The sequence below is a fragment of the Mytilus galloprovincialis genome, chromosome 1 (assembly GCF_965363235.1).
Source record: "Mytilus galloprovincialis chromosome 1, xbMytGall1.hap1.1, whole genome shotgun sequence".
In the NCBI taxonomy this organism is placed as follows: Eukaryota; Metazoa; Mollusca; class Bivalvia; order Mytilida; family Mytilidae; genus Mytilus; species Mytilus galloprovincialis.
In genome coordinates this window covers 38,377,474-38,449,562 of record NC_134838.1, presented here as the reverse complement: position 1 = coordinate 38,449,562, position 72,089 = coordinate 38,377,474, and the positions used below count along the sequence as shown (strand labels likewise).

The window sequence follows — 72,089 nt, the reverse complement described above, 5'->3', positions numbered from 1 at the left end:
TCATATCTTAATCACAATTAGGCAAACATTTTGCTTCTTTTATATATATATATATCGTTTTCTATTCTTTGGAACAATGACCAAAAATCAACAGACACTAGGTCTTTATCACTTATTGATTACCAGTTACAGATGCATATCACTTTTTTTTAAATGCATTGGGGGAAATAGCTGTAATATGGAGTCTTCGCATCGCTTCCGTCAAAATTGAAAAAAAATATGCTGAGGATATAGCGAGCAATTTGGTAAAATAAATTTGAAGCTTTCTTTTACGGTTACCGAGGAGATCTCACTACAAAGAAATGAGTGTTTGGGGGAAATAACTCTTTAAAAAAAAGTCTTCTACTAAACAGGGTCAGTCTCAAAAGCGCAATAACTGTTCATTATCGATATCATATGCAACAAATCTAAGCGACATCTTGCGAAACCACAAAACAGGACACGTAACAAATTTTTCGGAAGAAGAAAAGAAATAATCAGAACAAATACAATAGGTCTTTCCACAGAACTAGTCTGTTAGGAATAGTATAAACATTGTGTGTCATATTGACAAAAACAGTCTCAGACTGATATGTGAGAGCTCGGGGTTTTTTTATGCCCCACCTACGATAGTAGAGGGGCATTATGTTTTCTGGTCTGTGCGTCCGTTCGTCCGTCCGTCCGTCTGTTCATCCGTCTGTCCCGCTTCAGGTTAAAGTTTTTGGTCAAGGTAGTTTTTGATGAAGTTGAAGTCCAATCGACTTCAAACTTTGTACATATGTTCCCTATGATATGATCTTTTAAATTTTAATGCCAAATTAGAGTTTTTACCCCAATTTCACGGTCCATTGAACATAGAAAATGATAGTGCGAGTGGGGCATTCGTGTACTGGGGACACATTCTTGTTTTTATATGTTTTAAGAACTGAGACTTTCCATTGTTTGTTTATAATAGTAAGCAGTTCCAGGAAGTATTTTGTTTATATCATATTTTCTCTTTCTGCATTTAATATCTTCATACGTATTTGTGCTCATATCATATTTTCTTTATAATGTATTTATAAATCTTGTCTTCTTATTCAAATTCTACTTACCTTTTCTTGTATGTATGAACGAGAACAAAATGAAGGTATAACTAAACAAAAAATATGCTATCTGTGCTTTTTTGTACTATATCTGATGTCTGTCATGAATGTCATATTGTTTTCCATATATATTGAAAAATATGAATTAAATTAAAAAAACATGTTTTATATATGTACAGTATAATTGACAGATTATTTTGATTTGATGTGGAAATATCAATTGTCCTCTTGTTACAGTTTAATAATAAACTCATTTCGTTGGGTTATTTTTTGTTATGATTCGGGGTTGTTATCGTATTGCATTGGTATTAAAATATGTTTCAGTAAATATGCAAAATATAATGCCTGAAATAATCAGTGATTTTGTTAACTGTTTGAATTTGTTAGGGATCTTATAAAATCACTGATTACAGTAATAGTGATTTTTGAAAACCAAACTTCAAACTATACAGTGTATTCAAACCATTAAAAATTAAAAATTACAGTAATAGTGATTTTTTCCCAGGGTACAGGGCTCAGTAAATGGTATAGGAATACAACATAACATCCAACGTCTACTTCTTCTTTTAACACTGTTTAAGACCGACTTCGAATACGATTGGATATTTGGTAGCAAGGCGATAATTTTTTTCTGGCATTCGATGGACAATTGTCATTATATGTCCTGGATCACCCTTCCCAGGGTACAGGGCTCAGTAAATATCATTTTCTATGTTCAATGAACCGTATACAGTGGATCAGTGGGTGCAAGTTGGTTTCTAGTATAAAACCCTCAGACAATGCCATATTTGGTAATACTTATAATAGTAGTGGAGAGTTTGTAAAATTCCTGATTACAAGTTACACTTATCATTGATGGCCCTTTGAGAGCTGACTTTGCGGTATGGGTTTTACTTAATTTTTGTCAGGCATACGCATGTTGTTTAATCTATTCTTTTCACAACATTTACATTAAAACATTGTCCATCACGAATAGAAGACGGCCAAATGCTTTTCGACAATATCTGAAATTATCAATAGAGAGACGACTGACGGAAAATATACAGTGGATCAGTGGGTGCAAGTTGGTTTCTAGTATAAAACCCTCAGACAATGCCATATTTGGTAGCAAGGCGATAATCTTTTTCTGACATTCGATGGACAATTGTCATTATATGTCCTGGATCACCCTTCCCAGGGTACAGGGCTCAGTAAATGGTATAGGAATACAACATAACATCCAACGTCTACTTCTTCTTTTAACACTGTTTAAGACCGACTTCGAATACGATTGGATTGTTTTATCATCCATTGAGACGACTTTGTACGTTCAGGTCAATGTATTGAAAAAAAGCAAATTTTTTATGACGGAGGAATTATAAATGAAAAAGCCCCACAAAAGATTAATCTTTTTGAATTTAAAAAAACGAAAAAAATTATATATTTATCAAAAGACGTCCGACTATCTCACAGTACCTATAAGTACTCATAAAATGGAAATTTGATCATTTTGTCTAACTGTTTTTTGTTCGTATCATATATATTTATCCATGCCTTTCCAACTAATTTCTACTGTTTTGTAAATTGTGGTTAAACTTATGACCAGAGTTTGGGAAGGACAGGTCTTAAAACATACTTATCTACGTGATTTTTTTAATAGAATGGAGATAGGAATCGGTAAATGTGTCAAAGAGACAACGACCCTACAAATAAGTGGAAATAAGCCCAAGCTGCCTGTCCAACGTTAGAATTCTTTGTTCGTGAATATGTGGTTGGTGGTTAATGTCTGTAATATCTATGTTAATGTGTTGTTTTGGCATAAATCATGCCAGTTATTTTCTCGTTAAATTTGTTTAAAAATACAAATGTATAGCCATAACGGTACTTTTATAGCTTACTTTACGTTAAAATCCTTGTCAAAGGCCAAAACGGTGACCAACAAGTTTTAAATGAAACTTATTAACAATTTCAAAACAACCCTTAATTGAACTATCTGTGTATACAAGTGTCTGAGAGTTGTATTATTAAAAACATAGTGTTCTAGTGACGTAATACGATATATATTGGGTCAGTAAATTCAATTCCATGTGGAATTTACTGACTCTATATATATCGTATTAGGTCATTAGCACACCGTGTAACTAATTTATCTACTAGTGGCCAAAATTATTAAGTCTTTCATACTTGGTATTAAGAACCTACTTCCGTTCGTCTATATAAAAACAAATGCCAACAATAACAACTTGTTAGCTTTAAATGTGTTTATGAATTTATTCAAACAGTTCATCATCAATTTCTAATTCAGTTGAAAACTTTCAGATTTCCCTCATCACCGTGCAGTTTTTATAAAAGGACGTTACATCACTACTAATTATAACTGTGTATTGAAATAAGCACCGCCTGCTAACCTAATATGAAATATGCACGGTCTCAACGCGAATCCTTTTGATCAATTATATTCCTAGAAATGTATAGTAGGTAATATTAGAAGGTATATGTAGTTTCATTACATGGCGAATATCAATAATTGTTTGATATATGTTTCAGTAATGAAGGGGACTTGAACAACAATGTTTGTTCACAAGTATGTCTAAATGATGCTTACAATCTTCATTTTGTAAAGATCACACTATGATCATCAGTCAAACAATGTAAGGTTTTGCTAAAACACTCGTCATAGATACAAGGATTGCAATTGTGAACGCCAGACGAAAATTTTATTTACAAAAGACTCATAAATGACACTCGAAAGAAAAACTACTTTAATGCTAAATTCTATAAGTCATCATTGGTGTTTTTTCAAATATTTTGCATCAATTTCCTACAAATACATATGACATTTATGGTGCAAGGACCGAGCTTTTGTGAATTACTTTCATTAGCAACGGACAATTGAAAACAATAAAAAACCAAAGATATTTAATTATCAATTTAGATTCTATGATAATTTATCTAACCCTTTTTAGTACGGACTATCAAATTTATCTATTTGTTTTTAGATATTACTTGCACGATACTTTATATTGATCGGTGGTGCTTACTAGCTTTAGTGTGCAAAAAACGCATTATGATTTTCAAGCAAATAATGCATGATTTTGCTAATAAGCGTATTATAAATACCGGTATCAGGATGAAAAGTGGGTACGCACAGGCCAGTTTCCTTTACAAAAAAAATACGACTTACAACCTAGCCGGAACAGTTAAAATTGGATAAACTTAGGAAGATGTTTAGTTAAATGATATAAGATAGCATTGCTTTCTTCTAAAATATACCACATCAACTGTAGAGATTATTTTTGAGAAGTGGTGCTATCAAATTAAAGCGTTTTCATGAATGACAGTCGTCAACAACGGCCAAATATAAACAAGAGAAAACCACATTAATTTAGTATAAATAATAGAGCAATAATCATTAACCTAAGCCAAAACGGTAATTGTCATGTCACAAAATGTTTCAAAATGAGCTAAAATACATCGCTGATGTATTGCTGTCTTGGAAAACAATAATTCAACTCATTTGAATCCGTATTTCTGCATCCTTGAAATTTAACTTTTGTGCAAAATTGTTGTACATGTGGTCAACATGTTCGTTTAGTATAAACAAAATGTTAACATTGAGCAGAAAATAAGGAAAACACAAGCACGATCCGACTCAAACAATATTTTTATACATGTAATACGATGGTGTAAACAAATGTTTCACATTTATCATGAAATTAAACAGAAAACAAAAGTTGTCATCAAACAATAGCACGTGCTAAAAAGTCCAGTTATTATTACATTCATGTTTGAATCGGGTAAAATTACCATTAGCACTCTTTGAACATTACGTCGATGGATAATTAAATGGCGTCTGGTTTTAATTATAAAATTTGATATGTCATAAGGAGTCAATGTATTCCTGTTTGTTTTTATTTCCTTTTTGAAATTTGGATGTATATTTTTGTTTGTTATAAATCATATTTTTAAATGTGAATATTGTTTACTATCAATGACCATGCATTTGACAGATAATGCCCGTGTAAAGAACTATCAACCTCATTCTGTTTGGTTTGTTTTTATTTGGCATTTGTTTATACTTTCCTTAATGTATATGAGGATGTTTCTTTGGTAACTAATTCTGTTTGGAAAGTAGCTGTGTACTTGCAAATATTGGCAAAGCATTATCAAACATAAAACACACCATAAACTCATATACCCGTACATTTACCGATGTTAAGAATTGTACATGTTGTATGTCTGTAAATAGAGGTCGGTCATTTAAAAACGTATCAACCGTATCGTATGCGGTGACGTATGATACGGTGCTTTTTGTCCGCAATTTGCTTTTTGTCCGCTTTTGCTTTTTGTCCGATAATTTTGCTTTTTGTCCTTCACTTTTGCTTTTTGTCCGTTGCTTTTTGTCCGTTTCGCTTTTTGTCCGATAATTTTGCTTTTTGTCCGACACTTTTGCTTTTTGTCCGTTGCTTTTTGTCCGATAATTTTGCTTTTTGTCCGACAATTTTGCTTTTTGTCCGACACTTTTGCTCTTTGTCCGTTTTGCCTTTTTAGCTCACCTGGATCAGAGGGCTAAGTGAGCTTTTCTCATGACTTGGCATCCGTCGTCGTCGTTAATTTTTAGAAAATCTGAAACAAATGGCAAATTTAAAGCAAGTACGACAAAAATCATCCTTAGGGTATCGAGTTTCAAAAAATTATACGATGACCCGCCCAATTATCAAGATGACCGCCATGTCTAAAAAAAGAGCATTGTGGTAATTTTTGGCTTATATCTCTGAAACTAACGCATTTAGAGCCTGGGATAAAAAATGTTCCTCATGACTGTCAAGATTTATCTTCCCGAAATTTTTCGGGAAATTTATCGAAATCTCTACAGCACATGGTACATGTAGTGACAACACTAGATGTTTAAATGGATCCCGCGAACAGTCTGACTTTGGTCCACTAAGGTAGCAAATTGTCTGTGTGACCATCGCTGACGGCTTTTGGTACACATAAGACATTTAGTTGGTTAACAGATACGCCGGACAGACATTAAAGCATTACCAAGGAAATATTGCCATGCTCTTTATTAATTTCCATGAAATTGATATAGCCCCAAAGGTTTTACCATGAACATCATTGGATACTCGTGTCAATTTGAAAGCCACGCGGAATCAATATCAGAAATGTTTAAGACAAATGCATCTACTGGACGTTTGTTGCTTTGTATCTCCCTTGACAAGGCCTATCAATAAAATATCCCTTTTGAGCAATTTGTGGATTATGTGATCTGCTGTAGAGGGTAAATATACAGTCTACAAGCAATGGCATGCTTGGAAAAGCCTCCTTAAATTACCCTCTAAATAGTCTGTCACCTGTTGTCAGAAAGACCAGTCTGCTGTGTATTGGAGTTTCTTAATAATAAGGGCGTGACAATCATGACATAAGCTAAACTTTACCTGTCGAAAGTAAAAGCAAGAAAAAAGTCATACTTGAGTTAGATCACGTTCGAACTCGAATTACGTCCGTTCAAACAACCCTGAACTTCACATCTGTTCCAAAAATCTATCAAGCGAAAACTATGACAGTAGTCTTAACAGTAATTTTTAATCAACGATGCATAGTTCTAATAATAATAGATTAAAGGCTCTAAATAGCCTTTGGGATCGCCTTGTTCTATGTGCATATTCCACAAAGGACACTCTCCAACATTGTACACAAGAATATAATTTATGACAACATCTGTTTTGTTGATCTTGTATTGCTGATCATGTGCTGTTTAACTTCCTTCTATCTTCTTTTGTTTTGCTCAAAACACAAAAGAGGATGAAAAAAAAATCCTCATTTAAGGGCAATTACTTCTATAAAGAGTCACAGTCTACTTAACTTTGTTGGCAATATTTGACCTGTTAGTAGATCTTGACTTGCTAACGATCTTTGTGATTTAAAGTGTACATGTATCTTAATCTATTATAAATTTCTATATAATAGATAACAAAACTAAACAAAATAGGTGAAAATCTTCTTTAAGGTGGTATAGGAGTATAGATTAAAAATTCGTAAGGGTTCCGCGGAACCCAGTTTCTCGCCTACTTCTGCAGTTAATCGCAGGTTCAACAAAAATGAGAAAAAAATCAATAAAAATATACCTTTTGATACTATCTTTTAATTGTAAGAAGCTGCTGGCCAAGTTTGGTAAAAATAGAGGATAGTTTATGACTGTAATTTATAAATGTTTTAAAAGCTTTAACTGCAATGTTAACTGGTAGAAAAACTAAGTCCATTTATTAGTAAAATACAGATACACAGGTACAACATGTTAACAAAATTTCCTTCTAGACACTAGCTTTTGGTCATAAACAAGCTTCTGTCCAAGTTTGATACAAACTAAAAATAGTATAAGAAAAGAGGAAATCCTGGATAATCATAGATCTGTGCTATGGTCCTTTGGAATTCAACCAAAGATGAAGAGGTAACACTATTGGATACCTAAATTACATAAGTGTCCTTACAAACAACGGTATATTGCTGGGTCTTCCAAGTGTTCAACGAAACCTCTTTCAAATTATTAGCATCTATTTTATCAGCAATCAAACCCAGGCCCCAAAGTTATTGTGAAACTGCCTATTCTAGAGGTGGCGCGAGTTCAATGCGGATATTAAAAAATTCCAAATATCTTTAAGAGTACATACAATCTAAGACTCTATCTTCTTGCAATAGTATTAAACAAATTGACTTTTCTACACTTTACACAAGTATTCCCCATTCCAACCTAAAAGACAAATTGAAAAAAGTTGGTATTACTTTGTCATTAAAAAAATATGGCGAACGTAGATACAAGTATCTTGTCTTGCGGAGAGATAAATAAAATAGAGAAAGGAAGAGGGGAATGGGTCAAAGCGACAACAACACAAAGCCGAAGGCCACTAATCGGTCTTCAATGTAGCGAGAAACTGCCACACCCGTAGGCGTCCTTCAGCTGACCCTTAAACAATGTATACTGGTACAGTGATAATGGACATCATACTAAACTCTGATTTATACGCAAGAAACTTAAATTAAAAATCATACAAGACTAACAAAGGCCAGAGGTAGGCTGACTTGGGACAGGCGCAAAATTGCGGCGGGGTTTAACATGTTTATGAGATCTCAACCCTCCCCCTATACCTCTAGCCAATGTAGAAAAGTAAACGCATAACAATACGCACATTTAAATTCAGTTCAAGAGAAGTCCGAGTCCGATGTCAGAAGATGTAACAAAAGAAAATAAATAAAATGACAATAATACATAAATAACAACAGACTACTAGCAGTTAACTGACATGCCAGCTCCAGACCTCAATTGAACTGATTGAAAGATTATGTCTTCATCATATGAATATATAACTTTACGATTCGCTATATACATTAAATGATGTTCTTTCACTAACTACGTACTGTACTATTATTTGTCTGTTTGTCTCTTTATTTTTAGCCATGGCGTTGTCACTTTATTTTCAATCTATGAGTTTGACTGTCCCTCGGGTATCTTTCGTTCCTCTTTTAAAGGGCAATAACTCCAATTAGTAGTCGCCTTCATATTGTCTTTATTGCAGATTTCAGATATAAGGCAAAAAAACGCAAATAAATATTAAAAATGGTCAAGATCATCATCATTGGACATTAATTGTAATAAGGAGTCGATTAACGATTTTGATCATCTTGTCTCATTTATACTGATTTCTCAAATGATATCGGATATGTACAGTGGAGATCAGTTCTAACCTCTCATAAATTCTGTCAGAATCTGTCTGGAGAACTGTTCTAGAACAGTATGTAGAACTGTCAGCCTGACACCTTTTAGTCAGTCCTAGGTTAGAACTGTTCTAGCTAGAACTGATTTGGTCAGTTCTACCTAGAACTGATTTGGACAGTTCTAGCTAGAACTGATCCTGACCGTTCTACCCTAGAACAGTTTTAGACAGTTCTACGGTTAGAATTGATTTCAAATTCTACGGCTAGAATTGATTTATAAATTCTACAGCCAGAATTAATTTATAAATTCTACGGCTAAAATTGATTTATAAATTCTACGGCTAGAATTGATTTATAAGTTTTAAGAAATATTTGTCTTAATATAAAGGCTTCGGCAAAATAGCGATTAATATTGTATAGAGTTTTGCTATTTTGCCGGTTTTATTTCAGATTTATAATCGGCAAGAGAAAATGTTTAACCCCGCCATATTCTGCATGTATGTCAGTGCCTGTTCCAAGTCAGGAGCCCGTAATTCATGCAGTGATTTTCTTTTGTTGATGTGTAGTATAAAATATTTGTTTTTCTTTCATTTTTTGTACACAAATTAGGCCGTTAATTAGTATTATGGGGGGGGGGGGAGGGTTATTATTTGAATTGTTTTACATTTTTTATTCTGGGAGTCAGGATGGCTCGTTATCACATAACAAAATTATCCTCATTAACCAAATGTAATATCTGTTTACGAGTAGTTTTCATACCTCGGACGGACCTGTTTAACAAAAATCTTTTGACCACATTAATCTAAACTGACTTTATTTGCTCTTCAGTCTTTCTGCAAATCTATATAGCTGCACAGTACTTAAGTTTTAATTTTAGGTCAAGAGGGACTGTACTATACAAGTTACAGCAATATTGGAAAACAATTTTGTTCGCATCAATTTATAGTGCCAGCATGCAGGGGAAGATCCAGCCATTTAAAAAAGGGAGGTTCCAACCATATGTTGAAATTCAAAAGCATTGATCGTCAAAAAAAAGGGGGTTCCAACTCCTGAACCCCCCCCCCCCCCCTTTGATCAGCCAATGAGCATGTCCTTTTTTTATTCAAAATAATGAATCATAAACAAATATCAGTAGTTTTCATACTTCAGACTGAGTCGTATAATAAAATCTTTTGACCGCATCAACCGAATCTTACCATATTTGCTTTTTTTATGTAAATCTAAATAGCTGCACAGTAATTCAGTTATAATTTTAGGTCAAGAGGGACTGTAGTATATAAATAACTACAATATTGGAATTGAGAGTGCCAGCATTTCCTATTTTTATTCAAAATATTGCATCAGAAACAAATATCAGTCATGTCAGTAGTTTTCATACCTCAGACTGACAGTTACATGTAATCATGCGATAAAATTATTTGTCTGCATCAATTAAAACTGACCATATTTGACCGCATCAACCAAAACTGACCATATTTGCTCTTTTTTATGTAACTCTTATAGTCGCATAGTAAATCTGTAATATTTTTATGTAAGGATGGATTGTAAAATCATGAAAATACAAATGATAGAAATATGGGAACACAATGCTACCTAATTTCATTTTTATCAATTTAGAATGCCAGAATGTCCTCTTTTTATTCAAAATATTGCATCCTAAACAAATATCAGTAGTTTTCATACCTCAGACTGACTGGTATAACAAAATAATTTGTCCGCATCAACCAAAACTGACCATATTTGCACTTTATTATGAACATGATGTGAATCTTAATAGCCGCAAAGTAAATCATGTATATTTTTATATCAGAATGGATTGTTTAATAAAAATGAAAGCAATATTGGAAAATAAAATTATGCTCACATCAGTTTATAGTGCCAGCATGTCCTCTTTTTCATCAAAATTTTGAATCGTAAACTAATTTCAGTAGTTTTAATATCTCAGACTGACTCATGAATATAACAAAATTATTTGTCGCATCAACCAAAACTGACCATATTTGACAGCATCAACCAAAACTGACCATATTTGACCGCATCAACCAAAACTGACCATATTTGCTCTTTTTTATGTAACTCTTATAGTCGCATAGTAAATCTGTAATATTTTTATGTAAGGATGGATTGTAAAATCATGAAAATACAAATGATAGAAATATGGGAACACAATGCTACCTAATTTCATTTGCATCAATTTAGAATGCCAGCATGTCCTCTTTTTATTCAAAATATTGCATCATAAACAAATATCAGTAGTTTTCATACCTCAGACTGACTGGTATAACAAAATAATTTGTCCGCATCAACCAAAACTGACCATATTTGCACTTTATTATGAACATGATGTGAATCTTAATAGCCGCAAAGTAAATCATGTATATTTTTATATCAGGATGGATTGTTTAATAAAAATGAAAGCAATATTGGAAAATAAAATTATGCTCACATCAGTTTATAGTGCCAGCATGTCCTCTTTTTCATCAAAATTTTGAATCGTAAACTAATTTCAGTAGTTTTAGTATCTCAGACTGACTCATGAATATAACAAAATTATTTGTCGCATCAACCAAAACTGACCATATTTGACAGCATCAACCATAACTGACCATATGTGACAGCATCAACCATAACTGACCATATGTGACAGCATCAACCAAAACTGACCATAATTACACTTTGTTATGAAAATCTTAATATATATATATAGCAGCATACTAAATCACTTATAGTAATACATATACCGGTAACGATGGATTGTATAATTCAAATGACAGCAATATCAATGAATATTGGAACACATTGGCTACAAAAAAAAATTCCACATCAATTTAGAATATCAGCAAGTCCTCTTTTTATTCAAAATATTGAATTATAAACAAATTTCAGTGGTTTCGATATATCAGACTGAGTGAGAGTTGTTTTAACAAAATTATTTGACCGCATCAACCAAAACTGAACTTATTTACACTTTATCATGTAAATATACATGTATATGGCCTCATTGTAAACATGGTAAACCAATGTTATTTCTATGCGAGGACAGATCGTATGATAAAAATGACACCAACTTTTAAACACAATACACCTTATTGCTAATCCTGGCTGACCCGGCCTCTTGAACTTTTGAAGCATACAACAATGACTTTTCCATTGTGGCGTCAGATATTTTGTTTTATGACGTCAAAATTTTACGGGAACCTGTGTGATATCCAGTAATGGCAGACAAATTGCGACAAGGTGTATTTATACCATATCTAAGAATTTAGCGCGCCGTTATTTCCTCTCTGTATCCATAATAATGAACCGTCATTAAACATGCTAAAGTGACTTTTTAACATGTTTAAGTCAGTAGTTTGTGATGGTTTTTTTTTTGAACAAAACTATTTAATGGCATCATCCAACACTCACATGACTGATTCATATACTTTATTTTAAAAATAAAATAAAAAGTACATGTATGGGAAGTTCTCTTCTTGGAATAGTATACTGTTAATATAATTTGAAGAAGGCAAAGAAAAATGCATGATTTTGTTTGTAGCCGAACGTCCAGGGGCAAATGTTTCATTCATGTTCAGATCCAGTATATTTTTCTGAGTTCCAGACTCCCAGATATCATTTATTTATATAATCGTTAAGGATAAGTTTAGCTAAGACGAGATGGTGCAAATGTATATATAGTTTTTTTTACGTTACACAACACTTTTTTCATTAATATCCCATAATTCATCCACTGTACAATTTTCGTTTGAACATTTGTCAAAACAGAATTATAAATGAATGTAAATCCAAGGCAAACAAGGTAAATTACGATTAAAATTCCATGAATTAAATGTAGAGTTTTATTTAGGAGACTGTTAAAAACGGGGAACGAAGAAACGTAAACAATGATGTTTCCGTATGCAATCTTATAAAAATGATGAGTTGGATAACCTTCTATTCACTTCGATATTTGTACATGTAACGTAATAAAAGTCGTTTGATCAGTAAAAAATATAGAAAATCTGCTATTTAATATATAGCAAAGTAATTGGAAGTGATTTATTTCTTCTAAATTCTAAAGTGCCCTTACTGCAGTGACGTCATTTAGAACTGTTCTACAGTCCTGACTGATTAAGTCAGTTCTGCTGACAGTTCTACGGTTAGAAGTGATTTGGACATTTCTACTTAGAACTGATCCTGACAGTTCTACCCTACAACTGATCCTGACAGTTCTACCTAGAACTGATTTAATCAGTTCTACCTAGAACTGATTTAATCAGTTCTACCTAGAACTGATTCTGACAGTTCTACTTAGAACAGTTCTAGAGTAGAACTGTTCTAGGACAGGTTAGAACATGCATGCAGTTCTATGACAGAATATTCTGACAGTTCTAATGAGAGGTTAGAAGTGATCTCCACTGTAGCTTACGTCGTAACCACAATCCCCTCCCCTTTCGTGAATGCAAGCTACCGAATTAGACTATTTACCGGATTTGTTATAATATGAGCAACACGACGGGTGCCACATGTGGAGCAGGATCTGCTTACCTTTCGGAACACCTGAGATCACCCTAGTTTTTGGTGGGGTTCGTGTTACTGATTCTTTAGTTTTGTATGTTGTGCCATGTGTACTATTATTTGTTTTTTATATCTTTTTTTAATCGTAGCCATGGCGTTGTCAGTTTATTTTCGACTTATGAGTTTGACAGCCCCTCTGGTATCTTTTGTCCCTCTGTTGTAGAACCGGGCTTGTTGATCAGCATAAAGTTTTCCTGTATCTATTATAATTCTCAAGATAGCAGGCAAAATATTTGTCATTTTAGGGCAATTAATCCTATAACAAATGGGGAATGAGTCCATGGGACACACAGATAATGCTCCTACTTGCATAAAACTTTAAAAAGGGACAAAACTTGATAACGACAAAAGTGACACTACCCACTTTTGTACTTGATCTAACTTCAGTTGTAATAAGCATTGTGTATAAGGTTCATCAAATTTGCTTGAGACCGTCAGTTTTTCTCGTTTGAATTGATTTACATTGTCATTTCGGGGCTGACTATGCGGTGTGGGCTTTGCTTATTGTTGAAGGTCGGACGGTGACCTATATTTGGTAATTTCTGTGTCATTTAGTCTCATGTGGAGAGTTGTCTTTTGGCAATCAATCATACCTGATCTTCTTTTTTATATTAAGTTAGAAACACACAAACGATAAAGTCAGTATTTTCAGGGAATATCAGGAAAAATGAGGCTACCAAAATTTATACTTGACCTGTGTTTTGTGGTATACTCACATACATAAGCTTCATACCATTTTTAAGGCAAATTACAGTTAAAGAACGGATATAAAAAAAAAATCAGGAGTTTTTCCATTTCCAAAGGGGCATAACTCTAAAACAGTAAAAGAGACGCAATCCAAAACTCAAGCTTGATCTGGGTTATGTGGTAATTAATAAGCATTGTGTTTAAGTTTCATAACATTGGGTTTGGGCGAACTATAGTTAGAGAATGGAAACCAATGTTTGGACGTCATCTGATAGTTTTGACAATTGGTAGAGCTCAACATCCTGCTGTTGTCAGATTTTCTCTCTTTTTAATGGTTTTCAAAATAATAGACAAAACTTTCATTTTACCCCGTTTGTTCTATTACAGTCATTTTGGCCATCCTGGTTGGTAGGCGAGGTAATCAGTTCTTTTTTTTTTTTTTAAATAAGATACCCATATGATGATTTTTCGAAGTTAAAAAAAAACCTTAAAAATATACACATTTTTATACCGGACAAAAAGCAAAATCAGCGGACAAAAAGCAAAACGGACCAAAAGCAACGGACAATAAGCAAAAATGTCGGACAAAAAGCAAAATTATCGGACAAAAGGCAAAACGGACAAAAAGCAACGGACAAAAAGCAAAAGTGTCGGACAAAAAGCAAAAGTATCGGACAAAAAGCAAAAGTGTCGGACAAAAAGCAAAAGTATCGGACAAAAAGCGAAACGGACAAAAAGCAAAATTATCGGACAAAAAGCAAAAGCGGACAAAAAGCAAATTGCGGACAAAAATCACCGTATCAATCGTGATATCTATATCATTAACGGGAAGCTTAATACAAAAATTTATGATAAAAGATATGAATTTTCATTTCCTATCGTTAATTATTCATTTTTAGATGGCTACGTTCCCTTGTCACCATCTTATGGTGTTTATATATCTCAACTTGCACGATTCGCTCGTGTATGTAACGACGTATTAGATTTTAGCGAAAGAAATTTATGTATTACTGAAAAATTATTACACCAGGGTTTTCGATATCACAAACTAGTCAAAACATTTACTAATTTATTATCGGTACAAGGAAATAATTCGTAAATATAACCAACATGCAGATATCTTATACGTTCAGGTATTTCACATCCAATGTTTTATGGTAAATTAAATATTCTTTACAAAGCACAAAAATGTCAGTATTCACCTCAAAAGCTAAAACTTTTAACAGACTTATTAAGAAGGGATATAGTTACGATACTGTTGTCAGGTCATTAAAGATTGCATATTTTGGCTTTAATATTGATTCACTTATAGGGTCTTTGCATCGGATTTAAACACATTTATTCTAAAACCAGTTGTTGGCATGTTCTTCTATTATGTTTCATGATGGTATAATAGTAAACCCCTAACAGGAGGGATTGTACCCGATATTCATATGATGAAGACATAATCTTTCAATCAATTTAATTGAGGTCTGGAGCTGTAGCTGGCATGTCAGTAACTGCTAGTAGTCTGTTGTTATTTATGTATAATTGTCATTTTGTTTATATTCTTTTCTTTCATATTTTGACATCGGATTCGGACATCTTAAACTGAGTTTTACTGTGCGTATTGTTGTGCGTTTGTTTTCTGCATTGGTTAGAGGTATAGGGGTAGGGTTGAGATCTAAAAAAAACATGTTTAACTCCGCCGCAATTTTGCGCCTGACCCAAGCCAGGAGCTTCTGGCCTTTGTTAGTCTGGTATGCTTTTTAATTTTAGTTTCTTTTGTATAATTCAGAGCTTAGTATGACGTCCATTATCACTGAACTAGTATGCATATTTGTTTAGGGGCCAGCTGAAGGACGCCTCCGGGTGCCGGAGTTTCTCGCTACATTGAAGACCCATTGGTGGCCTTCGGCTGTTGTCTGCTCTATGGTCGGGTTTAAGTGGTTTAAACGAGTTAGTTAAGTCGTTAAAACAAGTTAGCTGTGTTGTTAGTTAAGTCGTTATAACAAGTAAGCTTACTCGTTATAATGACTTTAAAATAAAACTTCAATCTAATTAAAACTATAAAATGCTAATTTACCTTAAAATTAATATATCAGGGCTAGCAACCCCAAAACGCGTTGTCTAAAGTAACTGAAAAATCATGGGCATATAGATTATGACTTGAATATTTTTATCCCAGAACTAAATGCTTTAGTTGTAGAGACATAAGCTAAAATCTACATTTTACCACAATGTTCTATTTTTAGACATGGCGGCCATCTTGATTTTTTGGGCGGGGTCATCGGATACCTTTTTAAAACTACATACCCTAAGGATGATTGTGGCCATATTTGCTTTAATTTTGCCATTAGTTTCAGATTTTCTGAAAGTTATCGACGACGACGGATGCCAAGTGATGAAAAAAGCTCACTTAACAGTAGTGGGGAAACTACCGGTTCTGGCGACTTTTGTCTAATGTTAACCCTATGGGGAAAAGGTAGCCTCCTAAGAGGTAGCCTCCCGATGTGAGGCTAATTTTAATGACGTCAATTTAAGTATTCTGACATTAATTAATTGTTTTTATTGGATAATTTATAGATGTGTGTGTGTGTGTGTGTGTGTGTGTGTGCATGTGTGTGTGTGCGTGTTTGTATGTATCGATTCAAAGTTTTGCTTATGTAAATATGAGCAAGGAATTATCCAAATTGATTCTCCTTTTGTGGGATTGTATTCCTTTAAGTTTCGGCTTCTTGGTACCACACTTGTAATAATAATAACAATAGTATGTACAATATTTAATATCCCCGTCAATTCAGACAACCATGGGTCGGAGAGCCATCCACATGGTGCCTTTACAAAATAACAAAATTATATATAACTATTTTATACATCAAAATAAAAGGATTAGAGAATCGTCTACCACTCAACAGTATCTCTAACCTCACGAAAGGGCCAACAGTATGCTATCTTTCGTGCAGGTGTGTAAACTGTCGAGACTTGAAGTTAGTCTTTCCGGGATAGTTAACTCTCTCAAATATCAGATAAATCGCGAGCTTTAATCCAAGAGTTGAATTTCTTTGGCCAGTGTAACCATTTCACATAATATTGTTTGTTGGGTCCTCTGCCTTTCGTTTTGAGGATTTTTTCAACTTTCCACATATCGTCTTCCCGAACATCCACTTTCTGAACTTCTGATTGGTAGAAGGTTCCTGAAATTTCTTCGTCTTGAAAATCAATAAGTCGATAAACTGGAAGCCCACCACGTAATATTCTTTGAGATATTTTAAATATCTCTCCGCTCCATTTCTCATCGTATTCCCTGGTAAAAGGATTTCTTATGTATGTAATCCGAACTTTATCACCGATTTTGAAACGGAAAGGTTTTCGTGCTTTCTCTGTCTTAGGTTGTAATCTTTTCGGCCAATACATTTTCCACCACAGGTTGGTCTCTTTAGATATGTTGACTTTATCTGGTGCCATGCCAATCGTTCTATGGAAGGTCTTATTGTAGCTGTTAGCAAAATTCTGTAAGTTATCCACATAGTCATATGACTGCTTACTGGTGATAAATCTCATGATTTTTGATTTAATAGTTTTAATAACTCTTTCAACGTAATTAGCTTTGATTTCTGTATTTTGTGCAAATAAATGTTGGATATTTTTCTGTTTTAGGAGAGATTCTACTAATCTTGATCTGAATTCTTGTCCTTTATCCGTTCTTATTCTGTTTGGTGATCTTCCTTCTGATAAAACATGTTTCAAAGCATTCGCCACGGATTCGCCTTTCTTATTCTTTAGAGGTCTTAGCCATACATATTTAGAGAATATGTCAATCACCACCAATATGAAATTATATCCACTGTTAAATTTCGAAAATTTAGACATGTCCATCAAATCGACATCCCATTGGTCGTCTATTCCAATAACGATGACTCTGTTCCGCTGAAACGACCTTTTTAATGGTCTTTGTAAACTGTATGGTTCCTGTCGTTGTAGCCATTTTCTTATTTTATATTTACTGAGAACGAATTTTCCATCTGTTCGAACAAATCTGTACAGTTTATCAGGCCCTGCAAAACTCGCTGGGTTAGCTGGATTGTAATAAATATTCCTCAAGTACTTTTCCCAAGAGGCCATCTTTACACATGGAATGATGACTATAAAATAATATACAGAGTACAACGTTCTCATATTTATATAGTTGAGCTTTCATCGTCTTCATCCTCCTCCTCCTCTTCCTCTTCATCGTCATCAATGCTATTTTCACTTTCAGAACCATCAATATTTGTTTCGTTATCAATAGCTTCATCTAGAAAACTTTCCAACATAGGTTTATATTTCCTGATGGCTATTTTAATGGCTTTCTCATAGTCCATGCCATCGTTAACTAATCCTGTAATCATTTTCATGACTTTGCCATGCAGTTTACCATTTTGCAACTGTATTAAATACTCAATTAAACTACTATATCTGGACAAAAACTGATCCATATCCTCGTCTTTTAGTTTGCGATTAGCCTTACTCATGGCGTGGTCTTCTTTCATGTCACCATCCATGTATTTATCAACTTTTTCTTCCCATATATCTGCATTTGCCTCTCTGGCAAGTTCAGCTAATTTTATAAAAGCCATATCTTCTCCATCTTCTATATCAATTTCGTTTACACGAGACTTCTTTGAGGGTATATCTTCATCCTCAAATTCCCTTTTTCTTTTTAAATCATTATTTTCCGGGCACCACTTATTCATATGTCTAGCTAAATCCGGAACGCTTTCAAAGACTACACCACAATCATCACATGAAGGCATGATTTCTTTCTCGTCCGGTAAATACGTCTGTTCACTTTGAAATGATTCTTCAAACTGAGGTGGTTCTAGTTCTTTTCTGCTGATATACTCTTCAGAAACACCTCCACCAATCATATTCTTGTTTTCAAATATATTAAGTTTTAGTCTGTCGTCTTCCGGTGTATTCTGTTTCAAATCAATGAATAGACTCCCATATGGTTGTTGTGTCCCCTCTTTGTACTTATTCATGAATTTCTTCGGATTATTAGGATACATCTGTCTAGCAAATATGGCTGGCCCAACTTGATCACGTGGGTTTTTGAATAGGACTATATACTGGCTATTGATGCTCATGGTTCTACTCTCCTTTCCCTTCGAGAACGCATTTTGCAGTATACAAGCTACACTTAGGTTTCTGTGATGGCTGCCCTCCACAAAGAGTTCACAAACATCCTTACTATTGGTGACGTCTCTCATTAAATCGTCTAGGATGATTAAACTTGGATATCTAGAGTCAATGAATGAGTCATCATTCAAATTTTCAGGTAAACCTTGAACAAATAAAATGTTTTTAATGGTTTGTTGCAGTTCACTAAATAGTGGCTGCCACCGTTTATAACACCAGACAATCCTCTCAGGTGATGGTGTAATCATAGTCCGTGCTCGCTCCAATAATGTTTTCATCCAAAACGTCTTACCTGAACCAGTAGGTCCAGCCAGCATCATAGTGAACGGATGATGTAGTATCACATTCTTTGGCGGCGGCGGCGGCGGCGGTGGTGGTGGCGGCGGAGGTGGTGGTGGCGGCGGTGGTGGTGGTGGTGGTGGCGGTGGCGGAGGCGGCGGTGGATATGCATCATTGACCTGCGGATATGGTTGACTGATTCTATGTTTGTTTCTTTGGTGTCGCAACTTGACGTCTTTTCTCGAAAATTCTGAACCACAATCTGGACAAGTATTCGACATCTTTGAGAGTTCTTTAAACACGTCTACTTCCTTCGAATGACAGACTTAGAGTGACTAAAACATTGATTTTCATCCTTTTTATATTCTCCAATGTCCATAGGCCAAACTTTGTATCCCATCATCTAGTAGGTATCTTTTATCATCATAAGGGGATAAGCCCAGTTTGTTGATTGATATATTATATAACGTATGGTCATATGAACGGATCTGTGTCATGGTAGACATGTGGATTTCTTTGTTGAATAAACTTTGTTTATAATGTTCGTGTCTTGTGTCATGTTTGATCACACTCTTCTTTATACCCTTCGCTGTCTTCTTCTCGCATAGTTTTTTATTCTCTTCATATATCAATGAGTACATCTTTGACTTGAGACCAACAAATTCCTGTATGGGAATACCATGAGTTTCGTCTTTCATCTTTCCTAACACCTTTTTATTTAAAGTGCTATAAAGACGATGTTCAGGGTTATACTCTGACGTATCAAACAAGTGTTTATCCTCCATCATATCTTGATATATATCATCAGTGTTGATGTTGTAGCATAGCGAGTCATTATTCATGCGTTTGAAAAAGTCCTTTTCGAACTCATTTGTTGCAAGCTTTCTCTTCTCTGTGTTGAAATCGATATATGTCTTTAGCCAGGGTCGTTGTTCAAATGTCATGACTCTATGGATCTTTGTTAGTTTCATTCCAAGTGATAAGTAGAGCTTTAAATTTCTGTAATGTACCACGTATTTTTGCTTTGGATGTAAATTTGGTATCAATTTTTCTGTCGAGGTACCTTTTAAGCTTAAATCGTCCAATAGCTTTTTCGCATAGGGTGATAACATATCATTTGTGACCTTCAATTTTTCTGGAGCAAGTGGATATTCATTGTGGTCGTCGTGTAGCTCTCTTGGATATTCTAAGTCAACTTCTAATATATAACCATTTTCACTGTCGTCTGCAATGTCACATATGTTTAGGTTCTCAATTTCAGAATCGTTGATCCATCTGAAACCTTCAACTGGGAGTGCCTGTGACATGGCCCATCCGTATAAGTTGTTGGCATCTAGGTACATCACGTGATTAATGGGTTGATTTTGATCATAGCTTGGTACATGTTTATTGTTAGCTTTGGCATGGCGATGGGATATCATTGATATTCCACCTCTTAAACCTTTCTCTATAAACAAATGCATGTCTATGTCAGTGAGTAATTCCAACTTAACACCTGTCATTTTCAAGGCAGCTTGCCAGGCTAAACCGGGTGATGTATAAAAATGTGCAGCATCCAGTCCATAGTAGTTGAGACAGATCTCCCGGAAATTTTCAAAGACGTCGGCTAATGCAAGAACATCTGATAGTACGTATAGATCGTGGTACTGTCCGAGATTCTGTATGTTAAACAATTGCCATACGTGTTGTGCATGTGCATAGTCCAGTGTGGTTATACCTTCTCCCGATAATGTACTGTAAAAAGATTCAATCGGTGGAAGTTGAGATTCTAAAAACTTTGCCTCGGAATCAAAGTACTCGTATGGGTATACTTGTTTACGCAGAAGTAGGCTTATCCGTTCTTCTCTAAAGTGGCTGGTCATGTGTCTAAATTTACTCGAACCTTCTTTTGCAAGGTTTTCAACGAGCTTTTGTAATGAGGAAGACATAAACTGGAGCGAGTCTATAAAATCCATACATCCTAATGAAAAAGAAATATACTTTTCCATATTATTAGCGATACAATTCAGCTGCTTTCCTTCAACTTTTCCAATAGCTTGCATAATCAAGTGACTATCATATCCCCGAAGGTTATGAAATACCACTGGAATTCGACCTGTAAACTTATAATTGATATTACAGTCGTTATGAGCTGCCCCTCGGAATTTTCCGGTCACGTGACAATGATCGCGTACTCTAATGTCTGCTAGTTCTTTTTTACATATGTGACAAAGAGTTGCCTTCTTAAACGATTGCCAATCACTCCCTGTCATGATCATGGGCTCGCAATGTTTAAATCGTTGTTCTATTTCTTCCTGTTCATTTACCATACACTCCACAAATTTATCGGCAGCATTTGCACCCCGATATACTACTGGTTCATTTGACATTTCAGGTGTCAGACCTACCACTTTGTATGCAAAACCACATGGTATGTGTTTTGTAGTCTTTTTCGTCTTTTGGTCACATTTGTTGCTATCAACAATAGGTTCTTGAAGACATTCAAAATCTGCATATATAATATATGGTACCTTGAGCTGTTTGCGAATATCTTTGTAATGTAACCACTTATTGTCTTCAGTAGGAAGTTCGATTTTCTGTGGTCCATAGGTCTGGCAGTTTGGTAGATGATTGTTTAATATTCTTTCTTTTGTAAATCCATGCAAGCAGTATGGACAGTAAAAATGCTTATGTTCAGAAGACTTTTGATCGCCCAATAATCGATTAAGATTTTTAATCCAGCAAAAATGTGACTTCTTGTTGTCCGATATCATGAGTAGATTAACATGTTGTTCAAATCGATGTTTTGAAATGTGTATAGGGAATACTTCGCCTTTGTTAAACCCAAACACATTGATCGATATTTCATTCTGCTTTTCGAACTTTGGTATGTCGGCTAATTTCACAGGAAACATGATGGTATCAAAGTTTAAGCTTGAAGTGTGTTCCTTGTATTTCCAAACTCGTTCTGCATCACGTTTTGCTGGGTATAATGCTGCCAAAATCGACCACATGAAACATTTGCTGTCTTTGTTTTTGACATTGACTATTGCATGTTTAGATCTGAGTTTAATTGGAAGAGGAATATAACTTGAGCCTTTTAGTGGTCTGTACCTTGCCATATGTATGGTAAGATCTACCACTTTATCCACCGTCCAATTGCTCCCTTGTCTCTGGTATTCAATGAAAGATGTATACATCTTTTTGATAGATTCCTTTAATCCGGTATCGATATCCTCCAATTTTAAACTGGTCTGGCATTTCCCCCGGAAATGCGGCTCTGCAGTTTCTATGGCATCTTCTTTTCGTCTGCTCATTTTAACTTTCATGGATAGATACCACTTCAATCCACCTCTTTCTTTAATTTTACGCTTGATGACATTTTTAACAACATCATACTGGCTTTTTAGGAATGACATTGGATCAAATTTATTCAATCCTTTTGCATCGATCGTATGTGTTTCAACTGTTCCATTTAGCGCTTTAAAGTTGCATGGATCCGTGTTTTCATTTGTTTCTGTACTAGTCATAGTAACACCAGCACCACTTTGGACTGGTTGTTTATCATGGTTTCGCTTATGGCGTTGGTAGTTGTCTTTTCTTGAAAATACCACATCGCAGGTGGTGCAATGCCATTTCGTTCCAGTATGAACCGATCTCTTATGGCGCATTAAACTCTCTTTATGGGAAAACGATTTTCCGCATACACCACATTTGATTGGAGATTTTGCCATCTTGACTTTTTTCGACGCTGGTTCCATCTTTTTTCTGAAAAGTGAAAGTGTGCTCAATACTTTTATTTTTATTATTCATCATAATATGATATGGACAACCAGTTATTATTCATTTCAAAGGAGCCTATCGCCACTGGTACTCGCCCACGGGTCGGAAAAACGACTCCTCAGTCTACCGACCGTATGGGTTCCCAGTCTTGATACTGAAATGAATAACGATCTGATTGATATTCAAGAATGTTTGACTAAGGCTTTCGCCAAAGTAGTCACCGCCCGTCAACATTTCCATCACTGGAAACAGAGCTGCTCTCGCAGTTAAGCAAGACTGCAAAGGTTTTGGTCGGAGAGGTCTTCCTGACTATAGCGGGGCATGCCACATGACACTTCCTCTCCATTGTTAGCTAAATGACACTGCCCTAAGTCAGTACACCTTACCAGTGCAGGAGACTACTTCAAACTTTCGAGAACTCAAAATTAAAATTCGGCCTCCCCCTTTTATTTGTTCATTCTAAAGATAAGCATATGTCTATTCCATTTATTTGTTATTCGTTAAATAAGTTTGAAATTTAAAAACAAAATTATCAAGAAAACTTTAATTTGTATCATATAATCCTTTACTATTAAACGTTAAAAGTTGTTTAAAATAAACAAATTATAAGCCATACCAAACCTTTAAATCCTTAAGATACTGTTAATGTAAACTTGATTTCACCTTTAGAATGTCTTCGATCAGACTGTACGAGTCCCGCATTTCAAGCGTTTATATAGCAGAATTTTCATGAATTGTGGAAATTCCGTAATTTACGTAATCTGATTGGTTAATTTCAAATCCGGCAAATTTTTTCGATCGATCATCAGTTCAGTCTAATTTACCTGTTGAAGCGATCAGACGTAGTTTTCTTTGTTTTTGCATTCTGATCCTGATGTTATACAAAATAACTTGAAATAAAAGCATTTATTAATGAATAAGTTTATCAAAAATTAATATTACTTAAAAGATTAAGTACAGCCTAATAAAAAAAAAAGAAGGTTGAAATAATCATTATTTGATAAGAATTACTTGACATGTTTACATTAATGGTCATTCACCTATGTACTTAATCACACCAGGTTATTGGGGTCAACAGTAACTGTTGAAATGTCTTGTTTATCAGTTTGGCATTTTATAGTAAAAGGATTTCAGTTTAAAAGTGAATATGATCGAGGAAATAATAAAATAAGTTTTCAATTCATACAATATATTATATGATTAACGGAGGGATTATAGTTGGATATTAAAACAATAAATAACAGTATGTATCATCGAACACATTAAAATTAACTACTTGATAAATCTCATCTTTGTAAGAATAATACTATATAATTCAATTAATATTATGATTTACTTATTTCAAAAGACTGCATAACTATGTTTATAATATTTTCAACATGGTGATTACATTTAAATCGGATTATTGACAAGTCTAAACTTGATTATGACACAGACAAGTTAACGAACGCTTTCAGTGATTTAGCAATTATATTAAAAATTCAAATACTTAAAAAAAAAAAAAAAAATCACACCAAAAATATTAAGATACATTATACTAAATAGTGCCAATAATATAACGATTTAATGATTTCAAAAGATCGACGCGATTTTTCAATATGGCGGATTTATTGACACGTATCAACATGTTAAAGGTCACTACGTACACTACTGGACAAGTTTCAACACGCTTTCAATATTGATTTAATAATCATGTTATCAGAGATAAATAGCCGTAGGTGAATATGTAATACCAGAGACATTTAATAATGATCTGTAAATACACACTAAGGTGGGGTCTTCCTGTGTATCTATTTATAGACTGGGAATTTTCATCAAATATAAAGAAAATATATATTTATACTTATTCAATAACGCCAATTAATTAGCCGTAATTAGTAGCACTTTATCTTCCAAAGTAATTAATTTAATTAATTAATGTCATAATACTTAAATTGACGTCATTAAAAATAGCCTCACATCGGGAGGCTACCTCTTAGGAGGCTACCTTTTCCCCATAGGGTTAACATTAGACAAAAGTCGCCAGAACCGGTAGTTTCCCCACTACTCTTAACCCTCTGGTCCAGGTGAGCTAAAAAGGCAAAACGGACAAAAAGCAACGGACAAAAAGCAAAAGTGTCGGACAAAAAGCAAAATTATCGGACAAAAAGCAAAAGTGTCGGACAAAAAGCGAAACTTTCGGACAAAAAGCGAAACGGACAAAAAGCAACGGACAAAAAGCAAGTGTCGGACAAAAAGCAAAATTATCGGACAAATAGCAAAAGCGGACAAAAAGCAAAGTATCACACGGGCACAATGATAATTAAATACATTAGCCTCCTTTCAATATCCCTTCACGGGAAAAACCCATAACAGGTTATATATGGATAAGATTTTTACTCCTTCACGGAAAATCCTTCTTTTTAATATCCCTTCACGGGAAGACCCATAACGGGTAAAATATATGATTGCAATTTGTATTCCGTCACGGAAAATCCCATCACAGGGTGCAAAACTAACAATACCCATAACGGGTGTATTTGTTGATCACTATTACGTCGGTTATATAACTGAAGCATGTTAGGTAGTAAAATCCAAGTATAATACTAACACATTAAAAGACAAACGATCAGCGACGAAAATACTATTAGGATCTGGGCTGATTGTATTCTATGAATCTTTTAACGAATGAATGAAACGAGTTTTCTTTTAAAGACCATATGATTGGCCAAAAAACTGACGATGTCCATTTCGGCGTAACCAATACACCTTTACCTTAACACTTTGACAAATGTAATACTGACCTACTTACCAATCTAATAGGCGGAACAATCCAGCAATTATACAAAGATCGTATACAAAAGCGTCAACACCTCCCGTTCCGGGGCACCAGTGGGGTGAGAAAAACATAGCGGGTACTTTGTTATTATTAAAATCGGCGAAAACATCACAAGTAAAAGGGCCCCATAAATTGTTAAAATATTTAAAATGAATATCTGAAATCTGCCAATCGTCAAAATCAAAAATTTTTGAATAGAAATCGGCTATTTTGTTTTCTTTTCTTGGAACCCAATCGACTTCTATTGAAATGTTATTTTGCACACATAAATTAAATATTTCGATTGCTAAAACTTGTAATTCGGCATTCATGCTCCCAGCTGTAATAATCCTGACAACGTTTTGGTTGTCTGTATAAATTTTTACCAAACGACTATGAAAATATTTCATTAAAGAGTTTAAAGTTATCAAAACGGCTTTTAATTCTCTGTAAGTAGAACTCTTTTGTTTTTCTTCATATGTCCACATTTTGTGGACGACTTTCTTAAATGTCTCAACTGTATAACCTGCCGCTGCAAAACTGCTGGCATCAGTGTAAACTATTTTATCTGGTAAAAAGTTATTCAAAAAAGTGTTTTGGAGGGTAATAATTCACAATTAGTGTGCTAAAAATTAATTTCGGAAATTGCGTTCAACGTTAGCAAAATCTGTTCGTCCCAATACCGGCTAGTGGATATTAACATTAGCATATTTCTGCTCATTATCCTGCAAATATTTCCTAAGCTAGGCATAAATGAAATAATTTTACCAGTAATTTTGGCTAATTGTCTGGCTGTAGGTGAAACAGAATGTAAAGAATTTATATCGTTTTTAAAGCGCTGGATTTTTTCCGAGGGTATCTCCAAAGTATGAGTGTTTAAATCCCATACAAATCCTAACCATATAAGCTTCTTTGTGGGTTGCCAAATACTTTTATCTTTATTTACAAAGAAACCGGAAGATTTCAGATCTTGCTTCATCTTATTAGCCAAATCATTACAAGAATCGAAATCGTGTTCCATACCCCAACCGTCGTCCAAATACATGACTACTCTAGAACCTTGTGAACGCCAATGCTTTACCAGAGGACGTAAAACTTTTAAAAAAAACGTGAGCAGCTGTGGAGAGGCCAAAGGGTAGAGCGGAAAAAACGAAATATTTTGTAACGGCTTGAAATCTCCAAGAAAAACCTAAATAAGTTCTGTGGTCCTCGTGTATACTTATATGATGATACCCGGATGTAAGATCAAATTTAATCATGAAACCGTCTTTAATTACATAATTCATAGCTTCGGAAACTCCTTCAAATTTAAATTTTCTTTTTTCAATGAATTGATTGACGTGGCGTAGGTCAAGGATTAACCTTTCTTTACCTTTTACGCTTACTGATACCGTTAATGGGTTAACCACGTGAGGAATACAATGCTTACATTCTATTGCGGCTCCACAACCAAGCAACTTTTTGATCGCTGTCTCAACAAAACAAGCATGCTTAATAGCTGATATATTATTAATTAACTGGGCTGTAGATGGATTTTCAAAGAAAGGAATTAAATAACCGCTTGAAATAACATTTAAAACGAAATTATTTGCTTGTAAAGTATCTTTCCAAAATGCTAAATTATGATTAAGACTTCCAACTAAAAAAGTACTTGATGAACTGCTTAAATTTTTGTATTCATAATCCCGTTCTACTAAATTAGGTATGTACTTAAAGGGGCACTAGCTACGATATATATAAAAAAATAAAGTATGATTTTTTTTAGATCAATCATTAATCAAATTGGAATAATGAAATAATAATTTGCTTTTAGCAATCAATTTCCTTTAATTTTGTTGAAATAAGCGATTAAACATAATTTTTGACTGATTCACTTGCAAGTGAAAACGTCATCATCATTCTAACCGGTATTCATGTGAACTTCAAGTTAACCCCTAGCTAGAGATTGACAACGCATGCATTGTACGTGTACTGGTTATTTAAAGAAAAAGAATGTCAACAATGAAAGTGAAACTACGGTAAATCATTTGATTACTAATTCGATGCACATAAAATCAATCTTATATGGTTAAAAACAATGAGAAACATCTATTTTTAATCTATAAAATAAAATAAAACAGACCTATAAAAATCCAATTGCACGTGTTGGTTAAATCTATTCGTATCTTTATTTTTGTTTACATCGCTTATATGGTCATCTGAGGTCAAATCGATAGTTAATTAGATGGCGTCTGGACTAAAATACACATGAAACGAACCTATATATTATCTACCCCATGCTCTGTAAACTGTTTATTTTAGACTTTTGATAGTTTGGATAAATGTTTTACATTGTTATAAACCAAATATGAGAATTTGAGTCAAATCGGTTACAATGATTTTGACAGCTAGTGCCCCTTTAACTGTTTTAGAACTGCTTCCCAGACTGGAGTCTTGAGGCTTTCTTTGGGCACTGGTAGGCAAAGTGTCCTTCAGCGTTGCAATAGAAACACTTGTCGCTCTTCTTTCTACCGTAGTATTCAGACTGGGAGTAGACATTCTGGGAATTGTTGGAAGATCTGCCTTTAAATGAGTCTTCTGGATGTGATGTGCCAGGCCTACGAAAAAGATCACTATTACCCTTGTCATTGCCGAACTCATTACTTCTGCTGTACGGACTGGTCCTCTGCTTGTCACGCGCTTTGTCTCTGCGTTTTGCCTTGGCTCTAGATTCTGCCTGACGCAACTTGGTGGCATCTTCTGAATTGTCTGTAAGAGGGTCGTCCATGTACTCCTCGACGACATCCCACCCATACTTTTCGGCGATCCTTATTACCTTATTACGCTCTTTCAGGGCCTTTTCCGACTCCCTCAGCAACTTTAAAGCGGCTTCCAAGAAGCCCCTCTCGATAAACGATTTTGTCTTGAAGATTTCGTCAAGGCGGAGAGAATTGAAGGAATGTTGCTTACTATTTCCTTCAAACTTGAATTTCTGGGTGTGGGTTGGGGGACGGTTGGTGTTTTCAAATGCTTGAGTACTTAGCTTATGATCAATTTCGGAAACAATCTCCTTTTTCTGTCTGGATAATGCTGCATCTAGCTTTGTTGAAAATAATGAAAGCGCATCCTCTGGAGAAAAAGTGCTCGTCGGACCTTGGGACTGCTCGACTAGGCGTATCTCGAACGTCAGGTTCGTGCGAAAAATCTTCTTCGTCACTCATGGCTGCGCTGGTATTTAAATATATAACTGTAGAACTCGCTTTGGTGTTTTCTCGATAATTAGAAAAAGGCGCCAAAATAATTATATAAAGGTCTAGAACCGAATTACTTCTTATTACGCAAAGAAAGTAAATAAAATTATTTTATTAAATAAGAAATATTACAAATAATAATCCTTCTTTCAGACATTCCAGTCTATGACAATATTTTAACATTGATAAAATTATAGTAAAATACATATGAAATCTACCAAGCTCTGACATTACTGGTCCGTGTATATCTGCGTCCATTCGTTTTTCGTTTTGAAATATCAAAAACAAAAAACAAAAAACGAAAGTGTTTTCATTTTTCGTTTTTGATTTCATAAAAACCAAAATGAAAAACGAAAGTGTTTTCATTTTTCGTTTTTGATTTCTTAAAAACCAAAACGAAAAACGAAAGTGTTTTCATTTTTCGTTTTTGATTTCTTAAAAATTAAAATGAAAAACAAAAGTGTTTTCGTTTTTCGTTTTTGATTTCACAAACAAAAAACGAAAAACAAAAGTATTTTCATTTTTCATTTTTGATTTCACAAAAACAAAAAACGAAAAACGAAAGTGTATTTATGTTATCTTTCCAACACAGTTTAATTGTCATTCAAAAAATGACAATGTTGTCATTTGTCATTCATTTAAAGGTCGTTAAAGTATACATGCACAGCGGTTGTCAGATCAATACTACTTTAATCGAAGATAATGTCGATGGATGCAAAAGTCTTTAGCAATCGGAACAATATGGATGCGTGAACTTTATTACTTTTAAGTTTAGAAAGGTCGATCCAAGATTATTAGAATTGATGACCAAGATCCATCTGCCAGTATTTTACGAACTACGAGGACGATAATGTATTTTGCTTGATTTAATTTTCAAAATTTCCGCAATTTGACAATTCAAACTGGGATATTAAATTGGTTTGTCATTAGGAGCCTATAAGGTATTAATTTTGCTTATTTGTGAAGACTATAAGGTGACATTAACTAGATGTCGTTGATGGGGGATTATGGAATTGAGAATAGTGGACAAAAAATATAAATAATAGAGACAATGGACCAAGAAATAAATAAAATAGCTAGAATAATGGTGTTAAAATGTAATGATAAGAGAATAAATGTCAAAAAGTATAAAGAATAGAGAAATATGGCATAAAATATCAAAGAATACAGAAATTAAGAACCCTGAATCCAGACCATCATACTAGTTGCCTTAATGAACGTTAGTTTGTCTCTGGGAGATTGCTATTGGTTATCATATGGTTTCTCTTTATTTCTATGTCTATTAATTCAGAAGCATGCTTTCATTATTTACCAACATTTTACATATCACATTATAAAAAAAGACTATTATTTTGCAAACTACCATAGATTTCCGGTAATTGTTCTGCATAGACCACACCACATTGGAGTCCCTGTAAATTTTTTTTCAAGTGGACCGCAGTTACCCACCCTACCCCATCATTACATAAAAGTTAATAATCAAATGTCTACGGAAATACTTCTGTCCGAACAATGTGTAAAGGGGAGCTTGGTAGCTGATGTCTGCTGGAGAAAAAAATCAAGGTTGTTGTTTAGCTTATTTTTTTTCAAAGATAGGTCCAAAGTTGGGGTCGAACACCGAACCCCATCCTTACCGAAAATGTAATAAAAATTGTCCTCACTAGGTGCAAAGGGAAGCTGGGTAGCTGGGGTCTACCGTAGAAAAATCCAGGGTGTTGTTCTGCTTAGTTTTTTTTTCTAAAGTAGGTCTAAAGTTGAGGTCGTATACCCTACAAAAACCCTTACCAGACAGTTAATAAAAAAATTCTGCGGCAATACTTTTATCTGCTCTAGGTGAGAACGTAAGCTAGAGATCTAGGGCCTACTTGATCAAAATTACAAGTTAATTTATAGCACGGATCAATCTTTTTTAAGCTAATAAATAATTTACTTATTTAAAATGTAAAGCGGGCAGTACGCTGCGTAATAGAATGAAATTCAAAACAGTGTGGCTGTGGCCATTGATTGACACATTAAATTCATCCATTGACTGGGACAATTTACGTGAACGTGTGTCTGTAACGACCACTGTTCACGACGTACCTATGATAGACATTTAAACTGTGGGGTCACCAAAGGTTTTCTTCACGCCTTTTATTATAAAATATTTCGAAAAATTAATCAGGAATAACCTTTATGTTTTGATTTATACAATTGATATAAATCAAAACATCGTGTTATTCCTGATTAATTTTTCGAATTACTTTATTAAGGTGTTGAGGACCTTTGGTGACCCCATAGTTTAAGTGTCTTTAAAAAGTACATAGTGAGCAGTGGTCGTTACATACAAACGTTCACCTAAATTGTCCCAGTCAATGGATGAATTTAATGTGTCAATCAATGGCCACAGCCACCCAGCAGGCACACAACGTTGAACCAACGTTGAAAATATGTTGAAATTTGGTTGTAGCGTTGATCAACGTAAAATCAACGTTGTATCAACGTCAATCCTATCAACGTTTAAATCACGTTGTTGAATCAACGTTGATCCGTGGTTAAAAATATCAACGTTGAACTGTCAACGTTGAATCAACATTGAATTTAAGTTGATGCTTTCAATGCTTTAATTGGTTGAAAATATAACGTTGATAAAAGGTTAAATAAAGGTTGATGACTTTAAGTGTCGACCAAAAATTCATTCAAGATGAGATTGAACCAACTTTGTATAGTCCTTTTTGCTTAAATACACACTTATTATTAATACTGGTTTACTGATGTTTTTGAATAAATTCTAAGATTACTGTTGCATATAATATGTTTATCTTTAAAAATAAAAATATGGCAATTACTCGAAACTGATATCTTTTTCTGATTGACGCATGCGTATGAGGCAGACATTTCGAATTTATTTGTGCCGAATTCCACATCAAGTTAACAGTTGCTCTCAGCATGAAGTGCAAAGTAAGTATATTTTTCATTTATTGTTTGATTTAATAATAGTTAATATGATGCTTTAATGTATACAATACTGTAGCTGTAATTTTAGGAGTATAGTGATTTAATTAGATATAATTTTTAAGTATACACGTAGATATTATATGATCATATATTCCAGCAGATAAAATACACACAATGTTTTTAAATCTCGGGGGAACAACAATGTTGACTTTCAGATATATTTGTACAATTATTGGTTGAGGCAACTTATTATGTATAAAAACTTGAAAAGGGGGAGTGTGTTTATCATGAACAATGATTTGGTAATTTAAAGCGTTGAAAAGCGTATGGCAAAGAATTCTATCATTGCAGATATTGGGAGGCCTTGGGGTCATAATATATCATGGAACTTCGGATGAAATTGAAGAATTTATTTGTCTGGCAAATAATAATAATCAATAATTGAAGTTCACATATGTAATCTCATATAGGACTGTTCTTTTACATGTTTTATGTGTTGATATAATTAAAAGTCAAAGATTTACAACATATGGCATTCTTGACCTTGCAACACATTTAAAACAAACAAATTATTTTCTCTGGGTCAGAATAGATGTCACTCCCAGCATGTATTCCGAGAATTTATTAATGAAGCAATACGCAGATAAGAAACATGTGTGACCACATACAAATTAATACACAATATCTAACCAATTTTAAAGTGGTTTATATGATAATGTTTAAATAGATGCTTTATCAATTAACCCATGGAAGTAATATGGTCTAAATATTACTTCCATGATTAACCATAGTGAATTACTACAGCACAAAAAATTCAAGGAAACAAATAATATTCCTATAGTTTAAATCACTTTTAATATCTAAGCTTAAACCATATGCATGTAAATGTAAGATTAAATAAGACGTATCACGAAAGACTGGAATTTATTGGAGTTTGAAGAAAAATGTAAACACAGGTTCAAAGTTGAATTACTAGCCCTTGCGTTTAACAACCAAGAATTTTAAAAGATGTAACGTATGAAATATATTAATATAGTTGATTTAACGTGAATAATATTCATTTTGAATTGTATCAAATTTTGTAAGCGTTTCACACATATGAAACTTTTTATTTTCAAGTTAAAGAGGGATTTGACAATTTGGAAATGCTGCACTAGTTTATTTTTTTGTTCTTTTGTAGATGTCTCAACACACCAGTGTCGGAAATTACAAGCCGGGTATAAAGAATAATCATGCTATTGGTGATTCCAGCTAGTTTGAAATAACAAGAGGTGAGTATTGAAATATATGTCATTGTTTTTCCACATTCATGACATTAAAAGTGTGCAATATTTTGTCACAATTTCTTTTAAATGTGCTCTAGCATCTTTGTCTACTCAAATATAAGTTTTTTTTTATTGAAATTATTAATTATATACTATTTGAATTCAAGTTAAAAATACATGGTACCACTCAAAAGATATTTAAAGAAATAACAATAGCATTGCACTGTGAGTATTTGTTCACATATGACACTGTTGTTCTTTATTTGAGCTGCATAACACAAGTAACCAAGTTATGTTTAAGTAATTACAATTTTTGTTGTTGTTGCAGATGCTGTAGTTACCAGTTTCGAATGTATAATGGAGACCACAATATGGAACAACAGTGCAAGATGCATAGAATGTGCCCCTGAAATATCTTGTAGTATGCCTAGCAGAAGGACTAAATTTTGAAGGACTAAATTTTTAAAAATAAAATTAAGTATTCAGATTGTGTTTGTTTTAAATTGTAAGATGCATATGTGGGCAACTTGTTATATAATTACTGTTTTATTTCACAAACATTATTTGAGTATGAACAGAATAGTTATTAGTACAACAAGACCGTGTCTATCAAGACGAATGAAGGCACACCAATGTTTAACATCCTATTCTCAACATTTACCACATTACCAGTCTACCTGGGCACAAATCCCACCTATTTTCAACATTTTTTTTTATATTAATAAGGCCGTTAGTTTTCTCGTTTGAATTGTTTTACATTGTCATATCGAGGCCTTTTATAACTGACTATGTGGTATGGGCTTTTCTCATTGTTAAAGGCCGTACAGTGATTTATAGTTCTTAATTTCTGTGTCATTTTGACCTCTTGTGGACGGTTATACTACATCTTTTTTTTTATACACTGACCACAGTTCAACCAACATTCGACATGTAATCAGCATGCACTGACCACAGTTCAACCAGCTTTCGACCTGATTTCAACATACAATGACCACAGTTCAACTAAAATTCTACCTGATTTCAACATGCACTGACCACAGTACAACCAACATTCAATCTGATTTTAACATGCAACAACCTAAAGTCAACCAACATTCGACTTGTTTTCAACTTCCATTGACCACAATTCAACCAGCAATCGACTTGTTTTCAACATACATCGACCAAATATAGACCAAAATTCAACCTATTTTCAATGTTGAGAGCTGACGTTGAATCAACGTTATGTTTTCAACGTCATATCAATTTTCAATCCAACACTACTTTTCAACATAGATTCAACGTTGAAATTTGACATTAATTCAATGTTGATTCAACGTTGTTGTGCCTGCTGGGCACACTGTTTTGAATTTCATTCTATATCGAAAGCGATTGATTTTGCCTTTATATAACTAATAATAACATAAGATGTATGTTTCATTATAATTCGTTATTCTGATTGGCTAACTGCACATCTCATGTTACATTACACAACGAAAATCATTATTCATGATGACACGAGGTCCCACAATAAAGTGCAAAGGTGAATTTAATAAAAACTTGATAAAAATCGTATTTTCATGATCCTAGCTAAAACATGTAATTATAAATATTGAATGCTTCTTTTTGTAACTTCATAGGGTTGTAAAAGCGTTGACCGTGCGTACATTTTCAGAATGAATCACTTCCGCTTTTCATACAAAATGTATTTCGGTCATCGCTTTACACCTCAATGAAGTAACAAAAAAAAAAAGCATTCAATTCTTAAATAAACCAGAAATGAAATTTTTAAATTCATTGAATAGTGTCTTTGCCTGCTTAATTATATTTTAAAAACTGATGATATAGTGGTTATAGATTAATTAAAACATTTTAAGTACGTTTGAGTCTTATGCAATATTTGTTTTTATATATTTGAAAACTGACTGCTACCGACTGGTTGCTTGAGCCTGGTCTCACAAACTCCGCATTTTCATTACAGCCGATTACATTGAGTGTGTAGACAAAGGTAATATCTTTGGATCGCTTGTTTGTTAGCTGAACTATGAAGTAACTAGGTAAGGTATACCACCCTCCTGTAGAAGGAGCCTAGTCCTACAGACAGATTGATTGGTTATTTGTCGAACTAGTCTACTCCTAAAGGAGGGTAGTTTACCTAACCTAATAATACAAGCAAGCTAACCAAGGATAGGCTACCTTTGCCTACACACTCAGTGCAATCGGCTGTAACTTTTTTACATTACAGGTTGCAACACCTTGCCAAATCATTAGGTTCCAATAAACGTTTGGAAAATTTAGTTAATGTGCTTTCCCATAGGGTTTTATGCAGAACAATTACCGGAAATCTATTATGGAAACTTGCAAAAACAATATCAAAATCGAAATCTAAGTGAACAATGAAGTTACTCACATTAAAAAAGGTTGAGACATTGAAGGCCAAATATTTTTTTTTATTCTTGCGTGTCTTATTATAATCAGACGGTAATTTTAGAGTTTACAAAGAAATTTAATATTAAGACAAACATTAATGTCGAGTTTCATTGGTGAAATTAACACTACAATACAAATAAAGGATTCTCAAATGATCATGACTTTTGCTTGTAGTAAAATGATCAATGAATCAATCAATCAATCAAACAATCAATCAATCAATCAATTGATCAATCAATAAAATTGAGAATGGAAATAAAAAATGTGCCAAAGAAACAACAGTCAGCCTAACCAAAGAGCAAAGCCGAAGGCCACCAATGAGTCTTCAACACAACGAAAAAATCCGGGCTTCAGCTGGTCTCTAAATAAAAATATGTACTAGTAATGTGAAAATGGACGTCACACTTAACTTAGACAAAAAAAAACATAAAAAAACTAACAAAGATCAGAGTCTACTGTCTTGGGACAGGCGCAAAAATACGGCGGGGCTACACATGCTTTGTTAGATCTCAACCCTCCCGCTATACAATTATATCTAGCTCATGTAGAATAAACAAACACACAACAATATGCACAGAGAAACTCAGTTTAAAAGAAATCCGAGTCCGATGACAAAATAGTAAACAAAAGAAACTACACAAAACGAATATGATTCATAAATTAACAAAGAACTACTAGCAGTAACTGACATGCCAGCTCCAGACCCCAATCAAAAATATCGAAAGAATATATAGATATAAGAAGATGTGCATGGTATGAGTGCCAATGAGACAACTCTCCATCCAAGTCACAGTGTGTAGAAGGAAACTATTATAGGTTAAAGTACCCTCTTCAACACGAATCCTTGGCTCACACCGAATAGCAAGTTATAAGGATCCTCCAAAATGACTAGTGTAAAACCATTCAAACGGGAAAACCAAAGGTCTAAACTCTATATATAACTAGAGGCTCTGAAGAGCCTGTGTCGCTCACCTTGGTCTATGTGTTTTTGGTGATGGTAATGTGTTCGTAGATCTTACTCTACAAACATTGTTGATGCTTACAATTATCTCTATCTATAATGAACTTAGCCTAGTAGTTTCAGTGGAAAATATTTTGTAAAAATGTACAAATTTATGAAAATTGTTAAAAATTGACTATAAAGGGCAATTACTCCTTAAGGGGTCAATTGACCATTTTCTTCATGTTGACTTATTTGTAGGTCTTACTTTGCTGTACATTATTGATGTTTACAGTTTATCTCTATCTATAATAATATTCAAGAAAATAACCAAAAGCTGCAAAATTTCCTTAAAATTACCAATTCAGGGGCAGCAACATAACAACAGGTTGTCTGATTCATCTGAAAATTTCAGGGCAGATAGATAATGACCTAATAAACAATTTTACCCATGTCAGATTTGCTCTTAATGCTTTGATTTCTGAGATATAAGCCAAAATCTTCATTTTACTCCTATGTTCTATTTTTAACCATGGCGACCATCTTGGTTACTTGGCAAGGTCACCGGACACATTTGTTATACCAGATATCCCAATGATGATGGTGGCTAAGTTTGGTTGAATTTGGCTCAGTAGATTCAGAGGAGAAGATTTTTGTAAAAGTTACGACGACGGACGACGGACGCCAAGATATAAGAAAAGCTCACTTGACACTTCGGGCCAGGTGAGCTAAAAAACGAGAAGCGAGAACGACATCAACAAACGACAACTACTGTTTTTTGTGTGATTTTTTTATTACTAGACCAAATATTTCATGATTTTTTATTATCTAGGACTGTATTTTTGAATAACAATTGATAACCAAGTTTAATAAAATCATATGTGTGTATAGCAAACATATTAACTTTGGCTTGAAAGACGTCTATTTAATTGTTTTCGACTCGCTCTGCTCGGTCGGAAAAATTGACAAGAATAAAATCCTAACATTGAATGCGTTCGTTCAACAATCTTATTAAAATTAATATATATATTAATTTTCTCATACACATAAGTATTACGAAATCAGAGATATACATTTTGATTAGATTAGTTCGTCTAATTTACAAATGTAGTGTTATCTGTAGTAAATTTACTGACTTCTTTAATAAAGGATTTGAATAAGAATGTGTCCATACCACATAAATGCCCCACTCGCACTATCATTTTCCATGTCTAGTGGACCGTGGAATTGAGGGTCAGAACTCTATATTTAGCCTTGAAATTAAAAAGATCATATGATATAGAATATGTGTACTGAGTTTCAAAAAAAAATATATCTGTACATTAACTTCACTTTCAAGTATAGAGATGTGATTTTTTTCTGAGACAAGTGCTTGTGACAATCCAAAAGAACTTGCAGTCATTCGATGTTCAGTACTTCAGTACTTTGATTGTTTGAAAACGAGGTAAAAATACCCTGCCACATTCGGTATGTGTTTTTGTTAGACCTTTTTTTTCCTTCTGTTTTGTATCGATCTCATCCGTTAAGCCCTTTTCCACTGATTTGCATAGTTTGTTCTTATGCTGTGCTGTAACAAAACTGTTCCAGCTGTTTACAAGCATGTTAAACGCCACAATATATTGCATGTGCCTGCTCCAACTCAGGAGCATGTAGTTCAATGGTTTTCGTTTGTTGATGTCTTTTATATGTGTTTTTCGTAATTCATGTTGTTTTAAAATAGGCTGTTATTTTTCTCAATTGAACTGTTTCATATTTTTCAATTCATAGACTATTGTAGCCGACAATACCGTATGTTTTTTCTCATTGTTGAAGATTATATGGTTGCCTATATATAATTGCTTAAATCCACTACATTTGAACTTTGTTGGGTAGTTGACTCATTTGCATTAATACCAAATCTCCTTATCAAAAGTTGAGGGGTGTGTGTGTTTCTTTGGAAAATTTCAATGTTTTTCTCCCAGGTCACCCAGTTTGAATAGAATATTTTGACATTTTGCTGATTTGAGTTAAGAGCCAACCAAAGCTCACGGCCTGTTGGTGGGTAGTTGATGACTATATGGTAAGCTCTGGATGTCTTTTTGAGTATTGCATACGGTTATTTGGTGATGTCTTCATGCCATGCATTGTCCCATTACTTTATATAGACAGCTTATCAGTCAACCTGATCTATCAAGTAGCTCTCCTCGCCTTTTGTATAGTCAGACGAAAAACAAGATATAAACTGACTTAGCTTGGTATATACATGTTTATTTAATATACTCATATAAATATAAAAAAGAAGATGTGGTATGATTGTCAATGAGACAACTCTCCACAAGAGGAAAAACAAGATATAAACTGACTTAGCTTGGTATATACATGTTTATTTAATATACTCATATAAATATAAAAAAGAAGATGTGGTATGATTGTCAATGAGACAACTCTCCACAAGAGACCAACATAAAACAGAAATTATCAACTATAGGTCATCGTACGGCCGTCAACAATGAGCAAAGCCCATACCGCATAGTCAGATATAAAAGGCCCCGAAATGACAATGTAAAACAATTCAAACAAGAAAACTAACTTAAAATAAATTATTTATGCACAAAAATTGAACGAAAAACAAAAATGTAACACATAAACAAACGACAACCACTGAATTACAGGCTCCTGACTTGGGACAGGCACATACATTTTGAATGTGGCGGGGTTAAACATGTTAGCGGAATCCCAAATTCAAGTCAAATTGATATTTTAAAACAACATAAAAGTTGAAAAGTGTAAAAAAAAAATATTTTAATAAATGTTGAAAATATTATTGTGTTTGTGAGTGGAAAACTACTTAAAATTGTAGAAATATTCAAAAGTAGCTCTCGCGTTTTTGTTCTGTGGCTACGTTAACGGAACATCAATCAAGTAATCGATCTTCATGACTATATGGCTTCAATATTTAATGGTATAAAATATCATATTCTGCTTGTGGTAGACTCAAAAAGACTTCAAGTTGGAATAGATCTAAGAAGACTAAAGACCGTTCATGTGTGGTTTAGCAATTGTACATGCCCACGAAACCGACGTCCAGATATTGTTCGGAAGATGTTTTGAGAAGTTCCGATGCGACCGGACAAGTAAAATTAAACTGTTACAGTATATTACAGAACACAAAACTGGCTATCTTTGCTGTAAATACAAATTAAAAACCTGACATGGTTTACATTAAAGCTAAAAATCCCAATCCCACGGCATCAAATAATTTATAAAAAAAAACATATGACCTTTATTATTGGAGGTCTAAACTACATGTAGCATTGACCCGTGTCCAGGTCCGAAATAGAAAATAAAGAGATGTGGAGTAAATGTACACGGGACAAAATCGCACACAATATATAGAAAAAATACAAATTATTAATGAACAGGGCTTTTATGCCTGTTCTTCATCTTGAAAGGAGCTGGAGGGTCTTCAACGAGGAACTAGACCATTGATCCTCATTATACAAAAGTAACATAGGTTAGTGCATCGGACTATACAAAAACATAAGTTCATGTTCGATCACCGTTCCGGTGAGAAAATTTCCAATCCACTATTAATAAATATGTTTAAACTAACAATAGCCACACACTTGACTTTGTGGATTACATTATTTTTTTCATCATCCTACATATGTCTTTTGATATTGTTCACACATGTAAATACTAAAAGTCTTACACTGTATCTATATATTTTGCTCCGAGACCAGAACATAATAAAATAGATAAATTAAAACTTGCGCTTTAGATTAAGAAAGGGTGTGAAAGATTTTGTATCATTTTTTTCAGTTCTTCTCAGGTCCTTGAGCCCTTCCCTCGCCAACAATATATAGTTTGCTTAATTTGTAAAAGAGGCTAGTTAGGCTTCTGTATTATCATCTTAGATTAACCTCTCCAAACTTAAAAGTAAAGATCACGCACCCTTATTGTTTAGATTGATAAAGACTTTTGCATCCGTCGACATTATCTTCGATTAAAGTAGTATTGATCTGACAACCGCTGTGCATGTATACTTTAACGACCTTTAAATGAATGACAAATGACAACATTGTCATTTTTTGAATGACAATTAAACTGTGTTGGAAAGATAACATAAATACACTTTCGTTTTTCGTTTTTTGTTTTTGTGAAATCAAAAATGAAAAATGAAAATACTTTTGTTTTTCGTTTTTTGTTTGTGAAATCAAAAACGAAAAACGAAAACACTTTTGTTTTTCATTTTAATTTTTAAGAAATCAAAAACGAAAAATGAAAACACTTTCGTTTTTCGTTTTGGTTTTTAAGAAATCAAAAACGAAAAATGAAAACACTTTCGTTTTTCATTTTGGTTTTTATGAAATCAAAAACGAAAAATGAAAACACTTTCGTTTTTTGTTTTTTGTTTTTGATATTTCAAAACGAAAAACGAATGGACGCAGATATACACGGACCATTACTTCTATATTTCTTGAGTTTCTGTTTACACCAAGAATATATTTCATAAATTTGTTATGAGCTTTTTCAGTTATCCTGACCAAAAACCTTTTTCTAATATATAATCATTATCTTTTTTACATGCAGCTGAATGAGTTCTAAACATTCACCATATTTCACTGCCATATAATAGTATGGGTTTAATTGTATGATTATAAAGATGTAAAAAAGTGGCAATACTAGGGTTAGATGATGACAAGCATCTCTGCAGCTTAAATCATGCTTTTAAAGATTTGTTGTATAATTCATCTTTACACTGCTTAAATATACCACTAGATGTTAATGTAATTCCAAGATATCTATATAATTTTGCACTTTCGATCTCTTTTCCTCCAAAATATAAACAGCTTTTGAAAAAATTTCCTGGCTTGTTAAAAATTATACTTTTTGTCTTTTTTAAATTTACATCAAAACACCATTCTAAACAATATTCATGTAACATATTTATTCTCTTTTGCAAGCCTTCCTGTGTTTCTGAAAACATTACTACATCATCAGCATACATAAGACAGTCTACCCTACGGTTATTAATATTTAGTGGATCAGGACAAGATAAAAACTTGTCAGGTAGATCATTGATAAATATTTTTAAAATATTTGGGCTTAAAACATCACCTTGTCTAACCCCTATAAATGATTTAAAACATGGAGTCATTTCATTATCAATTTTAGCACAGAGGTCACTTTTATTATACATATCTTTAATGATAGACTAAAACTTTCCAGTAATATTGTTTGTTAAAAGCTTATATCTGATACCCTCATGGATCAATATACATATTTAAACGAAACGTGATTATCATTGATGATGGAACACCTAATTACCACATATATTCATTCGATTTATCATTCATGCTATTTGGTTTCGGAGTACGCGATTTTGGACATGATATGGTTACTTTAGACAGTTATTATCAGATGCAGATCCATGATATTGAGAATGGGGACACCTAGTCAACCGAAGGTGTGGGACTGGTATTAAAAGCTAGAGACTCTCAAGAGCCTGTGTCGCTCACCTGTTACTGTATTTACTGATGTCGGCCATCTTGGTTGGAAGACGGGGCCATTAGACACTTTTTAAAAATAGATACCCTAGTAATGATTGTGGCCAAGTTTGGTTAAATTTGGCCAATAGTTTTAGAAAAGAAGATTTTTGTACAAGTTACAAAAATGACGAAAAGTTGTTTAATATTGACTATAAAGGACAATAACTTCTTAAGGGGTTCCTGTTTACAGTTTATCTCTATCTAATAAAAGTATTCAAGATAATAACCAAAACGGGGTCTGCAAAATTTCATTAAAATTGCCAATTTTAGGGCAGCAACCCAACAACTGGTTGTAGGATTCATCTGAAAATTTGTGAGGGGATAGATCTTATTCTGATGGACAATTAAATCTTAAAAGATTTTCCCTAAATGTCTTAGTTTCCAAGATATAAAGCAAAATCTGCATTTTACCACTATGTTCTAATTTTAGCCATGTCGGCCATTTTGTTTGGTAGGTGGGGTCATCGGACACATTTTTAAACTATATACCACAATTATGATTGTAGCCAAGTTAGTTTAAATTTGGCCCAGTAGTTTCAGAGAAGAAGATTTTTGTACAAGTTACAAAAAATGACGAAAAAGTTGTTAAAATTGACTATAAAGGGCAATAACTCCTTAAGGAGTTGACTGACAATTTTGGTCATGATGACTTATTTGTAGGTCTTATTTTGCTGAACATTATTGCTGTTTACAGTTTATCTCTATCTACAATAGTATTCAAGATAATAACAAAAAACTGCAAAATTTCCTTAACTTGAATTACCAATTCAACAACAGGTTGTCCGATTCGTCTGAAAATTTCAGGGCAGATAGATCTTGACCTGATGAACAATTTACTCCCATGACAGATTTGCTCTAAATGCTTTGGTTTTAAAGATATAAGCCAAAATATACATGTTACCCCTGTGTTCTATTATTAGCCATGGCGGCCATCTTGGTTTGATGGCCAGGTCATCGGACACATTTTTTAAAACTTGATACCCCAAGAATGATTGGGGCCAAGTTTGGTTAAATTTGGCCCAGTAGTTTCAGAGGAGAAGATTTTTGTAAAAGTTTACGGAAGACGGACGCAGGACGACGGACGACGGACGCCAAGTGATGAGAAAAGCTCAATTGACCTTTCAGGTCAGGTGAGCTAAAAATGTATGCTTTGACCGAATGTATAATTAAGCTCCATCCGTAAAGATCGCCACATTGCAATAAAGTAGTATATAAAATTGTTCCGAGTCAAGTTTTCTAATAGACATCAACCATGTCTCAAAAGGAGCCTAAATTCAGTCTTGCATTCACTTTTTGTGAAACATTTATAATTGTTATATTTCCTATTTTCCAATTTGCAAAATAGAAAATATAAAGGTGGGGGGCATATAACATAATGGCAACGATTGCCCAAGAAAAACATCTGTTTAAAAATGGTTTATGTTTCGGCCGAAGTATCTTACACAATTTAATTTTTGAGCTGGAATAATATGGTTATTGCAGCTAACTTTGCAAGTTTGCGTTTTTGAACCTATCAAAATACATTTTGTTTCTCCCAAATGAAGGGACCCGGATATTAGTAGCTTGTTGTCATTTTCAGTTAAATAATACATAATAACCATTGACAGCTCTGCATTGACACCAAGACTTAAGTTCCTTTTCAAAATTTTCAGATATTACGTCCGAGTTCTTTACTAAAATAAAATTGTGCTATCATCAGCATATACTAATAATAAACAATTGAAAATAATTGATTTAATTTCGGCTTTGAGTTGTAAATAGTGTCAAATAAGTTACTAAATTAGTTTCAAGATGAAACGTATATCTGAAGTCTACCAGAGAAATAGAAGTTTTTAATTATTTTTACATAATTGTTTTCCAAAGAAAAGAACTATCTTTCAATTCTTTCCGGATGACCCGGTCTTCTCACCAAACAGAACGCAGCCATGTTTGCTACTATTTAAAATTAATACATATTGAAATATAGTTACCAAAAATCTTTTTGACTATATCTACCAATTACTTTGGTCAATTGCCTTCTCTTCAATCGATTTTTGTATATTTTTCTTGCTTTTTACTTTCAACAGATTCTAATAAATGTTTATTAATGTTACAAATCTGATCAAATTTCAGAGTATTAATGCAGTCACGTGTGATATGTCGACATCGGGCGAGTACTACTCATACAAAGAATATGTCAATCTGGAGCGAGAACTCTTACCAATGATATGTCAGTCTGGAGCAAGAAGTCATTCAAATGAAATAATAGTGTCTAAATTGAGCAAGAAGTCATATTGAGCGACAACTCATACATCTAGGGTATGTCAATCGGAAGTGAATACTCACATACTTATACAAACAGGTTTGTCAACCTGGTACTCATAAAAATAGTACACCTTAATAATGCTTTACATCTGGGACTATTATACTAGTTCCAGCATTCACAAGCGATTCTAGAAGAAACACTTTACATCTTTAAAAGAATACATACTGACATGACGGATACTAAATTTTCGAATGAAGAATGTGGGGACACGTATCTAGAGAGCTGGAACATAGAAAATCACATGAGAACGACCACTGGTGATAACACTCATCAATGTTACATATGTGATGAAACATTTAATCAGCTTGAAAACTTGCAAAAACACAGGATTGTACACACCGACAAACCGCATCAATGTTATATATGTGATAAAGCGTTCAAGAAGCTTGGTAACTTGAGCAAACACATGAAAATACACACTGAAGATAAACCTCATGTATGTGATATATGTGGTAAAAGGTTTATTCATCATTGTTACATGCAGTATCATATGAGAACACATGCTGGCGATAAACCCTATGATAAACCTCATCGGTGTAATATATGTGATAAAGCGTTCAATCAGCTTGGTAACTTGAACAAGCACATGAAAATACACACTGGAGATAAACCACATGCATGTGATATATGCGGTAAAAGGTTTATGCATCATTGTTACATGCAGTATCATATGAGAACACATACTGGCGATAAACCCTATGAATGTGATATATGTCATAAAAGGTTTAGTCTGCTTAGTAGCGTTCAAAAACACAAGAGAACACACACTGGCGATAAACCTTATAAATGTGATATATGTGGTAAAAGATTAGGACATTTAAATACTTTACGAAAACACACGAGAGCACACACTGGCGATAAACCTGATCAATCTGGTATCCTTGGTAATAGTAGCTTTCAAAATCACTTGAGAACACAAACAGGTGATAAACCTTTATTTGGTAATTTGTTAAGTGATCACAATGCCTATCGTACAGACTCGAGAACACATAGTGATGATAAACCTTCATTTGGTAATTTGTTAAGTGATCACAATACCTATCGTACAGACTCGAGAACGCATAGTGATGATAAACCTTCATTTGGTAATTTGTTAAGTGATCACAATGCCTATCGTACAGACTCGAGAACACATACTGACGATAAACCTTACAAATGTGATATATGTGGTAAAGGATTTAGACATCTTTTCAGCTTACAGAGACACACGAGAAAGCATACTGGTGATAAACCTTATAAATGTGGTGTATGTGGAAAAGAATTTAGTCGAAGATATGTTCTTCAAAGCCACGTAACAATACACTCAAGTAATAAACCGTGTTCATGTGATGTATGTGGTAAACAGTTTATTGATAATCATAATTTGCGTATACACATGAGGTTTCATACTGGTGATAAACCTTTTAAATGTGGTGTGTGCGACAAAACATTTTGTCGGGTTGATTATCTTCAGAAACACATGAGAACACATACTGGTGATAAACCGTACAAGTGCAATGTGTGCGGTAAAGAATTTAGTGATCAAGGTGCCTATAATAGACACATGAGAATACACACTGGAGACAAACATAAAAAATGTGACGTGTGTGGTCAAGAGTTTGGTCGAAAAGAAGCTCTACAAAGGCACACGAAAACACACACTAGCGATTAAACATCTAAATGTGATGTGTGATATAGAGGATTCAGAATAACTAATTGAAAACACAATTGCTTATAACTTCATGATAATCTAACAAAGATGTTTTATTATGAAAATAAAAAAGGGTCTGATAGAACAAATGATTAAGCATGTGCACATTAGAACACATACTAGTGACAACCTTACATGTCTTACATGATTGTCTTATATATAGAAAATAGTTCACCGAAAAATATAATTAACGTAGAAACATGAAACGGGTAACAATCATAAAGTATATAGCAAAGTATATACTAGTCATATATATAGTCTCTTGTTGAGAGTTGGTTCATTGGCAATCGACCCATATTTTCGTATTTTTCATATGTTGACCTATTTGAAGAATTTGTTTGTTCAATGTTTTTCTAAATACATTACCTTTATCTACTTTAGTTTTCCTAAAACACTCAACCTATTGTTCAAAGTTACAGATATTTTGAAGTTTAATACCGGAATCTAACTATTAAACTCTTTGTAACTAACTGTGTAACCCTCTGTAAATAAACAATTGATAAATTATTATTATTATTATTAATCGAATCTGGAAACAAGTTCATCAACTCTCTACATCATGGGCATTTGAACGAGATATTGCTTGCCCGAGATTTTCGATTCGCCATATTGTTTTGACAGTGCCGGCGTGCCGTAATTGTGTATTTTCTGTAAGTTTTTATAGTTACTTGAAATGATATTCTACGGAAGCCGGTTAGTGTCAGGGTGGAGTTTTATACTGAAGTCGTTATAACGACTTAGCTAAGTTGTTTAAACGAGTTAGCTAAGTTGTTGAAACGAGTTAGCTAAGTTGTTTAAACAAGTAAGCTTAGTTGTTTAAACAAGTAAGCTTAGTCGTTAAAACAAGTTAGCTAAGTTGTTATAACAAAATAAATATGCTTAGTCGTTATAACAACTTAGCTAAGTCGTTTAAACAAGTTAGCTAAGTCAGTACATTCATATTAAAGCAAAGCATAATGTATAAAAGGGATAATTGGTTCTCTCATTTGTGTCAACTTTTGTGATAAGAAATTTTGACATTGTTAAATGCTGTTCTGATCATGATTTTATTCATTGAAAATGATTTTAAACATATGTAATTCAAATAAATTATGTATACTGTAAATTAAGATATAATGAGGTTAATGGGTAAAGAAAGCATTTCATGCAATCAAAACCCAATGGAACTGACTTGATTTCTAAAAAGTAATAATCTTAGATATGAAATATTCAGTTAACTGAAAGAAGGTGACGATTTATCTCCAGTCACTAAATGCATTCTTAAAAAAATGTATTAAAACTATAAATTTTCGTGTAATATTATGGTGGAGAAATAATTATTATATTTGTTATTTTGATAAAGAACATTAATGCATTGGGAAATCTAGTTTAACCAAATTACTCCCCTTCAACCATTTCAATTTAGAATTCTACCAAAGATATTACATTTTGTCGAAAATAAATTATTACTGTCATAGATAAAGGCAACAGTAGTATACCGCTGTTCAAAACTCATAAATCCATGGACAAAAAACCAAAATCGGGGTAACAAACTAAAACTGAGGGAAACGCATTAAATATAAGAGGAGAACAACGACACAACATTAAAATGTAACACACACAGACACGGACTAAGCATTAGACAAAATCCTATGAGAATAACAAATATAACATCAAAACCAAATACATGAATTCCGGATAGATAAGTACCGTGACACGTCTTATAGTAATGTGATTTCACACTCAAAAATAAGAGAAAACAAACGACACAACGGAAACACAACGTTAAAATGTAACACACACAGAAACGAACTATAATATAACAATGGCCATATTCCTGACTTGGTACAGGACATTTTTAAAGGAAAAAATGGTGAGTTGAACCTGGTTTTGTGGCATGCCAAACCTCCCTCTTGTATGGCCATGTGAAATATAACATTAAAATGACAACACAACATTACAGGACTAAAATATAAATAAATAGGAGAACATAATTGACAAAGAAACAAACGAATAATAGCTAACAAAAGGCAACAAGTTTAAAACTTTAATACGCCAGAAGTGCAATTTGTCCAAACAAGACTTATCAGTGACGCCCAGATACAAAAGTTTGAATAGCCGAAACAAGTACAAAGTTGAACAGCATCGAGGACCAAAAGTTCAAAAAAATTGTGCCAAAAACGGCCAGGGTTTTCTGTTAGGTACCAGAACATCCCTATTATTTAGAATAATTTATACTTTTGCAAACAGTAAATTTTATAAAATGACTATACAAAAGATATATGATAAAACTGAAGTATTAACTAATTACAGGAAACAACCGAAATACACTACATAACCCGACGAAATGCAGCACATCCGAATAAGTTTAAACCTCAACGCCAAGTGACGTCAGATTTGAAATTTATAAAAAATGACAAAAAAATTACGTCACATATAAATTTGTAAGATAGAATAAGGATTGATTTAAGATTATATTTGAACTAAATATTGCTATTACATTTAATAACAATGCACATTTAAATACTTATTAATAGCAAACTAAGGTAGCAATTAACTATATTATATGTCCGGTTTGTTTTGAATCTAACTTCAAACGTAAACCATCGTACAGATTACGTTGAACAAAATGAAATCTAATTAATGAAGGCGGTGATTAATTTTCTTTACCATAACACATGAATATAATAGAAAAGACGTGAACACATTTGACAAAATCCGATGAGAATTACAAATATAACATTAAACATTTAAACTAAATACATGAATTTGGGATAGATAAGTACCGTAACACGTCTTATAGTAATGCGAATTCACACTCAGCAAAACAGTCACAATTGGTAATAAGTCACGTTTGGTAATTAAAAGATTAGACGACGTAATGACAAACAATCTACCATGTGGTAAAAATGTCCTTAGCTAGTTTGGTCAAAGACACATCGTATGAATCCACCAATTCGTTATGGTGTCCATAAAATTTACGGAGTGTCAACCTTAATCTGTCCTCCTCATAACATGAAATATGGGTTATTCAATGATAGAACATCATCAATATATCGGAAAGTAAAATTGAAGAATTTCGCAAGGTGCTTTTTCTTTTTGTTTTTTAGATGTGTCCAAGTGCAGAATATTTTTTTCTATAATTATCACATGATAATAACCAGCGTACATTTTAAAAACCATCATTCATCAATCTGTAACAAAGCAATGTGAATCGGAATGCATTGTTTATAAGTCGTGTAAACAATTAAAAGGTATTGTAGGAATATTGTTGTTATTCCAGCTACAAACTTTAAGGATGTGCATTTGTATATGTTTTTCTATAACACATTCAATTCATTCGTATCACAATGCTTTTGTTAAGCAATGTCCCTTTTGTACATACTAACATTTTTTTTATGATGAAAAATGCAAATATTATATTATTATATTGCAAATATTATTATATTCATATAGTTACTGTCTTCCTCTGAGACTCACCTCTATGGACATAAGTTTATTATATATTCAGATTTAATTTTCAAGTTAAAAAATGAGTCGTTTTGTACAATCATTCTGATGAATCTAGAGCAATTTAGAAGTCAAGGAAGTAAATTTGAAGGTCACCACGAATTCTATCTCTTTCCATCCAAACCTGTTTTTCTATTTTTGGGTCTTCATGTTGGGTTCTTGAGATCCGAACCTGCGCATCATGCCTTTCTATTCTTTGGTCTTCATGCTGGTATCTTTCACGTCGAAATTGGTTAACATCAATTGTTGGCCTACAATTATTAGTAATTGCTTTTTAGTTTTTACGTTATAATGTGATGCCTTATTATACTCACTATTTTGCCTGTTCGTCTGTGAGACTTTTTATGTTGTACGATTGCCTCAACTGTTTTGTTCCTTTCGTTTTTGTTAATTATGACAAAACAATCTCAGATTCAGAAAAAATAAAAACTTTAATCTATTAATTAATTTAAGGAATGACTGTAATATTCGTTCTGTCTATTCAAAATAGCTTCAAAAATGTGGTGCACACTGAATAACCTGCGTAGCCTACGAGTTATTTTGAAGTGTGCACCACATTTTTTATGTTATTACGAATAAACATAAAACAATATTACAGTCATTTCTTATAATTTAATTCTAAATTCCATTTTAAACCGGAGTAAACCATGAAAAAACGTTGATGACGTCACGGTCACTTGATACAATTATGTCTATGAGCTAATTCACATAACAACGTCAGCCAATCAGAAGACGCGTCTCTCCGGCACAGTCGGTGTGGATACACGCGTCCTTCCGACAGCAAGAGGGTTAAATACACCATTCAAAAATGTTTACTGGTATCAAACTCAAATATTTATTGGTAAAATTGGTGTTAAAACCGGGCCAAATTTGTTTATATTCACGAATTATGAGAAATATTTGTTTTGCTACCATTTTTAATAAGAATCAGTATGCAGATACAAGATGCATATGCAAATTTCAGGTGTTAAATTTGAAGTTAATTAGAATATTGTTGAAACTTCTTTTTTTTCTAGAATAGCCCATTTTATCCGGATTAATCTGTACACCTGTTATTTTGACTGCACATTTCAGTAATTTATGCTGGCATAGGGTTTAATTTGTTTGCAACTCCAACGTTAACTGATAAAACATGTACTAAGTTGTTTTTTTAGATATGATTTGATATACTGCATTCCAAAGTGCTCCTAAATGTTTTTAAAAGCTTGTGGTTTTACTAGGATTTCAATGCAATTCAATATGTAAGTATAATTCTTATATGATTTGCATATCTATAAATACTTGAATTGGATTGGTCTATTAGAATTTTTCTCTAAGTTTACACTTCGATAAACCATGTTTCCGAAACTACTTTTGTAATCTATTCATGCGCGATACACATTTAGCTTGCAGTGATCCCGGGATTTTAAGCAAATTGAGATTAAAAAATAATTGCATAACAGTTGTGACTATTCTAGTGCATACATAACAAAAAAAGAAATAAATTTATTGCACTAAAGCTTCGAAAATGTACAAAAATTAAATTTAATAAAATTCCGCGAAATTTCATGAAGGATTTGGCGAATTTACGTCATGGCAAAACACGACGTCATACGAATGGTTTTCAAGGGAAATATTATTTCGTTATGTGTACGCTGCAAATTCGGATAAAATTTAATTAAAAAGAAGTTTTTGAGGTAGGTGCTATTTCATTTAAGATTCCGTTGTATTTATCGGACATTTATGGTTTTTAGAAAGTCAAGATGGCGGCGTACTCCTTAGGTACGACTTGCCATTGTGCTTTTGATTGGTAAATATATATAGTAGCCATCAACAAAAAAATGTTTGGCTGAAGAATTATAAGGATTAAACACATTTTTTCTAGAGGTTATTGATGTGTAAACCGGGGCTCTTACTCACAAACTCAACATAAATGTCCGAATTTTTTATTCAGTTTGTGAGTTAATCGCCCCAGTTTACACATCAATAACCTCTGGAAAAAATGTGTTTAATCCTATAATAATTTGCAATATAAAAATGAGTACTTGTTTAAAAATAAACACGCTTTATTACCCCCACTTACCTAAAGATGCGCTTTGGTCGAGTAGTTGTTTCTTGTTCACATTCCCTGTTTCCATTCTCTATTCTAAATGTACATCAAAATATTAATAACTTTGATTTTAACAACACTTGATGTTTACAAAAATGTATTGAGAACTCATCTTCCTTTAAATCCAAAATAGTGAAAATTGACACCCTATAAACACGAATTGTGTGCTTCCTCTGTTTCTCACATAACAACTTCCAATAGAGGCCCAAGCTGATATGTCATTTTTCTAGTTTACTTGACGCATTAAACGTTAAAAGAATGTGTACTCCCCCTGATATCCAATTGAAATTATACAAGAGAAAAATGTATCAGAAAAGGTAAAAATGATCAAGTTGGTATATTCGAATTGTTTATTCTGTCCCTTGCTTTAATAACTTAATAAAGGTGCTTTCTTGGGGACTGTTTGCATCTAACATACGTGTTTATGCTAAACTTATAGTATTTGAGATATTCTAAACTATTTGTTAAAAATAAAATTAACAAAACATTAGATTATTGAAGATGCAAATACATTTTGATCATTTATATGCATAACCATGAACACACTTCACAGGAAGATTAAAAATTAATAATTTGCATCTTTTCTCATTTTCAATTAAAATTTAAGCAATTCTTCTTTTCCTAAATTTGTTTTAAAAAAAGGGAAAAATGAGTTAACTAATACCCTTAGAATTTTCATAAAATCCCAATAGACTTTACCTGGGTTTTTTATACATTATAAGCTTAAAAACTAATTGTGTATTATCTATAAGGTTATTTGTCTTCAAAATGAAATTGTTTAGTCTGTCCTTTAACGTAGTATTTAAGAAACAATTGATGCAAATTTTATCGCTCGGACAAAAATAATCACGAATATAATGCCTACTCATGTTAAAACTACAATAAAGTATAGCTTGCATCAATTATTTCGATTCTGAATAGGACAATTAAGGTAACTTCTATGTCCGATAAGCACAAGTGTAAAATAATTTGTGTAGGCTCTTCCATGAACCTCCTTTTTGTTTGTTTGTAAAGAAGCAAACGGCTGGCACTGTGGTTTTTCAGAGGGAGGAGTTTGAACAACCAGCATGAACGGTTGTCGTATCTAAGTCAAATATATCAATTTCGGAATGCAACACATTACAGTCATCACAAATGAATTAGTAACATCATGTGCACCATTTAAGAGTTTGAAAGTGTTTTAAAGTTAAGGAAATATATTAAGTGCATGATAATTTGATAAAATTTGATAATTTGATAAAATTCACTATTCTAAAGAAGTCAATATACGCATGTGCAAACAAATTGTATTATATTTAGAGCATGGGTTTGTTCACAAAGCGAAAGAAGCACGTCATATTACAATAAAATACAAATGTTTTTAAATTTTTTGAACTGTTCAAATTTACCCCTGACAACCGATCAGATATTTGTTGGATTGGATGCGGTATGGGGGGATAATTGTGAGGGAAAAAATCCTGGCTCGACTGTTGTTAATCATCCGTGTATCACCATGGTTTAATTGGATTTTCATTAAATATTTTGTTCGTATTTCAATATTTAGATTTCTTACCTTGTATTGTTAGATTTTACTTTGCTATACATTAATCCAATGACCACAATGTTGAAGACTAGTAAAACTATAACTAAGACTATCGTCAAAACTGATTTCTTGTCATCTAAAACAAAACAAAAAACATCAATTGAAACTACTTTGGAAGTCATTTAACTTTTTTTACTATTCGATACCTTTGGTTTGCGATCTAGATCAGTTTGGTATGATTTGTCCTTTTAAACTTTCATTTTCTGTCTGTGCAGTGTTTATAAAAAATGTTTGTTTGTTCTTATGTTTTCTGTTGAAAATTGTCATAACATTTTCTTCGAAATATGGGTTTTGATTGGCCCTTAATATTATTTTTTTTCTGTTTGAATCACTGTATAATAGATTAGAGTGGAAAAATACATTAAGATAAAAAAAAAATGAGATGAAATTCAAGAATGAAAGAAAAGTATTTCTTTAACATCCTTGATCATCATCAGTTTCAGGTAAAACCCTTACATGGACGGTGCCATATGTGAAGCAATATCTGCTTACCCTTCCGAAGCACCTAAGATCACCACATTTTTTATTAGCGTTCTTGTTGCTTGGTCGATGTTGGGTTTTGTGTAATATTGATTATCTGTTTGTCTTTTTTCCCTTTTTAGCCATGGCGTTGTCAGTTTATTTTCGACTTATCAGTTTGAATATCCGATTGGTACTTTTGCATCTCTTTTCAGGAAGGCTTTTCGAAAATACACAGAAATTTCCTTTGCATTAAACCGAGTCCATGCATTTTAAATTGTTTCTTATGAAAGTTTTGCAATTTCTATAAACGACTTGGTATGTTATACAAATAATATACGAATTTTGTTCAAATTGGTGAATTATTAATTTGACTGCTAAAATATGCACCTTTAAGCGAAATATCCACAGACGTAGAGGAAGTATGAACATATGTTAGATGGAAAGTTCAAAGATAAAGGATGACATACTACAAATTATTTAGAAAATATGCGTTGGAAAGAAAACAATTGTCGGGCGGACATTTCATTATTCTCTAAGCTACGTTCCGACTCACCTTGAATTGTTTGAAAAATTGTTAAAATACTCTGTTCAGTCGCGGGAATATTTTTGCCATCTGATAAAAGAAATTAACCATATTTCATTGCGGAATATACAAAAGCATCCATATTGGACCTAAGTTGTTTAATTACAAAGATTGTCTTCAGTTACCTAGTCTAGTAATAAACAAGCTTTATAAACATGCATCAGCAAAACATAAATAAACTGTATGAAACAAACAGAAATGCATGAATGATGAAAGTGTCTACTGTAGTATATAATCAGAAAAGAGACAAAAGACAAATGACGACGAAACAGGAAAAAAAGTAGAGAAATAAAAAAAAATATTTAAGGAAAAAAAAATTATTAGAAAGTCAAATCATCCAAAAATAATACATTTATATAGTTGTACATGAATAACAGTTTACACTTAAAGCATATTATTTAAGAATAGAAAGCCATTTTACATATTATTGTGGGTTCTAAAGGAGTTGATCGTGCGTACATATTTTGAGTGAAGCTCTTCCGCTCTACATACAAAATGTTCATCTGTAAACGCTTTTACGTCCAAATCAAATGATAAAAAGAAGCATTCAATATTTAAATTTGCGCAATAACATCAGACAAAATTTTCAAAGGATTATACTCTGCAAGGTTTGTTTTGATCACTGACAGGTAATAGTTACATGAAAGTTGCGATATGATAGCTTGCATTGCAAGCTAAAAATGTACGATAAATTCAGGATTATATCGTGCATTTATTATTGCGAATTTGTCATGCAAGACAAAAATGCGATTTTTAATATTTGAGATATTGAGAAAAATATTGTTTAATTCATATAAAAAATTAAGGTACTAGTAAATTGATTATCGTTGGGAAATTGATCCAGATGGTGAAAGAGATATAAACGAAAAATGAATGATTTTTTTTTTAAAACATCCTTGGTCGTTATATCTTCATTTAGGTCACACCAATGATAGAGATTGAACCCGAAAATCCCCAAATATAAGATTAAAAATTTAATTTCAGGTGACCTTAATCATATATTTTCTATTAAACTCCTTATTTCTTATCGAGCTGCAGAGCAATACATTTAAATCAATTTATTCCAATACACGTCATATTTTTAATATTGATTAAGAGTTGTCACTGATCTATGAACCAGATTTATGAAACAAGTATATTGCTCGGAAGGCGAGAATATCTTATTAAAATGTTGCCGTTGGCCTGAAATTCGATATGCTCTTTTAGATATTATTATATATTTTGGTTGAAGACGACATTAGAGGAGCGTAAGCTACCTACTAGTATAAGACAATAAAATAAATTGTTTCAAACATTTATCAAAGCGGAATATCAAAATGTATTATACTTGACCTTAACACACCAGATTTTGATTGGCTACTACGATGGAGACAACTTACTCTATCCCATGGCACAGCGGGAGACAATATTTTTGATTGTCACCCTCCCTACCAGCCCAATCAAAAATCGATTAATAAAAGGACATTGAATTTAATTTACATCAAGTTATTAAAGACAATGCTACAGTTCTATGTTTTGCCTCCGATTTTATTATTTGACTGTTAATAAAATAAGCCAATCTTGCTTCACTTCTGTTGGTTTTTCTAATACTCGTAACGTTGTTATGTTAGTGACGTCATTAAAATGCTTTTAAATAAAATTCGTCTGTAAAAACAATAATGATATGACATTCAGTATAATAAATTAAATAACACGTAGCTGAGAAGTTGATAGAGCAGATTGGTAGTTAAAAACATCCCTTCGCTGATATATCATTAGCTTGCAGTAAACAATTCGATCTCCAATATTTGAATCCGTATTCATGCAATCTTTAATTTGAACTTTAATAGAGACCGGCTTTGCTAAGGATTTTCTTACCCCAGGAGTAGATTACCTTAGCCATATTTGGCACAACTTTTAGGATTTTTTTTATCCTCAATGCTCTTCAACTTTGTATTTATTTGGCTTTTTAACTATTTTGATCTGAGCGTCACTGATGAGTCTTATGTAGACGAAACGCGCGTCTGGCGTATAAAATTATAATCCTGGTACTTTTGATAACTATTTGCATGTTATCATGTAGTTCATGCGTTGTTAATAGTATCTGTGACATTTTCATATACGATTTAGTATGTTTTTAATTAATTACAAAAAATGGGTCATATTGGTGAATAAATTTGACAGCAAAATATATATCCATAAATAAAGGCAACAGTAGTATACCGCTGTTCGAAATTCATAAATCGATTGAGAAAAAAGAATCCGGGTTACAAACTAAAACTGAGGTAGCACATTAAATATAAGAGGAGAACTACGACACAACAGAAACATAACACTAAAAAGTAACACACACAGACACTAACTATAATATAACAATGGCCATTTTTCTGACTTGGTCCAGGACCTTTGAAGTAAAGAATGGTGGGTTGAACCTGGTTTTTTTTAGCTAACTAAACCTCCCGCTTTTATGGTAATGTTGAATATAATTAAAATAGAAACATTACATGACAGGACTACAATACAAATAAATGGGAGAACATATAGGACAGAGAAACACACAAAAATGGCTATCAAAAGGTTCCAGATTTATGATTTAATACACCAGACGCGTGTTTCGTCTACACAAGACTAATCAGGAACCCCCAGATTAAAACGTTTGAAAGCCAAAACAAGTACAAAGTTGAAGAGCATTGAGGACCAAAACTTCCAAAAAAGTTGTGCCCAATACGGCTAAGGTTGTCTGCCTGTGATAAGAACATCCTTAGTATTTAGAATAATTCATACTTTTACAAACAGTACATTTATAATGCATGGATATATTTTAAAGTTTATCTGAAATAGGAAATGCTACACTTAAATTTTCAAAGGAAAGCTGACGACATATTTCATTCAACTCACTCAAAATCGAATGATAAAAATCGTTGAAAACAATTATTTATCAAAAGGACGTTTCATGATTGTTTTAAAAGGGGGACGAAAGATACCAGAGGGACAGTCAAACTCATAAATCGAAAATAAACTGACAACGCCATGGCTAAAATTGAAAAAGACAAACAGACAAACAATAGTACACATGACACAACATAGCTACTAGTACGTTCTGACTCACCTTGAGTAGTTGTTTGAATAATGACACTCGATAAGCCTTCGGTAGTGCACACATGTTCAGTCGGGGAAACATTTCCGCCATCTGATAAAAGAAAGAAGTTTGAGCATATTTTATTGCAAAATACACAAAAGCATCGAATCCAAGTTGTTCCAAACTACAAAGGTCCTCTTACGTACCTTTTTTAGTACATAGATATAATAAACAAGCAATATAAACATACATTATCAAAAAAGTAATAAATGTACAAATGTATTTAACAAAACGAAAATGAACAATTTACTGTATGAGGGAATTGTCTACTGAGGTATATTTTAGAAAAGGAAAAAAAAAATGACTAAAAAAAATCAAGTTCATTCATCGGGTCCAATTGGCACAGTTCTTTTATTTATTGTTACTTTTTTTAAAGTTACATAAAATAGTTTGAACATATATTTTCGCATTCTGTTTATTTAATTAAGGTGTGTTTTTTTCTTCATGATATTATTAGTTGAAAATCAAAACTTTGAACTGATTCAAAATCGCCAATATGACCATGCAATTTATCAAGGGCTTCCAAAATGCAACGAATTGTTTTAGACTTTTTAAAAAAGAAATTAATTCCCCTATTTTTAAATGCCTTATTTGAACAATATTACCATGTGTACTAGTAAGTAGAATACACAGTTTAGAAATGGAACAAGGCTTGAAGACGAAATGAATCTAAATTTGGAAGGTGTTTTGTACTGCTTTTGAATCCATTACATAGTTGGAATTTTATTGTTAGTCGATTCTACTTGTAAAGAGGTACACACCTGTAGCGTCATTAAATTTATGTTTATAAAAGATGCCATTTTCCAAAAAAAAATGAATTAGTTATAATGTTGTTGAATTTGTGATTTCCTTTTGCAGAACTTCAATGTAAACTTTACGTCAACTCTAATTATATAATTGGCAGCCTTATCAGCATGGACAAAAACAAATTCCTTGGTGAGTTCTTTTAACTTATGTGTAATACGAGAAATAGGACTAGTCTGGTTGTTGTTAGGAACAAAATGTTCTTTCAATTGTTTAATACGAATATCACCTATGTTCATCCCTAAATTAAAAAAAAGAGTCTAAGGATTTTTTTCAGCTTTTTCTCGTTTGATCCGTTTCGAGCAGTAAGTATGGAGTGAGTCGGAAAATATTTGACGGTGGACGATATTAAGGTCCCTAACTGAGGAATGATTTCAACTCTCGGTCATTGACGATGTTAATGTCTCCTGTTATAACATTGGAACTCGGGCGATAAATTTATTTGGAATTACTGCAACTTCATGACGTAGGTGTATTGTCACAGATATTTATATCTTTTCACATTTCGTTATAATTAAACACATAATTCTGTGTAGATTTTTTTGTAAAGATGGCAAATAAGAGGGAGCTCAGTATTTTCAAAATAGCCAGTAGTTTGATCTTTAACGGAATTATAATTAAGAATACCGGCAATATTTACAAAATCAAAACTTTTATTGACATATTTGATCTCAATGACATGTTTTTTTTCTTCAGGGCGACAATTCTGTGAAAAATATTAAAATAACATTATGCAATTCTAATTCGGACGAATTTCATCCTAAGGACTGCAATATTGAATTGTGTTGTTATGTAATTTATAAATAGGTAAAGAATAGAGTTTAGTCAATAGGTAATGTCTGACTTTGCTTTTTGAAATAGTAATTAGGTCTGAAATATTAGAATTGGCAGGAAATTTCTCGAATTGCGAATTAGCCTGCACCCATGAGAACGGTTTTTTGGAACAGTTTTTAGAACTATATGCAAATTGTTAAAAAATATCGGTTCTTTATATATTACCAATTCCCATATTATTATCATTTAGACCGATATGATATACTGTCTGTAATTATTGATTCCAACTTCTAAAACGATAAAGGTGTTCTTTCGCGCGTTATGCTCTTCAACTTCGTACTTAATTTGGCCTTTTTATTTTTTTTGGATTCGAGCGTCACTGATGGGTCTTCTGTAGACGAAACGTGCATCTGGCGTATTTAGTTTTTTTTATCCTGGTATATATATGATGAGTTTATTTATATAAATAGCATCCTGTTTCACCTACGTACTAATAACGCATCCCGGTTTGTTTCATGTGTTAGTTTTTTTCAAAATTTTAAAGGAAAATGAGAGAATATTAAAGGTTGACCCTAACGTAGTGTTAGTTGAAAGACGTTGACCTGTAAATCATTTTTGGCATGACATTTATTATCGGTAGAAGGGTAACCACAAACTTCAATTGTACAATTGTAGTTCTTTTAGAAAAGTTGTTTTTTTGTAGATTGAAACCATTTGAATGAGTTTGGTATTTAGTATTTTTTTATTTGTGAGTTGCATTTTGTTTTCCATATTTCCAATTGAAACGACCAAAGACTGTCGTCCAGAATATCAACCAGCACACAGGAATTGAATCAAGTAAAAAGATAAAACTCGGCTAAAGACACCAAACGCTATTAGTCATCAAGTATACGACAAAATACATAAACTACAAAATCAGAGGACAAAAACAAAAGACAATATATACCAGGGTACGTAGCAACGTCTGACTAAAAAGAAGAATAGAGCTGAATACTGAAATATTAGTCTAAGATGAACAATGTAAAGGTAATGAACATACATTCTCGTTCGGACACACTCTCCATTAAATAAACTTGCATATTGTGAGAGCATTAATAAACTTTTAGACTTGTATGGTTTTAGAAACGGGGCTTGTCGAGCTGTTTTAATCTTATTTCGAGGTGAATATTTTTTCGATATTGTACATACTTCGGATAAAACAAACAACGATGAATTGGACAAATAGAATAACTGTCAAAAAAGCCTTTTCGTCAGTATTTTAACAATAAAATTACAAACCATAAACCTTTACGCCTACTACACCATAAGGTCGAGTATGATACCAGCTGCTGGTACTTCCTCCTGATTTATCGGCTCGTTTTATTATGCCGTTTCTTGACTGTGACCAGTATATGTAGCCGTTATATCCATCAATGCCATACGGATAGTGGCTATACGAGATGACTGTTTTAACATCCTTTCCATCTGATGTCATTGATTGAATATTCTGTGAGCCAGTATTTGTCCAGTATAATTTCTGCTCCTTGATATCTGAGAAGAACGTTTTACTCATTTCATAACATGATAAGAGTCACTTTCAATTAACAATGTTTCAAACGCGAATATGTAAATGAAGAGATATTTTAATGTTGCTGTTAATTCTAATGTTTTTCGTCTAGACAAATATAGTATAGAATTGAGCATAGCTCAGTGAATGTGCCATACACCCAACATGATGGAAGAGCAGAAATAGACCAAAGCTTCCCATTGGTCTTTTAAGCAGCCAGAAAATCCCACATCCGGATCAGGCTTATGCTGGCCCCTTAAAAATAATGTAAACTACTTCAGCGATATGAATGCCCCACTGAACTCCAAAACATATAAACTAACCAAAATTAAAAAATAAACACACACAAGACTAACAAAGGAAACAGGTTCCTGACTTAGAATATGCGCATACTACATGCAGCGGGCTACGCATGCGTAGTAAAACTCAGTCCAAATCCGAATCCGACATAAACTAACTAAGGAATTCTAGTAGTTACTAATATGCCAGCTCCAGACCACAATTAAATTGTTCAAAAGATTATATATTTATTATCTGAAAATCATACACATCCCCCCTTGTAGGAGTTTAGAATCATGCCATCTTAAATAAATCCCTAGTTTATTAGGTAATATTATTGCAGTGTGTATTACTTGCAAAGGTCTTTCTTAAGGTGTAATACAACAATTGATTTTCCCCTATTAGTCTTTGTTAAATTTGCACTTTTCAAAAAATTGTGCAAAATTTATCTTTGTTTCAAATAAAGAAATACTTGGGATGAGTAAAGTTTTATCCTGTCCAGCACTATAGAAACAAATTCACATAACATTTAATTGCATGAAAGAAAATAACCATCACTGGAAGTTAACCAATCAAATTTCTCCCCTTATTTAACATGTGTACAAGATTTAGTAACCATGTAATCTCAAGTTTACAAAATATTCTATAGAAAGCCCAAATAAAAAAAATAATAGTGCTTTGAAATACCCAAGACATATGTTTATGAAACAGAAATGTTTTACTGCAATAAAATGTAGGATTAATTACCTACAACTGTCAAATTCAAGGGAATATTCTCTTCGACTTATTTTCGTATACAACCGGATGTGACGTACCATGATTTAGTGGTACTACACCTAAAAACTTTCCAAATTAATCATTCATGTTTTGTTCCTTAAATTGTAAGTAGAGAGATGAAATTTCATTGTATAAAAATTGGTCATGCATTTTAAGGTAAAATCATGTTCCGTGCAGTTGAAAAAAATACTTTTGATATATAATTTGTACACTAAACGAAATACTCCACATTGTAAAATTAAAATTGTGCAAGCGCATGTGTGACTTTTTTATTTGCATTCATTGTCCCAATTGTATTTAGACCGAATCAACTATGATTATTTTATATTAGTAACTGATGTTGATTTTACAGGAGGTTTTTACACACAAAAACACAAGGAACTAAACAAAACATATAGTTGATCATAGTTTTGTATTCTCGTGTGCTGCTATACGAGAAAAACACTTGGAGATAGTCAGACTATAAATTATATTATGAATTAAAAATACTTGGACTTAGAAATTGAATGGAAGCGGTAGTTTTTATCTAAAATAAACTTCTTTTTTTTTTATCAAGAAACGGAATCTGGCAAACGCTGATTTTGACACTTTGTCAGTAATAAGTAAAATCACAAAAATACTGAACTCCGAGGACAATTTAAAACGGAAAGTCCCTAATCAAATGACAAAGTCAAATGATAAAACACAACAACTGGCATATTCCTGACTTGGTACAGGTATTTTAAAATGTAGAAAATAGATTGAACCTGGTTTTATAGCGCTTAACCTCTCACTTGCATGACAGTCGTATCAAATTCTATTATATTTACAACGATACGTAAACAAAACAGACATAACAGGTAAAATTTTCAAAATAGAGGTATATCAGTATTCATTGTGGTCACAATCTCAATTAGAACAAAGACAAACAAATATTTAACAAATAAGCACAAAAAGTATCTATCGAGTTTAACAACTATATGCATTGCTTACTTATATATGTATTTTAAATCAACCCATAAAGGATTGAAATATTTGATGTCCAGTGAAAGTTTCCTTTTAAAGTACTCCCACCTCTAAAAATATTAATAAATACAGAAAGAAATAAAGAAAGAAAGATTATTTGATGAAGAACAATTAAGCATTTGAAATAAAGAACAATGAAGCGTTCATTTACAAGAATTAATGCAAAATAATTGTTACTTTATCAAAACAATGTTAGGCAACTCAAATCGATCATATATAAGGTATATGGTACATGAGTTTTGTCAGTGAACATTATGGCTGGAATCTGGAGAATAAAAGTACATGTTTTTCTTTATGATGTAGAAAATTATGTAACCTGCTCGAAAATTCCAATTTCAAAGTATTGGAATACTTTGTTCAAACTTGAGTGACGTATTTTAGAAATTGCATAGGTTGGAATATTTTTATACGAAAGCATCATATGCCTAGGCGTGTGAATAGGAAAATACGTTTTACTTGTCCAAAAAGTTCGTTAAAAGCATAAAATATTTTGTAACAGCATCGGGTATTGTGAAAAATTAGAATAAAATATTATATGCTATATATATAGGGGTAACATTTATTCAATGCCAACAAAAAGCATGTGGTTTTAGCTTGATGTTTGTCGATAGTACTTTACCTAGATATATTAGATTCGGATAGTCGGCGTGTGAGTACAAAGTTTGTCTGTTGGAACCATCCAATCCGATTTTTTCAATTTTTCCAGCGCCATTGTCAGTAAAGTATACAACACTGAAAAAAAATTAAAAGAAAACTAAAGTCATGTATAATGCTTGACAATTCTACAAGTATTAGCAAGCCTCCCACTTTTATCAAAATTTGTAATTTGAATTGAGCTTCTCAAATACAGTGCTTTTAAGCTCTTAGGTTCCTTTCGGTTCACCTTTTAATATAATGTATTTCTTTTCACAATCGTTTCCCCATATAGGTGTTGCCATCCAGTTAATAATAATATACCAAAAACAAAAAGGTTGAGCCAGGTTTGGCATGCTAGCTCACAAGAAACAAGCGTAAGAAAATAAATCGATTTAATGAAGTGTTTAATCACTTTTAAATTGAATAATAATCAAAGAAACATAACAGTATTTTTAAATTCAAAATTACAGTGCAACAGTTAGTATTTATTATAGAACTAAAAAGCCTTTATTTTTTATAGAAAAATATCCCATGAATTATCTTGCTAATATTACTTTAGTTGACCTTATTGTCAGGCTTTTATTTCGTAACAGATAGCACTAAGTCATAAAAAGAAAACAGGGTGATAACTATTTAAAAGATCTAATTCATATAAGAGAATACTATGCATTTGTATTTTTAAATGCGATAGTACTTTGCTATTTAAACCAAACTTATTCATTTTACCACGGTCATCGATCACGGAAAAATGACATTCTTTGAACTTAAATAAATCATCTCAGAAAGCTCATTTTAAATCATCATCATCATCATCTACAAGAGTATCAAGGGATTTTGAATTGATTGAATGAATGAATGAATGAATCTTTATTTCATTAACAACAACATTGCTTTAGCATTATACAAGGTATATACATATATGACATATATGACAAAATACAGAGAACAATAAAATAATGCATTATTTGCTGTGCAATTAAGAACTTTTTTTTCAAAAGATCATTTATGTATCACTCAAATAAAATAAATCATACTTGTACCTGTTCTCGACGTCCAACGCTATTCCTAGTATATTGTGTATACTAGAGTCCTGTAAAATAACATATTGATTAAGTCCACATATATCTGCTTTTGTTATTGAATCGGCATAGTCGTCAGCCCAGTAAATAAGATTATTGATGCTGTCAACCGCCACAGCACTAGGCCTATGGTCATCTTCTGCCTGTATTATTATCTCAGGAGAAGCTGTGTTGCCATTTGGTGGATAACGTATTCTAGAAATATACTTCTTTTTATTATTTGAGAGCCAAATAAGAAATGTTTCTTTTTCTAACCGGCTATTTTTAACATTCACGAACTCGCATAAAACTTTTGAATGTAAGTTCGTTTGATGTGTTTGAGCTTTGATTTTGCATTTAATAAAGCACTTTCCTATTTGAATTTTCCTTTCGAGTTCGGTACTTTCTATTTTTTTCCATAATAAGCCCTCTAAATAAACAGAACTCTTTTTTTCAAGATGGGTTTGTTAACGGCAATAGTAATATACCGCTGTTCAAAATACAGATCTAGAGTATAAATCACTGTTCTATACAGGATTTCAAAATTTGTATATATATTATACGATATACAACATGTATTTGAATATAAAAAAAATCATTATGAACATTATTCCTACCAGTTTTTCTCCTCATGAAAACATAAAGTATTATTCTTGCGGCAGTATATATGTTATAATATATTATAGCCTGGTTGGTCGGTTTTGGTCGCTAATAACAGTGCTGGAGGTGATGTAATAATGTCACAAAACCATGTGTCTCTAGTGATCGAAAGAGAAATGCAAAATACAGATTTATCACTGTTGTGCAAAATTATACAAATAGATGTACTCCTAATAACGTTGCAGTAAATACAAACCTAGAGAGTGCACGAGTATTGAGATCAGTATAGTATAACAGACCAAGACGAGTGTGATAATCTATCGCAGGATTTCCAAGGCCATCAACAATAACAGTAATATCCCCATTGTTTAAGTCCAATGAAATTATTCCATCACTGTTTTCTAAAGCTACAAAGAGCAATGGTTCGCTACCTAAAACACAAAGAGAGGTTTCTACACAAGGAAATGCATGTTTATCAATTCAGGAATATATAACAGTTGTTTTCCATTCATTTGATATGTTTGTACTTTTGATTTTGCATTTAATAAAGCACTTTTCTATTGGAATTTTCTTTTAGAGTTCGGTATTTTCGTTATCTTATTTTTTTTTTCATTATTATTTTTTCTTTCTCATTCAAAAGCAGTTATTGCAAATATGATACAAATTTAATAATATAACATTAACGGTGTCAATTTTATTATAATGTTAGATTCACTTCCCGCCAATTAATGTCTTTTCACCAAAATATGTATATGATAAATGTAATATTTTTTAATTTTGTAATAAGATATCGGTCATAATGTCATTTTAATGTAGGTTATACACATGATATAAAATTTGGATAATTGACAAATACTACCAGTAGGCACATTTTTATGTAATTCCTTTTGTTGTAATCAATTGTGACCATCAGTTTTTCTTCAAAAGGACTTTATATCCTATCAATCTTTTATTATAAATACATACCATGACCAAGATTCTTATATGATAATACAGTTTGTTGTATATTACTCTCAAACAAAGTGAACTGGATAATACTCAAAATATAGAATCTTGAGAAATCTCCTTTATAAGTTCAGCAATGAACTATTTACTTTCAACAGATATTGTACGTAAAACGAAAATGCAAACTAGAATTTAGAGAAGTTGTCTTAATCGATTATGAAATCCGATTATCCATATCTTCCGAAATAACTGAATTTATATAATCTACGGTGTATATTTAAAATGATCTTTTTTTCATCACGAAAAATAAATGTTGAAATTATAACACATCCTTTCTCTTCTAATGTAGATATATATTATGCTCATACAACTAATTCAATCACCATTGATACTGGAAACCCATTAAAACAGGATAGATCTGATTTTATTGGAATATTTTAATTTAACAGACTTTAACTGACGCTTACTTTTATTTAATTTGTTTACAATTTAAGACATCAAATATGATTTTTTTTTATTAATAATTAAATGTGTCTGATGAGCTTCTATTAAACTAATTATTAAGCTCAAGTTTGAGGTTATATAAACACAATAAGATTTTCTTATTTGAATACTTTTTACACGCGAATTCACTTTAAAGTTCATTACTACCACTAAGTCATTGGCCTTGAGTGACAGTAGTTTTATTTTTTTCCGTGAGATTGCAGTTTTTGACACACAAAAAACCTATATACAAAAATTATAAACAAGATCTGTGAATAAGTGAGAAGTTGTAAGTCATTGCCTTTTGATGACGATCACTTACCATTTTTTTTTTTATTTTTTTTTTGAATTTGTAGTTTTAAAGACAGTACCAGATCAAAATCAACACGACCGACAAATTAGATTTTATTTCTTTTAATATACTATGTATGGAATTTTCTAAAATCTTGTAAAAGATTTTAAGTAGAAAGGTTTACGCCAAATGGAATCGAATCCTTACGGCTTACGGGAATTTTTGTCGCAAATCCGAAACACTTATATCTGCGAATAAAGTCAAAAGTAGTATGCCACTGTTCGAAAGTCATAAACTGATTAAGAGAAATTAAATCCGGATTGCAAACTTAAAACGAGGTGAACATGTCACCTATAACGGGAAACAATGGAACAACAGAAACACTGAGCTGCAACAAAAGCAACGCCAACATACATAGAAAGGGACTTTTTAAAATCAACTTTCATATTCCTGTGTTGGTAAAGGATAGTATAAGAATAAATGGTGGGTTGGACCTTGTTTTATAGCTAGCAAAACCTCCAAATTATATGACAACGTAAAAAAAAAAACACTCAGAACACTCAGCAAGGAGAAATACTTAAATGGATTATATAATAATACATTACAGCATATACACCGCAGAAACAACGGACATCTCTAATGAATCAACAACAGCACAGACCACCACAATTTACTGGTCACATAAATGGATCAACCGCCACAAAAGGTGACTAATTTTCGTTGTGTATTATCACAAGTAATCTTGAACTTCATATAAAGATTTCGAACGAGATGAAAAAAAATCACAATTATTTTCATAGTACTAGTCTAATGTAAAAATACTTTTTTGGACGCCACTGCTGGTGGAGTTTTAATTCCCCAATGATAACACCAGCCCAGTAGCAGCTGTGCTGACATTAATCATCATTGACATGGTCATATTCATAAACTAACTGTTTACAAAACTTTTGAATTTTTGAAATACTAAGGCTTTTCTACCTCAGGAATAGATTACCTTAGCTGTATTTGGCAAAACTTTTAGGAATTTTGGTCCTCAATGCTCTTCAACATCGTACTTTATTTGGCCTTTTAAACTTCTTTGGATTTTAGCGTCACTGATGAGTCTTTTGTTTACGAAACGCGCGTTTGGCGTAAAAACAAAATTTAATCCTGGTATCAATGATGAGTTTATTTACAACCACTGAATCGACGCCACTGCTGGTGGAGTTTTAATTCCCCAAGGGTATCACCAACTTAGTAGTCAGCACTTTTGTGCTGACATGAATTATCATTGATATGGTCATGTATATGAATTAACTGTTTACAAAACTTTTGAATTTTTGAAATACTAATTAAGGCTTTTCTACCTCAGGAGTATGAGTCACTGTGAAAACTGTGAAAAAATAAAGGGTGGAAGCTAAGTGAAACTTTCTTAAATGAAGAGATAAATGAAAAATGAACAGATTGATGTCCAATTTATATAATTCCAAGGCCGTCAGTTGGCCCTAGAAGCAACGAAGCAGCGCATCTATTTTGGACGGGCAAATATTCACTTTTTGATATGGGACGAGCTCTGACGTCCCACGGCCCCAGCTTGTCTGGCAAAACAGCCGTTGGACGTCAGAGTAATCTCGGACCATTTATTGGATTACATAAAACTGCTGGTAATCATTAGGACAACTGAAATTAAATTCTGATAAAACAGACAAAAAAAAAACCAACAACAACAAAAAAAAAACAACATTGCAAAAGAATATTCACTCCTTCGCATCCTTTTTTTAACATTTATTTTTTCGAGCTAATTGAGATTTTTTTTAACCTTTTGATTCTACATCGAACATATTTCGAGCATAAGGCAATTTTAGCATTGGTCACGTACAGCAGCCATATGCATCTTGGATGTTTTTATCATATATAAATCAAATTTAAAACACCTCAAAGAGGTTGTGTTTTTTTTTTTTTTTTTTTTGTGATTTTAATTTTTTATAATTCTTTCATGATTTTACTGAAACGTTGAAGTAGGAATTGTCTTTGAACCAAAGATATGTATATACTTATTAATCGAATTGACCTTTTATGAATTGATTGAATATCGGACATGTATCCAATTAAGCCAACAAATTCAACAAAGATATACAATTTAATACAGGTGTAATACCACAAATTTATAAACGTCACATCCGGTTGCATAAGAAAAAGGGTCGAAACAATATATTCCCTTGAATTGTTGGAAATAATTCCTTTATTTCATTTCAGTAAGACATTTCTCCGGTCAGTCATAAACATGTAACTTAGGTGTTACAAAGCACCAATATTTTTATTAGTTATTTCTACAGAATCTTTTGGGAACATCAAGATACAAGAACTTGGTTACTTAAGCTTGTATACATGTAAAATGGAGGTGAAAGTTTGATTAGTTGACCTCCAGTGATGGTTATTTTCTTGTATGCAATGCAATGGTATGTAAAAAAAAATCTATAATACTGGACGGGATAAAACTTTTATTATTACTCATGCTAAGTATTTCTGTATTTGAAGCCAAGACATTTGCGCCAAATTTTTGGAAAAATGCAAATCTTACAGTATAGCAAAAAATTAATGATGGTATTACACCTTAAATGTGGGTATCTTTGTTAAGAATACTTTTCCTACGTTTCTAATCATTTTAGGCTACATATTTTGCATACGAAAAAAATGATGTTAAAAATGTTAAAATAACAGAGTTCAAAAGGCCTATGTGTTGCATATATTTTATCTGTTCTGTCCAAGTACAATAAAAAAAATGTTTCTGTTTTGGGAAATTTTTTAAACTTATCTTACTAGAGTGTTGAAGACTTGAGAGCAATTTTCGATATAATTGATATTTCTAATATTTTCAAGAGTCGTTGATGTTATTTTCATTTGATATGATTTGATAAAAAAAAAATCGGGAAAAGGTGAGCATGCAATTTTCTATATATAACCAATGTTTCCAAGGGCAATAGTAATACAAATATTTGATCAGCACTGAATTTCTATCTTGTTCAAGAAATTGCTGATAAAAAATCTGACAAGAAGTGTACAAATGAGTTCTAAAGATGCAATTTTCCTTATAGAAATATTTCCAATGGTAATAACTTTTGTAAAACATATTGATCGGCACTGATTTTCTAACGACCGTCCATAAATGGCTGATATAAACCTATGATACAAGTTTCATAAAAACAAATTGGCAAAATTTAAACGTGAGAGCGCTAACGAGACCAAACAGACGGACGGACTGTATTTCTATGTGTTGCGCGGGAGATAAAAATACATAATATGTTTAAGTGTTAATTTCTTTTTTTATAACTTGAAGTCATACAAATAATACTTATATTTTAACAACGAATATTGTGTCAGTTACTTCTTCTTCTTTCTATTCTGAAGTAACGCTTTTAGATCCTTTTATAGATAGAATATCTGTACGTATATTTTAGAATTATTTAAATTATCTGAAGTTATAAGCATCCATACAGTTGTAACATAAAAAAAAACTAACCTTCAATGTATATGATATTTATGGCGAAAAGGAAAATGAAGATTTTCGCAATTGTCTTATATGACATCGTATTGTCCAATCACTATTTATCAGTTTCTTCCAAAATGACATAATATCTAGAGCAACACCATATCATAAATATGAACTAGATGTAAACCGCGGCGCATGTATCAATGAACAATGTAAATTTGTATAATAGAATCTTTTGTTCTTAAATTTTAACAAAATTATAACTGTGTTGAAATCTCTATACACATGTTTAATATATAATAGTTCTTCTATTATAGATATGGGTGCTTATACACTAAATTAAATTGACCACTGATACTATAAATAACAAGTCATGTATATAGACAGAATATACCCGAGTCTAGTTTATTTACTATACAGAATACTGAACTCAGATACTTTATTTGCTTATGATTTATTTGAAAAAAAAAGTGCAATTTAAGACATCAACTATGCATTTTTAAAAAATGTAGAAAATAATTTAAACAAAAGTACCAAATTAAAGGAATTTAAAAAGAGGAAAGTCCATAAACACTACGTTTGTCAAAATCAAACGTTATCAATCAATGGAACAAGTGGTAAACAGCTGTCATTTGGTGGTGCAATATTTTGTCGCTCCTGTTACCATTTTTCAAAAGAAATTTCGAGTTATTTAGAAATGGTTTCGATAAAATTTTAAGTAACCAATAAGATTGTTTTTAAGAGTAAAAACTTCCATATGTATTCATTCTGTGAAATTGTAGATTAATTTGTCTTTAAAAATTGCATGGTTTTCGAAGGTTAGAAAAATAACCATCAGTAATGCAAGTCTTAGATAGCAAATCATATCAGTATTTTTAGCATTGAAAGGGTTTTTATTTAACTGGGAAATCAATGTACAGTGGGCAAACTGGGGACAAAATATTACCTCCCCTGTAAACAGTACGCTCTTCTGACTAGAGGTAATCGGTAAAAAAAACGGATGATGCTGTAATTGTTTAGCTTGTTTAAAATGAGCTAGCATAAACGAACTAAGACGTGTCAACATAGTGTGAATATGATAACGAATCAGGTAAATTAGTTCTTGTTAAGTTTATCACCTCATCGTATCATCATATGATAGATAAATGCGTGAATTTTCGATTTTCAGTGTCGTCAGGGATCAAACATGTAACCATGTCATCCTTTCATTATTTTTTTTTAAATACTATCCAATGGTCGGAACACCTTGATTTTCTCCCAATTTGTAAAGTTGATTATGTTGCATGATATATATTTTTATCGGGGAAAAAAAATAATATGCAGCAAAGATTGGCAGTTTTTAATTTGTGTTGCTATGTGAACTAATGGGAGGTAAATTCAAGTATAAGAAGACGCGCTTTTTCAAATAGTAAACAATTTAATTCAGATGCATAGTATTTTGTCAAATGATAAAAAATATCGTAGAAACTTACTAGAAATTCATCTAATTTATAAAATATATACAACATGACATACTGAAATCTGAAAAGGGGTAAAACCACTATACCTTGAACAAATTCTGTTAAAAAAAAGGGGGGTGGTGAAAATGCTACGAAATTTAGATTATATTTATCTGGGGTCTACAACCAAAGGATGATGGGACATGCGACTAACTACTTTTTCAATTTGATTGTAAAGTAAAATGGCTGGGGTTTTGTGGGGGGGGGGGGGATTTTTTTTAGCATCTCTGTTCAAACGTACGTTGGTCTAATATTTTCAGGTTCTCTTTGGATTGCCAAATAATATTATAA

The 72,089-nt window shown here is 32.7% G+C and overlaps 1 protein-coding gene and 3 long non-coding RNA genes across 4 annotated transcripts in view; 3 read left to right on the top strand and 1 right to left on the bottom strand.

The window, feature by feature from the left end:
• Positions 1-32,088: 32,088 nt before the first annotated feature.
• LOC143077001 (uncharacterized) lies at positions 32,089-33,900 on the top strand. The gene is made up of 3 exons (XR_012978840.1): positions 32,089-32,171; positions 33,349-33,439; positions 33,762-33,900. It is a non-coding gene; the product is annotated as an uncharacterized LOC143077001 (long non-coding RNA).
• A 10,528-nt stretch (positions 33,901-44,428) lies between these two features.
• On the top strand, positions 44,429-46,781 carry LOC143073651 (uncharacterized). The gene has a single exon (XM_076249345.1). It carries the CDS (start codon positions 44,788-44,790, stop codon positions 46,267-46,269), a length of 1,482 nt encoding a protein of 493 aa, XP_076105460.1. The 5' UTR covers positions 44,429-44,787; the 3' UTR covers positions 46,270-46,781.
• A 7,698-nt stretch (positions 46,782-54,479) lies between these two features.
• On the bottom strand, positions 54,480-63,551 carry LOC143076930 (uncharacterized). The gene is made up of 4 exons (XR_012978839.1): positions 63,436-63,551; positions 60,488-60,739; positions 57,602-57,682; positions 54,480-54,543 (listed from the first exon to the last, which is right to left on the bottom strand). It is a non-coding gene; the product is annotated as an uncharacterized LOC143076930 (long non-coding RNA).
• A 7,737-nt stretch (positions 63,552-71,288) lies between these two features.
• LOC143076876 (uncharacterized) overlaps positions 71,289-72,089 on the top strand; it is a 1,184-nt gene continuing 383 nt past the window's right edge. The window contains exon 1 of the long non-coding RNA XR_012978836.1: positions 71,289-71,389. This is a non-coding gene — a long non-coding RNA (uncharacterized LOC143076876). The remainder of the gene's footprint in view (positions 71,390-72,089) is intronic.

What these genes read in the sequence shown, in the direction of transcription:
- LOC143073651 (XM_076249345.1), top strand. Translation starts at nt 44,788, where the DNA reads ATGACGGATACTAAATTTTCGAATGAAGAATGTGGGGACACGTATCTA.